Consider the following 72,089-nt stretch of genomic DNA (forward strand, 5'->3'; position numbering starts at 1 on the left):
TTTTATAGCTCCTTGTGCATAGTTTTAAATTGCTCTCCAGAATGGTTGGATCATTTCACAATCTGCCAACAATGCATTAGTGTCTCAATTTTCCTACATCTCCTCCAACATTTATTATTATCTTTTCCTGTTTTCTTAGCCAATCTGAGAGGTATGAAGTAGTACCCCAGAAGTATTTTAATTTGTATTTCTCTAATCAATAATGATTCAGAGCATTTTTTTCATATAACTATATATGGTTTTAATTTCATCCTCTGAAAATTGTCCACGTTCTTTGACCCTTTATCAATTGGGCAATGATTTGTATTCTTATAAATTTGACACAGTTCTTTTTTTATTTTAGAAATGAGACCTTTATCAGAAACACTGGATGTAAAGAATTTTGGCTTTGTACTTCCTTTTTAATCTTGTTTTTGCTGGTTTTGTTTGTGCAAAAACCTTTAATTTAATGTAATCAAAGTTGTCCATTTTACCTTTCATAACGTTCTTTAGTTCTTCTTTGGTCATTAATTCATCCCTCTTCCAAAGATCTGATAGGTAAATTTTCCCTTGTTCTCCTAATTTGTTTATGTTATCATCCTTTATGCCCAAATCATGTACCCATTTTGACCTTATTTTGGTATGGGATGTGAGATATAGCCTACGCTGAATTTTTGATATATTATTTTCCAGTTTTCCCAGCAATTTTTGTGAAATAGTGAGTTCCCTTTCCAGAAAAATGGAGTTCAGGAGTTTATCAAATACTAGGTTACTATAGATCTTGATTACTGTGCTGTATCTAATCTGTTCCACTGATCCACCACTCTATTTCTTAGTCAGTACCAATTTTTTTTTTTATGACTGATGGTTTATAATATAGTTTTAGGTTTGATACTATTAAGTCACCATCCTTTGTATTTTTTAAAATTAATTCCCTTGATATTCTTCCAGATGAATTTTGTAATTATTTTTTCTAGTTTTATAAAATAATGCTTTGGTAGTTTGATTAGTATCACACTGAACGAGTAGACCAATTTAGACAGAAATGTGATTTTTATTATATTATCTTGGTCTGTCCATGAGTAATTGATATTTTTCCAATTGTTTAAAACTTACTTTATTTGTGTGAGAAGTGTTTTGTAATTGTGATCATATAGTTCTTCTTTGGTTTGTCTTGACAGGTAGACTCCCAAGTATTTTATTTTGTCTACAGTAATTTTAAATGAATTTTTTCTTTTTATCTCTTATCAAAGAAATTTTCAAAAAAGGGGAAAAGGATCTATATGTTCTAAAATATTTATGGCAACTTTTTTGTGGTGGCAAAGAATCAGAAATTTAAGGAATGCTCATCAATTGGTAAATGTCAACAAGCTCTGGTATATGATTGTGATAGAACATTATTATACTCTGGAAAATGATGATGGAGTAGCTTCAGAAAAGCATGGTAAGATCTGTGTGAACTAATGCAAGGTAAAGTGAGAAGAACTTGGAAATCATTGTACATGTTAATAGCCATATTGTAACTATGATTAACTGTGAAAGATTTGGCTACTCTGAACAGTACAATGATTCAAGACAATTCCAAAAGACTCATGATGAAAAAATGCTATCCATCTCCAGAGAGAGAACTGATTAACTCTGAGAGCAAATTGGAGTATAATTTTCTCACTTTCTTTGTTTTTCTTGCTTTTAAAAAATATGACTAGTATGGAAAGATTTTACATGATTTCACACGTATAATTTATATAATGTTGCTCGCCTTCTTAGTGGGTAGGGGAGGAGAAGGGAGGGAGAGAATTTGGAATTCAAAATTTAAAGAAAAGAGTATTTAAAGTAAATAAATACTGAATTAAACTATTTTAAAAATAATATGGTATGCACTATTAAAAATTACTAAACTGTATATATCCTTTGACTGACCAATACTACTAATGATTCACAAGGACATGAAAGACAAAGAAAAAGATAAAATATATATAAAAATATTCCCCTTAGCACTTTTATGGTTGCAAAGAATTGGAAGTAAGATAAATAAGCCATTCATTAAGAAATAGCTGAGCAGGTCATCCTATGTAAAGATAATGGAACATGATATTGTTCTATAAGCAATGAAATATAAGGAATTCAGTGAGACTTGGGAAAATATGAGCTGATGTAGAGCACAGGAAAGAGAACCAAGATCACTAAGTACAATAATGTAAAAAAAAGTATGTTGAAAAGCACCTGAACTCAGATCAGTGAAATCAGATGATTTCAGATGGAAAATGGCAAATACACCTCTTTCTATTGACTAGTACAAGATGAAGCATATGTTATCAGACATAGCTAACATGTTGGCTTGTTTGCTTAAACCACAGGAAATAAAAGTGATATTTTAAAAAGTCATAAATAAAACACTTAAAAAAGATATAGAATGGCTGAATAAGTTATGGTATATAAAAGTAATGAAATATTATTTTTCTATGAAAAATGATGAATAAGCTCATTTTAGAAAGACCTGGAAAGATTTATGCAAACTGATACTGAGTGAAACAAGTAAAACTAGGATTACAGTAACAGCAAGCTTATGCAAGGATCAACTATGAAAGACTTGGTTCAGTGATCCAAGGCAATCCCAATAAACTTTGGATAGAAAATGTCATCTACATCGAGAAAGAGAGATGAATGTAAACCAACACATACTATGTTCACTTTTTTCTTTTTCTTCTGTTTTTCTTTCTCTTGTGGTTTTCCCCTTTTGTTTTATTTTTTATTTCAACATCATTCATAAAGAAATGTGTATTAAAAACTACTGTACATGTAAAATCAGAAGAAGAAAACAATAATAAAATAATAAAAAAAAGATATAATATCAAAGGAAGATGAAGAAACTCGTATGTGGGTTTGATTGGCAAAACTCACTGTGAGAGCTTGTTTAGTAAGTCCTGGACTTTATTTATGTAAGCCTCAGCTTCCTCATCTGTAAAATGTGGATAATGATACCTACTATATCACAGAATTGCTGGAAGTATTAAGTAAGATAATATATAGGATTACCCTACAAAGCCCGAGTCACTAGATACCGGGCACATTTCCTTGGAAGCAATCCACTTTTTGAAACTTGGCATAGTTCAGACTTTTCATTAAATCTCCTGGTTCAGGATTGCCAAACAGCAACAAAGTAAAATGAAATTAAGAATTTTTATTTTGTTGTTGTAGGGTAAAATAAGGGAATGGAAGCTCCTACCTATTATCAAGTCCACCCTTAGCATAACAAAGCTTTTCATCGCTTACTAATGGCTCCCTGTCAGGAGCACTGAGAACTATTATCACTGCTCTGCCCCTTCACATGGGCCTTTCAAACATCACTGTTTCACTTAATTCTTTCACCTCCTTCAGTTCAGAGGCAATAAAAACCTTTCACTGGCTGACAACTCAAAAGGCAGAGCTGCCTCCAACTGCTGTATAATTCAGGAGGTCCTTTCTCATTTTAATTGGCTATCTAATTGGAATGTTTATGGGATGTGAGATAGCTTGGGATGAAAAGGCAGGGCCAGCAATTATGTGGCCAGCATTCCTATCTGGCAGAGTTAATAGTTAAAAAAAAAAATCTAAAGTTCACTGGAATGCCATGGTTTTGTTCTCCCAGAAATACCTTGATTTGAAACAATGTAATCCCCAAGTCAGAAATTATGTCACGCTGGGCTTCTCTGGCTACAAGTTGGAGCTTTTTGATGTTGCATCACGTGAAGAACAGGAGGCTAGCTGGTGCCTGTCAGGTTTATAACTGCTCCCGCTCTCACTGGCTGGAGATAAGGCTGTGCAGTTGGCTTGATGGACTTTCCATGAATGACTTCATTCTGGTAGATGAGGTCACCAGAGTCAAGGCAATAAAGTTTCTGATATTCACATGAAAGCAGGTTTTCAAAGCTGCTAGTCCCTTCAAAGACAATCACCCAAGTGTCCCCATTGGCCCATGGGAGGCCCTGGGATCATTAGAGCTGGGTCCATAACTAGCCCTGTTTTTTAGATGCTGAATGTATTCCCAGCCTCAACACTGCCCTTCCCTTTAACCTTTCTTTGAGGAAGCCTGTGGAAGTGTTCTAAGCTATAAGTAGTGCAAGTGGGGTGGAAGCCAATTGACCAATTCAGGTATTTTGACCCCAAATAGGATTTGTTTTGGATGACTTTTCTACATTTTTATGACTCATCTTATTGGTACCATTTTTTGTTTGTTTGTTTTATTAGAAATAGTTACCTGATTAAGTAACTGACTAACCTTTTTTCTGGTACTAGCTAAGTTCATACGGTTATTTTTTCTTTGTTTCTTCTTCTTTCCTTACTTAGATTATAACAGTTCACAGTTCTCCCAATCAGTGATAGCACTAAGCCATGAGTGATCATTGCATTTCCAGTCTGAAAGAAATGGGAAGATTTAGGGAGATCTAGGGAACAGAAGGGAAAAGAAGGGAAGGGAAGAAAAGGGAAGGGAGGGGAAGAGAAGGGAAGGGAAGGGAAGGGAAGGAAAGGGAAGAGAAAAGAAGTGGCACTTGATTAGATCATTTATTAAACACTTAATATGTGCCAAGCACTATGCTAAGCACCAGATAAAACAAATACAATTAAAAAGAAAGACATATTTTACCCTTGAGGAGATTATATTTTAATAGGGGAAGGAAAAATAATATACAGAAGGAATTGGAGGTGGGCTGGAGCAAAGGAAGGTATTTGGTTTAAGAGCATGGTTTGGTAACAGAGAAAAATGAAGACAGACTGTACTAAATGGAGACTCCAGGAGGAACTCATTAATGGAAAAAATGGAGTCAGGGTTTTATGGAGAAATATTTCAGGGTGAGAAGGATGTTTTAGAGCAATGATGCCTCAGATACAAAGGAATATTCCAGGATACCCTTGCAGTGTCAGGAACAGTAGAATAATTAGTTTGTACATCTTGTTGCTTCTACCTCCACAACATCTTTCTCACTTCTCTCCTTTTTGAAATTCATACTACAGTCACTATAGTTTAGAACCAAAAGTTTGCTCATCTGGACTGCTGTACTAGCCTCCTAATTGACTTCCCTCCTTCTGTCTTCCCTCTGCACAGCTGCCAAAATGATATTCCTAAAGTCTAGCTCTAAGCAGGACTTCCAGGAGCCAAGATGTCAAAGCAAGCAGTAAATTGCCTTAATAGTCCTATATTCACCTTTAAACAACTAAAAAATAGAACTCCAAAACAAATCCTAGAACAGCAGAATCAGAAAAAAGATAGGGTGAAATAATCTTTGAGTCCAACAAACTTAGAAGATCTGCTAGAAAGGTCTGCCTCATTCTGATAAAAGTAGAGTACTGTCCAGGACAGAAAGTCTCCCGGCAAGCCAGCAGCAAGCCCCATCTCTGCAAACTATCAGTAGATCCTGATCCCTAGTGTGGTGGAGCAGGCAAATGTAAACAAAAGCACCACATCTCCCTTTCCTTTTCCTCCTTAAAATAGCTAAGGGAATGGGCAAATGGGCAGACTTCAACTCTGAGAATCACCAAATGCATCAGCATAGCCCCAGGCAAACAAGCAACCTTCAGTGGCCAGACCTCATGCTTCAGTGTAGCTTTAGGCAAACAAGTAGATACCAAACCTATGGGTAGCTAAACAAATAAGTTGCTGCCAATATAGGCTTCTCTACATGCTTTACAATAACCCTGAGAAAACAGATAGCTGCCAGTGGCCAGACTACCATTTGTTTTATTGTAGTTTCAGGGAAATGCAGAAACACCCCATTGATCTCAACACTCTCAGACATCACCTCGAGGATTCCAGCTCAGCACCAAGTTAGCTGTCAAACCTCTATGACCTTCAGCAATGTCACAATCTTGCTGTCATCTAAGATCCTCAGTCAGCACCAGACATGAGGGTCCTCTGTGGTCTTCAGGACAACATCGGTAAGTACAGCACCAGATAAACAACCAAACCTGCAGCCTCTAACATAAGAAGTGCCTCTGAAAGAGTGCCTTTTCCACCTTGGGAGCAGAGCTCAAATTTAAAAGAAAGGAAAAAGGCCAAAAAAAGTTTACCAAAAACCAACAACAAAGAACCTGACTATAGAAAGCTATTATGATGATAAGGAAAATCAAGACATGAACTCAGAAGAGGACAGCAATGGCAAATGTCTATGACATAATTTTCCCAAGAAAAATGGGAAGTGATCTGATACCCAGAAAGGATTCATGGAAGACCTCAAAAAGGAGCTTAGAAATCATATGAAAGGCAGAGAAAAAATTGGGAAAAGAAATGAGAATGATGCAAAATAAATTATGAATACATAGTCAATAGCTTAAAAAAAAAACCCAAAACAACTGCTTAAAAAAGCAGAACTGGTCAAAAAGAAAAGAAGGTACAAAAATCAACTGAAGAAAACAGCTGCTTAAAAAATACAATTGGCCAAATAGAAAAAAATTTATAAAAGCTAATTAGGAAAACAATTCCTTAAAAATGAGAATTGGTCAAATGGAAGCTTATGATTCTATTAGGCATTAAAAATCAATGAAACAAATTTAAAAGAATGAAAAAATAAAAGAAAATGTAAAATATATTATAGGAAAGACAAGTAACAAAAAAATTTATCCAGGAAAGACAATGTTAGAATCATTGGACTGCCTGAAATTCAGAATCAAAAGAGGACATGGACAGTATCTTTCAAGAAATTATCAGGGGAAAATTCACTGATTTCCTGGAACTAGAGGACAAAATAGGTCTTGAAAGACTCTACTATTTACTTGATAGAGAAATCAAATAAAAACTCCCAGGAATATTATAGTCAAATTTCAGAATGATATTGGGGAGCCACAATCAGGATTACTCCTAACTTAGCAGCTATAACATTAAAAAATTATAGCATTAAAAAAATCATGGAATATGATATTCTGGAAGGCAAAGGAGCTATAACTACAACCAACTTACTCAGTAAAATTAAGCATAATACATCAAAAGAAAAAATGGTCATCAAGCTTTCATAAGGAAGACACCAGAATTAACAAAAATTTTTTTCCAATATGAAGCCCCAAGAGAAGCATAAACAGGTAAAAAGGGAAAATAAAGCATAAAGGATTCAATAGAGTTAAATTGTTTATATCTCCACACAGGAAGATTACACTTGTGAAAGATTATACACAGACAGAGGGTACAATATAAAAAATTAAAGGATGAGATAGAGTAGTAGATTGGGCACAGATGAAAGAGAGGTAGAATGGGGTAAAGCATTTCACATTAAAAGGCATGGTAGTGTAGAAGGAAATGGGAGGGTGACTGATGGACATCACTTGAACCTGACTCTCAAATAGTGTTGACTCAAAGAGGGAATAATATACACTATCAATTGAATATAGACATCTATTTTACTTAATGATGACATAGGAGGAAAAGAGATCTGAGTAGGTAGTAGACAGAAGCAAAATACTGATGAAGAGGAAAAAGGTGAAGGTAGAAAAAGGACAAACAGGAAGAAAAACAGATTGGAGGGGAAAATACAATTAGTAATCATAACTGTAAATGTGAAGGATGAACTCTCCCGTAAAATAGAACTAGATAGCAGAGTGGGTCAAAAACTAAAATTCTATAATATATTATTTACAAGTAATATACTAGAAGCAGAAAGATACATAGACAGTAAAGGTAAATGGCTGGATCAGAATCTATTATACTTCAGCTGAAGTAAAAAACAACAACAACAACAACAACAACAAAAAACAATGGTAGCAATCTTAATCTCAAAGTGAAAGTAGTCTTAATTAAAAGAGATGTGGATATTTAATTTGTCTAGGACTGCTTGCCATCTGGGGGAGGGGGTAAAAGGAGGGAGGGGAAAAGTTGGAACAGAAGTGAGTGCAAGGGATAATGTTGTAAAAAAATTACCCAGGCATGGGCTCTGTCAATAAAAAGTTATAATAAAAAATAATAAAATTAAAAATAAAAATAAAAAAAAATAAAAGAGATGTGGAAAGAAACTACATCTTCCCAATAGTACCAGAGACAATGAAGCAAAATCAATACTAAATATATATATATGTGTATATAACATGTTATAACACCCAAATTTTTAAAGGAGAAGTTAAGTGAGTTACAGGAAGAAATAGATTTCAAAACCACACTAGTGGGGAATCTCTCAGAAAGTGATAAATTTAATCAAAAAAATAAAGAAGAAAGAAACTAAGGAAGTAACTATCATATTAGAAAAAAATAGATATTACAGACCTTGGGAGAAAACTGAATGGGAACAGAAAGGAATATTATTTTTTCTCAGAATCACATAGCACCTACATATAAGTTGACCATGTAATAGGACATAAAGCCCTCAAAATCAAATGTGGAAATATCAAATGTGGTTTTTTTGAATAAGTCAATAAAAATTTCATTCAACAAAGGACAGTGGAAAGATAGATTAAAATAAACTGGAAACTAAATAACTTAATCTTAAAAAATAAGTTTGTCAAAGAACAAATGACAGAAACAATTAATAATTTCAATAAAGAGAATAACACCATGAGACAACATCCCCAAACTAATGCATGCAGCCAAATCAGTATTTAGGGGAAATTTTATTTTTCTAAATTCTTACATCAACAAAAATAGAGAAAGAGCAGATCAAGGAATTAGACATGCAATTAAGAAAACTAAATAAAGACCAAAATTTAAAATAAAAGAGCAAATTGGAAATCCTGAAAATTAGAGATAAGATTAATAAAAACTGAAAATAAGAAAAGTATTGAAATAATAAATTGTAGAGAGCTGCAGATGATGGGGGAACTCTGGGTAAGGTATAAGACCCTTCAGCCCAGAGGGAACTGCTGACAATGTCGGGTTTGGCTCCCCACCTCCCTTTGGTGCTCTCACCCTTCCTGAGAAGTCAGAGAGGGCATGACCACCTGTGTTCTACTTGAAGCAAGGGATACTTACAGTAAGAGACATTTACATATCAATAGAAGGGTGCTTATAGTTAGCACTTGCACAGTGTGCTGTGGTGATATAATGCTACTAAAGTTAGCACTTGTTCCTGTGATGTTCTCCTATAATGGTTCCTATAATGGTTCTCTAGTTGGCACATGCTTAGTGTGCTGTAATGATGTAATCATACTAAGGTATTTAAAGGCTGAGAGGACTTGAAATAAGGACTCCATCTTTGACCGTCCTACTGAGTCTCCTGCCTCCTTCACTCCTCCCCTAAGACCAAGGCTGGTCCCAATATCCTCCAGAGACCTAGTCTGAATGAAATATTTTGGCACCCCAATTTGGGGGCTCTAGAAAGCACGCTACAATCAATAAAACTAGGAGCTGGTTTTATGAAAAAAAAATAATAAGACGAATAAGCCATTGGTTAATTTGATTTAAAAAAACAAAGAAGGAAACCAAATATCCAGTATCAAAAATTAAAAAGTTGACATCACTACCAATGAAGCAAAAATTAAAGCAATCATTAGGAAATATTTTGCCCAGTTATATGCCAATAAATCTGAAAATCTGAGTGAAATTGATGAATATTTATGAAAACAAAAGTGACCTAGATTAATAGATTGGGAAATAGAATGCCTAAATAACCCCATCATAGAAAAAAAAATGAAACAAATCATTAATGAACTCCCTAAGAAAAAACATCCCTAAAGTCCAGCTCTGTTCATATGTTACTTCTCTGCTAAAAAAGCTTCAATAGAACCCTTCTATTACTTTTAGGATAAAATAATATTTTCTCTATTTGGTATTTCAATTTTTTCACAATCTAGTTTCAGCCTAGCTTTCCAGCATATTATAAATCATTCCTCTTTAGTACTTCATGACCTAGCCAAATTGGTCTATTTAAGGGATCCTATATATTTCATTTCCTCTCTTCTGTTCCATGTTCCATATCTACAGTACTCTTCAAACCCAGTTCCTTTCATATCTCACTTCAATTGTTACCTCCTCCATGAGGACTTTCTAGATTCCCCCTTCCCTACTCTGCTTCTAATTTATTATATTTTTCCATAGATAATACATATATTCATCTAGGAAGATGTATCATTGCAATAGAAAAATGAGCATCTTGAGGACAGGAACTGTCTCACTTTTCCTTTGGTAGGCTTAGAAATTAAAACAATGCCTGGCACAGAGCTGCTACATAATAAATATTTGCTGGTTGATTGGTCAGAAGCCTTTATAAACAATAACCACATCTTATCATACAGATTATTTCCAGTGTAAAAAAGGACGACAATTCTTTTTCATTGCATTCAGAAAGAATTTCTGACAATCACAACATTACAAAAAGGCATTATTTTAGAACATGGTTTCTCAGTCTCCTATTATATTTCTCTTTTCATTCCCAAGCTAGTTTTCTGTTTAGTTCCAAAATTCAATCAGTCAACCATCATTTCCCCTCTCTGTGCCTCAATGTCTTTCTCTCTGAAAAGTGCTGGTACATTAAGATGTTCCCCAAGGTTCCTTCAGGATCCAACATTCCATGAGACAAGTGTGCAGAGAGAACCTTGTTAAATACTTTAAGGCTTGAAGGAGGGAAGGATAGAGATATCATTTTAAAGTGCTAATATTTCCTGATAATGAATAGCTGTCTTCAGTTAAATAACAAACTATTCGATTGAAAATAAAAATGTCGTCAGAGGTACAATCTTCTAATTAGCCCACAATTAAGTTTATCTTGACCCACTGAATACTTTAGGGAATTACAGTGCAATTTATCCCCTAATCAATTTTCTTGCTTTAAGCTGTCTTCACATTTCTATGGCATAGTATAATCTCTGCCATTGTCATTAGGCCTATAATCTGTTCATCCTTCCCAAGAAAAATTCCCTTCCATTTCTGGGAAATGACACTACAGAAATAGTTTCATGACACCCAGCATGCAAGATCAGACCTCACATTTGGTTATGAACTTCTCTACAAAAGCTACGCACTTAGCATTATATTGAACACAATGTCACAGAAAATGTTGTGAATGCCATTTGCCTGCTTCAGTGGGTAAATTCCTTGCCAAATCTCACTGTTCTTGGCAGCTTTTGAAATGTGCTAATCAGCTTTCCTGGGTCTTAGGCACCATACATACAGAAGTATATCTCACTACCAACAGGGGAAAGATCACTCATGGCAGTTGCTCTGTCAACAGATATATTGTACTCAGCTCTCCTCTGCACTTCTCCCATCCTGTTTATTTTTAAGTGGCAGGTGGTTGTAGTAGGTAGAAGCTACCAGGAATGCTCCATGAAAGGGGAGAGAGGAAACCAGAACTAAGCCAAATCATGACCTAGTTTGGTTAAGGATGGAATTCATGTCTTTTCGCATATTAGAGGGAAGGAAAACTAAGGGCACTAGCAAAGTGCCTTCAGAAGACCTCTTATTCAGTGGCCTCAGAAAAAAATAAAACAGCCTCAGACACTTACTAGCTGTGTGATCAAGGGCAAGTCTGTTAACCTCCGTTTGCCTCAGTTTCCACAACTGGAAAATGGGTATAATAATAGAACTCCCCAGAATATTGTGAAGAGTAAATGAGATATTTGTAAAGTGCTTAGGACAGAGCCTAAAACATAATGGGCACTATTTAAATGCAAAATTTTATATTATAGTTCATAGTATTTAGAATTGGAAAGGACCTTGGAAATAAAGTATTTATTCCAATTCCTTACCCTTATAAATGAGGAAACCAAAGCCTAGAGAAAGGAAGTAATCTTAATAAAAATAAAAAATCCCCTTTTGTACAGTGCTATAAGTTTTGCAAAGTACTTGAAAGGACTGGGTCAATTCTTGGCTCTGGAAAGTTAGAGCTAATTTCAAAATCTCTATACTCCAAAGTCAGTACTATAATATTCTAAACTTAAAGGAGAAGTATATTCTGGATGTGTTCTACATTTAACTAATTTTCCTGCCCTACCTCTTTATCATCACAACTTTAAGTATCCCTGGAAGTCAAAGAATGGAGGCAGCAAAAATATTTCCTGACATTTATCAAATAAAATTAGCCTAATTCTACATTAGGTATGTACAAAGGGTATCAGAGACTTCTTTGGATCCTTTAAGTATTATGTTTACATACTTCACTCAAACCCTCTAAGATCATAGGATTGGGAGCTAGATGGTACTTTGGAGATGGTCCAAGTCCAACTTCTTCTATTTGTTTAATATTAGTAACCTGGGTTGGTTGAAGGTGAATGACTCAGATGGCTTTATTCTGTGGAAAATATAGAAGCCTTCTCTGACCCACTTCTTCCTTCTGGTAAAAACGCTTTGTTAGTTTTAAAATTAGCAATTAAAGATTAAAAGAGCCTATGGGCTCATACTTCTTCACTAAGCTAACTTCAGAGATGGCTTGATAAGGGTTCGTTAGTTGTAAAAGGGTCCTGCACAGGTTAGATAGCTATTGGAAGATGGATCATGAATAGCCTTTGGTTTTCTAGATCTCTATAGACCCATATCTCATATCAGAAGGAAGATACTAAGATTAAGGAGGATTGGGAAAAGCTTCTTGTAGCAGATGAGATTTAAGCATATAACAACTGAGCTAAGATTTAAAGGAAATCAGAGAAATCAGGAGGGAAAGGAAGAAAAAGAGGATTTGGGGGATTGGAGACAGCCAATGAAATCTCAGAATTGGGAGATGAGTGTCATGTTTGAGGAATAGTAAAAGAACACTGGATAACTGGATCACAGGGTTTGATGAGGAAAGTAAAATGTAAGAAGCCTGAAAAGAAAGGAGGGGATGGTTTATGAAGGCCTTTTAATTAGAATAAAACAAGTTGATATTAAATAATATGTAACATGTTACTCTACATAAGCAATTCATCCATATATGCATTTCTGTACACACATTTCTATATTCATTCATTCTCTTTTCTCAGTCCTGAAAACTTCTCTCTCCCCTTATTGCAAGATCACTTCTTTAAGTACTCAGATATTCAATGCATCTGTGATATTATGAATTTAATGCAGATGTGCCCTATAAAAATACAGAGTCCTCAGTCTTCTTGACCTCCCGCAGCAGCTGACTCCTCCTCTCTGGGATATTCTCTAGGTTTTTTAATCATGTTACTCTTTCCTGGTTCTTTAGCTAAGTCTGACTACTCAATTTCATTTCCTGGTTCATCATTTATATCACACCTACTAAGTAACCCAAGGAATTCTCTTGGGTCCTCTTTTTTCCCCTATTCTCTCTCTCTCAGTGACCCCAGTAACTCCTATGAGTTTAACTAAGATAATCTCTAGTGATCTATGTATCTGCCTGTAGTATCTTCTCTCAATGTTAGCCCCAAATCACCAGCTTCCCATTGAATATTTAAAACCAGATGTTTGGGATAGATCTAAAATGCAACTCCTTAAACAGAACTCTTTATTTTTTCTTCCAAAACCATTTATCCACTAAACTACCTTATTTCTGTCTAGAGTACCACTAATCTTCCTATCTCCCAGGCTCATGACTTCATCATCATCCTTGACTTCTCAATATATATATATAAAATCAGCTGTCAAATCTTGCTGTTTCTGCTTCCACAACATTTCTCCCATCTGACCCCTTCACTCTACTTACATAGCCACCAACTTTGTTCAGAATCTCATCACTGCTTGCCTGGAACATTGCAAAGGTCTCCTAATTAGTGTCCCTAATTTAAGTGTCTCTCCACTCCAGTTTATCTTCTACATAGCTGCCTGTGAGTTTTTATAAGTCAAGATCTGACCAGACACTTTCCCACTCAATAAACTTCTATGGCTCCCTATTGCTGCTAAACAATATAAATTCTGACTTTTAAAACCTTTTACAACTTGGCTCTCAAATGTCTTCCTAGTCTCATCATATGTCATTTCCTTTCCTATAGCCTGGTTCAACCGAATTGATCTTCTTTTTGTCATTCACACATAACACTTTTATTACCTCTGTGTCTTCGCATAAGACATCTCTCATACTTAGAATGAACTTCCTTGTCATTCTGCCTCATATAGTCCTTCTCTTCTTTCAAGACAGAGTTTAAGCACCATTTTCTGCATGAAACCTTTTTTGAGCTCCCCCAAATAGTTTGCATTTATCTCATATTTATTTTGTATATATTTACATATGTACATGTTGTCTTTCAAAAACACATAAACTTCTTGACAAGTTTTTGTTGTTGTTTCCCTAGTGCCTGGCACAGGATACACATACATACTTAATAATGCTTATTGATTGTTTTATAATATATATCCATATAATAACCAAGTATAAATACCCACTATACACACACACACACACACACACACACACACACACACATACACACCCATATGTGTCACACAATAAACTTCCAGGAGTGTGCTGAGATCATACTTATATTTTACACCTTATTGTTATCTATTATTAAAAAATCATCACTGAAGTTCCAAAGGACCACCTTAAAGCTCTGTAAAGCCTCCCATTAGTCAAATGATCTTCAGTACACTATTTTTACAAAGGCTGGAAATTTCATGAAAGCATTTTGAAAAGATTTTTTTTGAGAAATAGGAATAAATCCTGTACGGATATCAATTAGTGAAAATTTTAGTACTCTAGTTACAAAGTTTGAAAATTTCATGAAAGCATTTTGGGCAGTTTTTCCCCCAAAAAAGATTAGGAATAAAAAAAGTTTCGTGGGTGAACCTCAGTTATTAAATCAGAAAATTACATTTTCTGAAGAATTCTGGTCTTGCTAGTCATTCATTCTTGTTTTAATTCAAATATGCGTTTCGTAGAAACTTAGTACCAACTTTACAACTTATTATTTGTGTGACTTGGTATAAATGTCTGGGTCTCAGTTTCCTCCTTTGTAAAGTAAAGACGTTGAACTAGACAAGCTGATAGGTCCCTTTTAGCTGTAAATCTATGCTCCCGATATCTCTCTACTGTGCATAATTCTTGAAATCTCCCTTCCCCTAGTATTTCCTTTTTCCTCCTCAAGAAATGCAAAATGATTTTCCCTTTAGCCTTATAACAGCCTGGCTAGGGAAGTCCATTTAAAAGAAAGTTGTGACTCGGCTCCTCTCTTTAAAGTCCTCATCCATATCATTTGGATTGTCATGGGGTGCCTTGGGCAGATGCATTAATTTCTTTTTCCCTTGGAATAAAATACCGAGAATGGACAATATATTTCAAGGAGAGCCACAATGCCCCTTAAGAAGAAATGCATAAACTCATAACTTTGAACTTAGGCTATTTAGCATCACATTAAAAATATTCAAAATATAAATCAAAATTCATAGGTCTAAGTAATATTCTATTTAGAATTTATGGCGTTTTCAAATAGGATGATTTCCTCAAATGTGCAATAAATTTAGTTTTCTGGAATTGCACTTGGCACCTCATCCTGACAGTTGCTTTATCTACACAGCCCACCGAAGCCTAGTCACTTTATATCATCTGAATTCACAAATCAACTGTCGTCTTCACTTCACTGATTCATTGCTGATGGGCCTTTCACAAGGTAAAAAAAATAATAAAAACCCTTCCAAGTTGACAAGAGTAATAAATGGCGAGGTGAGCGTAGTCTATCCATCCTGCTGTTCCATTGTACTGCCTATAGTGATACATGGCAGAATAAACTCATAAACCAGCCTCATCATTTGACCTTTGCAGAGTAAATGGAAACAGTGGGGGCATTTATGATGATCGCTGTATTTAAGGACTAATAATACCAGAGAAATTCAACTAGCTTAATACACAGCTTGGAGAAGCAAGGTGGCCTCAAGCTTCCAAACCTGTAGACAGTATTCAAAAATTGTGAAAACTTGAAAAGAAAATTTTCTCTTCCCTCTCTTGCTCCTCGTTTGCTTCTTGAGAGCAGTTTTATCTAATCAGTTGAGAGACACTAATGCCCAGACTAGAAAACATTATTGAAAACAACCTGGAGGAATATAGAGGGGCAATATTCTTGAATCAGGATTCTAGATTAGAGGTGGAAATAAGATTCGGGAGGAGAGGAGGCATGATGTACCCCGAGCTCAAACTAAATCTCTGAGACTGAGATGGTTAAATTTTTCAGTGTGGGCATTTACACCTCAAAAAATGGCAAATGCTACAAAGCAGAGCTTTGTCAACTGCTTTATCGATTGCCTAGATTTAAGAAAGAAATGGAGAAAATGTTAATATATAAATAATAAAATGTCATAGGGACTTTTCTTCTGGGGGTGGGGGTGGAGGAAGCCAGTTGTTAAACATTTACTAGCACACCAGTAACAGGGAAGGATCTCAGAGTCCATGGAGTTCAATCCTCTTGTTTTACTGAAAGGGAATTTTAGGTGCAGTAAAGTGTAGTGTATATCTAAAGTCATAAGGCAGTGGCAGTGGATTGAGAACTGAATTTGGAGTCAGGAAATTCATCTTTTTAAATTCAAATCTCGCCTTAGATACTTACTTGCTGCATGATCATTTAACCCAGTTTGCCTCTGTTTTCTCATCTATAAAATGAGATAGAGAAGGAAATGGCAAACCACACCAGTATCTTTGCCAAGAAAACTGCAAATGAGGTCATGAAGAGGTGGAAACAACAATAATGGAAGTAACCACCACTGCCACCCTTCCTCACTCCATCTCAAGAGCTTTCCATTGTAAGATGCTGACTCTTCAGGTACTGGAGATATTGAGTTCTAGATCTGACACTGATTGGTGGTGTGACCCTCAGCAACTCCCTTCAGCATTCTGGCCTCCAGTTTTCTTACCTATAAAGTGTAAATGATAATAGCATAAGAGCAAGGTCACAGGTTGTGGTTGAGAGGAAGGTACTTTGTAAATGTATGAATGTTCTGTCACTAGACAATGATACTTAGTCTCAAAATGTGCCAGCTGCTATGACTTGAGAAATTATCCAGTCTGGTCTCTGAAAAGCAATGTAGTCCAGGGGAAAACATGCTAAGTTTGGAGTCAGAGGTCCTATATCCAAATAACTCCTACAAGCTATCTCAGCTTAAACAAGCCTTTCCCAGACTTAGCTTCCTCATGCACAAAAAGAAGATGATAATAATCACACTATTTACTTTGCAAGGTCATTGTGAAGGAAACACCTTTAAAACTGTCTATCACTGTTAGGGTAGAGCAGAGGAAAGGATGGAAGAACAGAAGTCAGAGACCTTGAGTTCTTATCCCAGCTCTCCTACTTAATTTAACCTGAATTCAACCTTTTCCCTATAGCTATCAGACACAATATTAAAAAATACAAGACAAAACAATTATTTAAATTTAGTGCTTTCATGTTTCACAACTAATTCACTAAGTAGCAGCTCAGAGGCACTTAAGTACAATTCACATGCTGAATTTGACTTTTAAGTTTCACAGCTAGAGTGTAACAACCAGAATATTAATTAAAGTGCTAGAAAATATCTCCGCTCAGTTTCATTATCTAATGGGATTTTATTTTTCTAATGCACATTAATATAATCTCTTGAATATGCATAAATATTCTACGTCTCATTGATGATTGAAAAATTTTAAAAAAGTAAAAATATTTTTCAAGTTTTACTTTTGTCGATTGTTTTTTATTGAATTGTTTAATGTTTAAAATAATTTCAACATTAGTTTTATCTAAGTTTTTTTCTATATCCTGTAATCATAAAACTTCTCCAGTCTTAGTTTCTAACAATAGTTTCATGACCCCTGATACTGTTTCCTCATTTATTAAGTGAGAATAATGCTTTTTACTATTTATCTCATGAAGTTGTTTTGAGGAAAGCATTTTGGAAACAATACACTCTATAAAAGAGAGTTGTTATTATTGTTGTTGTTGTTGCTGAAAGAACAACTAATTTGGAAGGAAACAGGGGACTTGAGTTCAAGTTTATAGCATTCTAGTAATGTGACACAGAGCCAATCATTTCTGCAAATCCTTCTGTGTTCTTGGCTTCAGCTTCCTCCTCTGCACAGGGAGGAATGGTAAACAAATGATCTCCCACAACTATGAATTTTAAATTACATGTATTTATCATTAAAAAAATCAAATATATATGTATATATTTGTGTGTATATATATACATATATATATATATGAGTTTGCTTATCAGATTTCATGTGTGAACCAGATAAAGTCATTCAATTACGAAATTCTTTTTCAAATGATTGCTAACTTGAACAAACTTTTAACAAAAGTTTATAGTGTTTCTAAGACATTTCCTAATGATTTATTTTCTTTTAAATTAGGCATGCCATTTGTTAATTAAATTGCTCAGCACTGACTCTAAAAAACTTTCTGGTTAAACCTAATTTGATAAAAGCACATTGTGCAGTTTTAGGTCACATTCCCCTCTGAGTGCGGGAATGCTGATATTTCATGCTTTATACATTCCAAGTTTCACAGGTATTTTTTCAAAGCATAATTTGTACTGTTTAGAAAAATACTTCAGGCTGAGATCATATCAATTCATTAACTGTTGGCCCTGTTGAGTTCTGATTTACAAGAAAAAAAAAAAAAGGAAAAAAACCCTACCATCACCGATGTAATAGAACAGAATCATGAAAAGAACACTATTTCAAAAGTTGGCCTTTGTTCAAGCTACATATGGTCACATAATCTTTTAAAAAGCACGATTCAAGTCTCAATTTAATTATGTAATAGCACAAATGGAATTACACTGCAGATGAAGTGCAGCACTTGAGCTCCAACATCCACTGGAGCCAGAGGAGTGACCCAGACTTATTTCATTTGGCCATTGTGTTAGAAAGCTTAATAAGTCTGCAAGTGTGTGCAGCAAACAACTCCTGTCCTCCCCCCCCCCCCCAAACTAAATCACACCCGCTGGGCTGCAATCCTTTATAATCACAGCAGCTCAGTCACCTTGTAAACATGATTATAATGCAAGGTTAATAGCTATTTTACAGGAATGCATTAAGCATACTTTCTCTCTAGTTTTTATTTTTGATTACAAGGGATTAACTAACACAGAACCCCTGGCTAGATTCTGACAGAAGGATTTGGTACCACCTCTAACCTTCACATCAGCCCCATTCTCTGTCTTTTCTTTTTATTTCACCTTAACCAGTTCATGTTATACCTAATCCAAGAAAAGAACTCCCTTGGAGAATGGATCAAACAGCTCCATCAACTGCTGATCAATCTCTCTCTACTACCTCCTCTCAGACCTATCTGATATAGTTAATCCAGGATCTGAACCCAAGGGACTTTGGAATATCTGGGTCTCCAGGTCCTCTGGTCCTGCTTCCAGATTGGACCCCATTGCACTAGTAAGAGAGCAATCCTGTTGAAGAATGGGACACCACCCACAATATCAATTGTTGATGAATTGTAACTGATGAACCCAGAACTGGGAGTGGCAGCAATGCCCAGACCACTTGATTCTGACCCAGACCTTCTAGTTATCATCCAGGTAGCAACTGAAAGGGAGCTATGGCCTGACAACTGCTTCTGTTGGTGCTACATCCATAGCCACTGAAGACCCAGAAGAGAAGGCTCTTGTCATTAAAGTCCTTGGAACTGTCAAATGATTCAATATTAGAAACTAATATAATTTTATCAGCAAAGATGATGCTTTGTCATCTGCTTTGCTGTTTTGTCCTAAGAATCATAAAATCTTTCCAGCTGACATACAGATGAAATTTTCTTTAGATACCATTTCTTCTATTAGAGTGTGAATCATTCAAAAGCAGTGACCACCTTTACTATTTGTATTCTCAGTGCTTAGCATAATCCTTTTTATAAACTAAGTGCTTAATAAATTCATTTATTTGTTCATTACTTCATTTAGGAATCATAGAATATTTAAGTTGGAAGAATTCTTAAAATACAGACTATCAGAACTGGAAAATTTAGAGATTATATAGTACAATACCTTCATTTTATAAAGGTGGGAACAGAGCTCCCAGGAAGAGCAAAGACTTGTTCAAGATTCCATAGTCAATAAATGATAGAGTCAGGATTAGAATTCACATATCCTCTTGTAATCTACGTCTTTTCCATGATACTATAAGAACAGTAAGATATTTTCTATAGCTGAAACTAGGAAATCTGATATCTGAGATGATATCAGACTTAGTAAAGTCAGATGCTGTTCTAGGGAACAACAGGCCTTGAAGCTTTCCCAGATTCCTTCTCCCGCTTCCCAATTATTCATATTCTTCCACTCCTCTAATTATCAGATATTTACATGCCTGTTTATATATTATATCCCTAAGACTCTTTGAGAGAAGAGACTGTTTGAGCTTTCACTTTGTATTACAAGGGGATCTCAGGTCAGTCAGTCAGTCAGTCAGTCAATAAGTATTTAAGTATTAACTATATGTATAACTGAGATAGAATGAAGAGAACTGCGGAGGTTAAGGAACTTGGAGGCCAGGTTGTTTGAAGTATGGAGGAGTTTGAGGAGGAGAAAAAACTGGGAACCAGACATTGAACTTATTGGGGAAGATGGAAAATGACTTGGACATCCAAAGATGACATTCACAAAGATATAGATGGAATAAAGTAAATTTAAAAGAAGATGATGCTGAGTAACAGTTGTGACAGAGAAAGCACAGGAAAGGGGACAATGGGGATACATTATTTCCTCCCCCTGGTTCTCTTCTGGTGCCAGAGGTATTTGTGAAAATGAGCAGTAAATCTTGGAGAGAGTGCTAAAATGTGCAGTATCTCCAGAAGAAAGTTAAATTCTATTAAACAACAGAAAAAGATACCTGAGGGGAGATCTAGGAGCATAGATTCAGAGCTGAAAGGGGCCTTGATAGGCATGTAATCCAGGGATGTTAAACTTAAAAAGAAAAGGGGGGCAGAACTATATGTGGGAGCAAGGTGGAATTTGGAATCAGGAAACTCATCTTCCTAAATTCAAATCTGGCTTCAGATACTTCCTTAGTTGTATAACCCTGGACAAGTCACTTAACTTTGTTTACCTCAGTTCTCTCATCTGTAAAATGAGATGGAAAAGAAAATGGCAAACCACTCCAGCATCTTTGCCAAGAAAATTCCAAATTGGTTCCCAAAGAATCAGACACTATTTAAATGACTGAATAACAGCTGACCATATATAATGATCCCTGTGGTGACATATTGACTTAGAAAACTGCATATTAATATTACCTTTGTTCTATCATATTTTTATTTATTTTGTTAAATATTTTCTAATTATGTTTTAATCTGGTTCAAGCCTAATTCAGGAGTATTGCAGGAGTATTGTTTAATATGTGTGATCTAGTTGAACAATCTAATTTTACAGCTGAGGAAATAAGTTCAGAGAGGAGAAATCACTTGCTATAAAATAGAGATGATGATAATAAGAATAATAATTGCATTTCCAGCCTCATAGGGTACATGTGAGGAAATCTTAAAGCATTAAAAAATAAAATAGAAGATAGTTATTATTGCTGGCTATTATATCAATCCAAGTGATTAAAGAAAACTAGGACATTTGGGGAGCACCTCCCAAACTGTTAACTTTGATATCAAGGGAAAAAAAGACCATGTTCTTTAACAATAAACCCTTTGGGGGTTCCTTCTCAGAGACAGAATCTAAGATGGTTTCCATTTCCTCATCTGCATTTCAAGAGGACTGAATTTGATCTTCATCTCTAAGGTTCCTTCTAGCTCAAACTTTCTATTCCATCCTTTTTCCCCCCTCTCTTTTCTCATGTGTTTAACATCAACACACATTCTTGTAATGGGCTGAAGCTTGAGTTGATGCACTGAGGTCTCAAACACATGAGGTTAAATAGTAATTGGACCATACTCTATTAATATATATGCTTGGAGAAAGAATGGCCCCTGCCCACTCTTTGTGCAAGTCCTGATGTGTTGTATAGGAAATGACGATTTTGGTGGGTGGAGGCAGAGGGGCAGGAAGAGAGGTGAGGAGAGAAGGCTGTCTGGCTTCTTGTCACAGCTGTTCACATTGCTACTGTGATCCCCCTTCACCTCCACAAAGAAGAAAGATTGAAGATTTTCCCTTAACCTGAATTCCTGACTCCGGCTGATTTTAAAATATGTGGTCATCACACATTCTTGTTCAATTATTCCCTTGTGCAAGTTTTCAATGGCTCCCAATTGCCCTTAGTATAAAACACAAGCTTTTCAGTGGCAGTGCTTAAGAATCGCCACAATCTAGTTCCAACCTCCCATTCCTACCCTATACACCTACATTATATTCCAGGCAAACGGACAACTATTACCTCAACTTGGCATTCTATTTTATAATCCATGCATTTTTCACAAGTCACCCCCTATACCTGCAATGAATTCCCACCTCTTTTTACCTTTCAGCATCCTTCTGTTACTTCAAGGCTCAACTCAGATATCACCTTGGTCTTGAAGCTCTCTCAGATTCCTTCCCTGCTTCCCAATTATTCATATTCTTCTACTCCTCTAATTACCAGGTATTTACATGCTTGTTTTTATATTATATCTCTGAATCTCCTTGAGAGGAGAGAGCAGAGACTGAGCTTTCTCTTTGTATCAGAAATTCCTAATATGTGGCCTGCACCAAGAAGGTTTTGTGTTTATTGAACTGGGCTGATGCTGCAAATCTAGACTTTGAAAAAACGATCCTCTCTTTCTTTCACTATTTTATATCCTTTGAAGTCTGTATCTCATTTGACAAAGAATTTGCAGAACTACACACTCAAATTGTCCATCTGAGGTGGGGCCTGTATTCTGTGCCTTTACGAGGCTTGCTGAGGTTTACATGGTCCTTCTGCATCTTACATAAGCAGGAACACCTATCAGTACATCCCAATTCAGAGGAGAAAGAATTGGGATGTACTGATAGGTGTTCCTGCTTATGGTGTATGACCATAACCTTTTGAGAAGACAGCTTATTTTCAGGTCTCTGTCTCTGCCTGCCTACCTGCCTGTCTATTTGTCTTTTGTCTCTCTCTCTCTCTCTCTCTCTCTCTCTCTCTCTCTCTCTCTCTCTCTCTCTCTCCTATAACAAATATGAAAGATCCAAAAGCTCTACCTAATACAAAAAGCCCATTTGATGAATTGTAGACAAAAGCCCCAGAGGCACTAGAGAAGAAGAGTTAACTCACTTCCCTGTTATTTTCTTGTCTGATAAAACCATTATCACATTTATGGCCTTTACAATATAAAACTACATTCCTTTGATCATCTTATAAAATTAATTGATCCTGCTTATCTATTGTTCTATTTTGACTCATTTAATTGAGGACATTAAGGGAAGTAATGGTAACATGGAAAGCATTTATTAGGCCCTGATGTTCAAACCTGCTCTGTGATTTTCATAATCTAAATTTCTCTATAAGAGAATTCTATTCTTCTGGGAATTTACATATAGATCACCTCTAGCCACAAATAATTCACTATTGCTTTAAGTCCTAAAGGGCAGACAGACAGAAACACGGTGGAAAATCACTGCAGCCATACTTAACTTTAATTATTCTTTTAAATCAGATATACACCCTGCAGTTAAATTCTCATAATTACACAGAAATTAAAAGTTTCTAACAGCCTTAATTTCAACTTCAAATTTAAATGCAAATCAAAATTTGCCCCCCCCCATACACCAAAATTATGAGAGAGGATCATGTGGAAATTAAAGTAGATTACAGTATAAGGACTCCTATCCAGTCCCAAAGAACTCCTTGTATCCCCAAATGGCTTTATTTTGCAGATCTCTCCTCTATCTTCCCAATGATCCATTTAGAAACATATGACTGACCCTAAAGGAAACCTATTTCTACAAGAACTAACAGGAAGCCTAGAATGTTAATGTTACCAGGGAATAATACAATTAGCTTATTCTAGTAAGTTTAACAAATCTTTATTATGAATCTCTTATGAAGATACATTAGGTAAAGAAGGGAGTTGTGACCTTAGGGAGCTTATATTCTATTAGTATAGGATGACAAACATGTAAATTATCAACAAGCATTTATTAAGATCCTACTATGTGCCATGGAGAAAAAGATAGAGTGATGGGTCTGGAGTCAGGAAGATTTATCTTTTGGAGTTCAAATTCTCCCTCAGTCACTTGCTAATTGTGTGACCCTGGGAAAATCATTTGTCTCAGTTACCTAATATATAAAATGAGTTGGAGAAGGAAATGGTAAATCATTCAATATCTTTGCCAAGAAAACCCCAAATGGGGTCATGAAGAGTTGGACATGACTGAAAATGAATTAATATCAAGAACATGTGGGATGCAAAGACAGAAGTGAAACACTACCTAGCCTAAAGGATCTCACATTCTACTGGAGTAGGAAGAATAAATTGTGTATATATGTTGCTGTTCAGTCACTTCAGTCATGTCTGACTCTTTATTATCCTCTTTATCTAATCTTGGCAAAGACACTGGAATGGTTGGCCATTTCTTTTTCCAGCTCATTTTACAGATAAGGAAACTGAGGCAAAATGGATTGAATTGTCTAGAATCACACAGCTAGTAAGAGTCAAGGCCTGATTTGAATTCAAAAAAGATGAGTTTCCTGATTCCAGACTTGGCACATTATTCATTTATCATCTGGATGCCCTGTGTAGATATAGGCTATATGCAAAATAGATACAAGGTGATTTTTTGGGGGGGTCACAAAGTAGTTTATTTGGATCTGGTAACATGAACTCACTGAAGGCATCTTCAGAGTCTCTTACAGTAATCTTACTTGGGTTTCAATGTCATTTGCTTTTTAAAAATATATTTTAATTATTATCATAGCTTTTTATTTATAAACCATATGCATGGATAAATTTTCAATATTAACCCTTGCAAAACCTTCTGTTCCAAATTTTTCCATCCTTCCCCCCACCCCTGCCCGTAGATGGCAGGTAGTCTAATACATGTTAAATGTGTTAAAGTATATGTTAAATCCAATATATGTATATAGTTTATTTATACAGTTATCTTGCTGCATAAGAAAAATTGAATCTAGAAAGAAAGGAAAAAAACCTGAGAAGGAAAACAAAAATGCAAGGAAACAATAACAGAAAGAATGAAAATGCTACATTGTGGTCCACACTCATTTCCCAAAGTTCTCTCTCTGGGTGTCGCTGACTTTCTTCATTACTGAACAATTAGATTTGATTTGAATCATTTCATTGTTGTAGAGAGCCACGTCCATCAGAATACATCCTCATACAGTCTTGTTGTTGCCGTGTTTAATGATCTCCTGGTTCTGCTCATTTCACTCAGCAACAGTTCATGTAAATCTCTCCAAGCCTTTCTGAAATCATTCTGCTGGTCATTTCTTACAGAACAATAATATTCCATAACATTCATATACCACAGTTTATTCAGCCATTCTCAATTGATGGGCATTCACTCAGTTTCTAGTTTCTTGCTACTACACAAAGGGCTGCCACAAACATTTTTGCACATGTGGGTCCTTTTCCCTCCTTTAAGATCTCTTTGCGATATATGCCCAGTAGAAACACTGCTGGGTCAAAGGGTGTGCACAGTTTTATAACTTTTTGAGCCTAATTCCAAATTGTTCTCCTGAATGGCTGGATGCATTCACAACTCCACCAACAATGTATCAGTGTCCCAGTTTTCCCACATCCCCTCCAACATTTATTATTATCTTTTCCTGTCATCTTAGCCAATATGAGAGGTGTGTAGTGTTATCTCAGTGTTATTCTCTGATCAATACGAATTTGGAGCACCTTTTCATGTGACTAGAAAGAGTTTCATCTGAAAAGAGTCTGTACATATCCTTTGACCATTTATCAATTGGAGCTTGGCTTGATTTCTTATAAATTTTAGTCAATTCTCTATATATTTTAAAAATGAGACCTTTATCAGAAACCTTAAATGTAAAAATGTTTTCCATTTATTGCTTCCCTTCTAATCTTATCTGCATTAGTTTTGTTTGTACAAAAACCTTTTAATTTAATATAATCAACATTATCTATTTTGTGATCAATAATGATCTCTAGTTCTTCTTTGGTGATACAAGGTGATTTTGAGGTTGAAGGGACTAGTAGGTAGAAGAATCAAGAGTAGTTTCATGTAGATGATTTCAATCTTGAAGGAGAGATTCTAAGGGATATAGGAGAAATGGAACTTCATTCCAGGCATGAGGGAGAGTAAATGCCAAGGCATAGGAATAAAGATGGAATGCTGTGTGTGAGAAATGGGAAGAATGGCCTGTTTGATTGGACTATGGAATATGTGAAAGGGAGTGATTTGTAAATGAAGCTGGAAGGATATGTTAAATACAATATATGTATACAGTTTATTTATACAGTTATCTTGCTGCACAAGAAAAATTGAATCTAGAAAGATTCTGGTTGTGCTCTGGTTGTGAAGGACTTTAAAAGCCAATGTAAAAGAAGTATGAAATATTTTTTTTAAATCAAGAAAGAACATTGACACCTGGGAGATCAGGCAAGACCTAATCATGTAGAGCTGATACCTGATCTGTGTCTGGGAAAGAAGCTGGGGTATTTCAAGAGGCAGAAGTAAGACAGAAGCACTTTCCAGTCATGTACAGGACTGTCAAGGTTCTAGATGAGGAGTTGGCTGGCAGCATGAAGATAGGGTCCAGAGAAAAGAGGCTTAGTTTTTAAGGATCTCCATGAGTTGACCATATTCTCTCTTTCCTACTTTGAGGAAAACATTTTACTTCAGCTCAACAGATTTTAGCTGTACCTTAGTCATAGCCCCAAGCTTTGAACTGGTTGCAGTGTGTCTAGGATAGATATAAAATTTAGGTTAAGACAGGTGTCTGTCCTCATGTCCTTAAGTTCTTGCTCTAGAATACCTTCTGTGCATCTCCTGATTCTATCCAACTCTACCTCTTCAGTTTAAAATCCTACCTATCACTCTCATAAAGCCTTCTCCACTCACTCAAGCCCAAATTGATCAATCCTTCCTCTCAGAGCTCCAATGAGAAAGGGATAGATAGTTTTTTTTTTACCCTAGGACTCAGAATTTAGAGAGCATAAAAATTTGAAATGATTTTAAGTGTACAGTTTTTGTATTTCTTGCATTTATGCCTTAAAAGTTCTTTTGCTACTTCAGTAATTAGATATAAATGAACTCCATCTCCTATTTAGCAAAAAGAATTAAATTTGAAGCTATTGAACAGCAAGCTGCTTCTTCCTTGGGCAGAGGCCTTGCCTGACTACTCTACCCAACTTTTCACTCCCTTTCCCTCACTCCTGGACAGTTAGATCTCCTTATTTCAAGAAAGAGTAGCCCACTATCACCCTTTCCATTCAACAGAATTTATATTAATCACTTCTTATACTCCTTACATATTTATTTAATGAATTACAAATTTTCTTTGAGGCATATTGGGGGAGGGATCCTACCCTGAGTGTATTTTTTGTCCTGACTAGGTCTGGCACTCTATCCACTCTATCACCTACCTATCCTATTTATGCAATGTATATATATGTACACACACACACACACACACACACAGAGTTTCATTTGTTCCTGCAAAGCAGTTGGTGGTGCAATAGATAAAGCACTGGGTCTAGAAGACCTGAGTTCAAATCTAGTCTCAAATATTAATTCTGTGATTCTGGGAAGTCAATTAACTCAGTTTCCTCAGCTATAAAACCCTATCTCACAGGACTGTTGTAAGATCAAATGAAATGTTTTTAAGGTACTTGGCACAGAGCCTGATCTATATTAGGTGCTTCATAAATTTTTATTCTCTACCTTACCCCCCCTTTCCTTCACAGAAGATATTATCCTCATTTTATAGATGAGTAAAATTGAGGCTTAGAGAAGTGATTTGTCCAGAATCACAGACCTAGTATGTATCTATGATTCAAACTTACTTCTTGACTTGAAATCTAATGCTTTAACCATAAGACCAAGATGCATCTCAATTCTTGTTTCTATGTTAAAACATGGAAATGTTGGAATTCTCATAAAAGTTGCAGTTAGCATTTGACAATCCTTCACTAATACAAATGTGTCATTCATACTAGCAGCCTCTGGATGCTGTTTCCCCTTTGCCACATACGGCTACAATCTGAGTCAGATTTAATAAACACTCAAATACTGTCCACTTCATCCTGGGAGGCGCATTGGATTTGTATGGAACATCTTTATTGTTTCAGTGAAAACCATTTAACAGAACAATATTTTCCTGAAATGAGTGATGCTTCTTTAACTCGTCCTCTTGAGTTGAAGTCCCCGGAGAGAGACGAATGGGTCACACATGTTATTTGACAAGTGTTACATCTCCAACAACACACAGAGACACAACGATGCTTGTGCTGTGGTGCCATCTTGAACCTAAGCCTGCTAGCAAAATGCTACCTGGGGGTAATAGAAGACCTAAGAGCTTAGACAGATTAGGGCTCAAACTCACACTGTCAGGAAGCACTTAACAGCAAAGAAGCCATTTTCTGTAGCCATGATCATAACCCCAATGAGAGTCTTGCAGACTCATTTCACATTAGAAATGCAGACGTATGACACCGTGATCTTTTGGGAAGATCTTTGGCCTAGATGGCTAAGTCTGACTACGTGAAAAGAAGTATATGAGAATGACAATCCAGAAGAAATAAAAAAGGTGGGGCAAAGGAATAATGTTTTCATTAGACAGTTGTAGGGGAAGAGAATGAAAGGCAAGCTCTTAACTTTACTGAAAAGATTGAAAGAATGAAAACAAATGGCAATCCTCCTCTGTGCAATGACTGTCTAAATGTGATTTTTTTAAAGGTACAGAGAAATAAAAAATACAAAAGCTCATGCTTGCTAACATCAATATAGTTTAATTTCTTAGCATAATTTGGAATTTCTTTGTGGCATTGTAAGACCAATCTCTGATTGGGATTCAAGAGAACTAAGTTCTAGTTTTGATACTGATGTTTACTTACTGGATGACCATTAGCTGCATAATGAGATCTTTTCCTAGTCTAGTTACTTTAAAAAAAAAAAAAACAAAACACTTGTAGAGTACAATAATGTATTTGGGAACTATTTTATTTCTGTCTTTGTATTTCTAGAGCCTCATTCTATGTTTGGAACTCAGTTGGCACTTAATAAATGTTCTTTAAATTGAATTACATTCCCATTGAATGCAGTATACTGAGCTGGTTTCTTGAGGACAGAAGATTTACCCTGATCTGTTGAATCTCCCAGTATAGTGGGAAAAAGGGAAAGTTCAGGTCATTAAAAATCAGTGAATCAACACTTATTGTGTTTGATTATTATAAGGAGTAATGGGAATAGTAGTATTTATAATATGCTTTAACTTCACAAAAGGGTTTTACAAATCCTACTTCGTTTTTTATTCTCACAATCAGTTCTGGAGGTAGATACTATTATTCTCATTTTATAGATGAGGAAATATGTGTAACAGAGATTAAGTCACTTGCGGGTCACAGAACTAATAATTTTCTGAGGTTGGATTTGAATTCAGGTCTTCCTGACAACCAGACCCCTAGGCTGCCAAGCAGGCTTTAAGTTCCTGCTAAGTTATCATGCCAGGTGTCAGGGATACAAAAACAACAATGAAACAATCTTTATTCTAAAGGAGAATTTAATTCAATTGCTCAAGGAAAAATTTACATAAATAAACAAGACAAAATTTACATATAAAATAAATACAAGGGAGACTGTTTTTTGGATGGGAGGTTAGAGTGAGAAGAATAGAGACTGGCAACTTGGGATGATGAGGAGAGGCCTCCTCACAAGTGAATCTTGAGCTGTTTTGAAGGAAGCAAGAATTTCTAAGAGGCAGAGATGCAGTAAGGGCTCATTTCAGGAATGGGAAATAGCCAAGGCAAAGACAGGGAGATAAGGATGAGATCCATGTTGGCTGGACCACAGAGTGTGGAAGGGGAGTAATGTAGTATAATGTATGTGGTAATGTGATTGAAAAAATCCTCAAGTTAGCATTGGGAAGACAGCTATAAATCCTAGGGATATGATCCTGGGAAGTCATTTAAATCTCTTTCAACCTCAGTTTCTTCATCTGTAAAATAGAGATGATAATATCTAACTCTAAGGATTGTTGTGAGTCTCAAATAAGGTCATATTTATCAAGTGCTTTGTAAACATTAAAGTAGCATTTAAATTCTAGTGATTATTATTATAAGATTATTGCTATATATACATTATTGCTTGATCAGTACATCAGAGGGTTACAAGACAAAGTACTGTAATGCAAGACTAGGAGATGGGAAAATTCTTTGAAGTAAAAATATTCCACAAATTGAAGACATTATTAATTAAAAAAAATTAAGCTGAATAAGATAACAGTAGTTTTATTTACACTGTGGACCACGAGAGGCATTGCTGAGCTGCTCCCAGATTGCCCCTGGTCTGAAGAGAAAGCACACCAAGTTGCAGAAGCTGTTTTTTACTTAAAACACAAACTGTTATATCAATACTCAGAACACAAGCCTCTGTGGTTTAAGAATAGATTTAGGAAACAAAGTCCTAGTTATAGTCACAACTTCTCATGAGCCCTAGGAGGGAAGAGAAGAGCTAAAACATTTATGATTCACAGGGGGAAACTGACTGCTGATTTTAATTCCAAAAATACTAATGAAAGCTGGCAATTCCCTGCATTGGTATTAAAAAAAATGTCCATGACGCCAGCTCCAAACTGGCACTTAAAATTTGATCCCTATTGTTAGCCCTGCTGACAAATTATCGACACACAGGCAGAGGGTGTTTTTATGTATCTCGCATATTTATGCTGACTTCATGGGAGCGCTGGATTTCATTGCCCAGACGCTCTGCATATTTATGGAAGGGGGCTGTTCATGGTATGCTATATATATGTTTATTGCCTCTCCATCTCTATTTACAGGCGTAATAAGTATTGATTTGAAAAAATCGTAATTGCCAGAAAAGCCGTGGTGAGTTAACTGGAAATGATCTACTCTTCTGTATGCCGCATGCCATTTTAATGCTATTCTGGACTAATCACAGCGAACTACTTAACTGGTCTCCAGCTGATTAATAATGTTCTCCACCGCTTTTCTTTTTCTCTTTGCAGCTGCCAGATGGAATGGTGCAGATTAGTCAACACCGAATAATCAATGTTTACAGCTGAAAAAACGGTGTGTGCTCCACGCTGCATTTGACCCCCTTTGATTGTTAAGTAAGAAGGCCCTCTAACCAACCCCTTTGAAATACTCAAAGAAATGAGGAGGTCAGTGTCTGCCTTCAATTTTCCTCACTTAAGACCAAAAAATAAATGAAGTATTCTTATCCACCCCTCCAATATATAGACACACAGATACACAGACACATATAGAACTGAACATTTATCAGTTATGAACATTTAAATTTTATGGCTTCCAACAAAACCAACTCTACATTGTAGGTGGAGTTTTTATTCAGTTGTGCTATCAGCTCAAGGGATGTCTGATCAGCTCATTTTGACCAAACCAGGTTATTATTTTTCATCCTCAAAGATGATGAATTGATAAGCTCAGAGCCTTTTTCAAGGCTGGGATAATAAATCTCATAAACTTGCCTAGCTCATAAAGCAACAAGGAGTAATGGAGTCAGAAAGCCTGGGTTCAAATCCTTCCTCTGATATTTATTCTTTGGATGACTTTGAGCAAATCACATAAACTCCTTAAGTAACAACTTCCTTCTGTGAATTAGCATGAACTCCTTGAAATCAGGAATTATCTGTTGCCTGTCCTTACATCCAAATGCCTATGATAGAACTTGGTATATAGTTGGTGCTTCATAATTGTGGACTGACTCAGAAGATGACTTCCAGCTCTAGCTCTATGACTGTGTTTCTCACATTTGAATAAGCAAGTGTGAAATCACAGGATTTGAGCTGGGACAGACCTCAGAGATTATCAAGCCCTACTTTTCTTCACTGGGGCCTAGACTGGTAATATGAATATGGTTTTGAAGCCAAAAGATCATAGAATTACATCAGCATGTATAAAGATATTTTTGTGAGAAAATGCCTTTAGGATATGAAACTGGAAGGCCAGGGAAACATCTTCCTTCCACTGTGAAGGATGTGGGATTCTCAACTAAAAGGCAGTAGGAATGGTGGACTATTCCCAGTCCCAGGTCATTGGTGATACCTCTTGTGATGATCTTCTAAAGCAGAGATTAAAGAAGAATAGAGAAAAATCTTCAGAGTGATGAGGAGTAAGAAGCTATGGAGCCTTCTGGATATACTTCTTAGCTCTAACTTTGGGTTTTTGTCCTTCCTTCTTGAAGAAGACCATGAAATCAGGGAGGTGATGCCATGACACACTAAGGATTTAAGTGAGAGAGGGCTCTGCAAAATAACCTGCCTCACTTGGATTATTTAAGGCAATGCTTAAATTTTACAGATATGGAAACTGAGTCCTGGAGAGATTAGCATACTGGCCCACAGTCAAGCAATGGATTAGTGGAAGATCTAAGACCACAACCCAGTTTATCTATTTCCCTATTTACTGTTCTTTCCATTAATTAAAAAAAAAAAACCCCAATACTCCACCCCAACCCAAAAAACTCTTTGGCAGTTAATGATAAACTTCTAGTTTCCCCTCATAATCTTATGGAATAAGATCCTTCAGGATCCTTCAGGAATCTTGCAGGTTTTTGTTGTTGTTGTTGTTGTTTTCACTGATAAAAATTATGAGAAATAGATCTGAAGGAGGGGAAGAAAGGGTGGCTATTATTGCTTCTTAAAGAAATTTAACTAATGAGAAAAGTTTCCATAATGAGACAGCCAAAAAAACCCAAGAACAGTCCCAGTCAGCAAGCACTTGATTCTTTTGCTAAAAAGAGAGACAAGGTACCCAAGAATTATATGGAGTACAAATTAATTTGAAAACATTATAAAAGAGTAGGATGTATGATTATGCCTCAATAAACAGTGAAAAGCAATTGAAAATGAGCCTGTGGAAAACGTGCAAATTCTGCTAAGCCAGATCATTCCAAGAGTATTTGTAGGTGTAGAGGAAAGGAAAACAACAAACAGATGTGAAATGGGCCAGATAAAACTATTTTTTTCCTAGAGAGATATGTTTCCATCAGAGATAGTAAGGGATATGTACCATCTTTGTACCTATCTACGATTTGAGGAGGAAAGTAGCAAATTTTAAGAAAAATAAAGTTAAGAAGAGCTCTGGATCAGAAAGATATCTCCTTAAATTCATGTTAGAGATGACACAATTTAAAGGTCCTCAGGAATAGAGTTCCAAGAAATCTTAGTGAAGAAGATCTCAAAGGAATTTTAAAAATCACAGACAGTAATATACCTCCACCACTAAAAAAAAGTAGGGAGGGGAAGATGATGCCAGTAAATACCAGCTCATATGACCACTCTCTTCTCCATGTAACATCTTCATAAGAATGGTCTATATGGTCTTTGAAGGTATTCTTGGTGAAAACACAAACAGTCAAGATTTCATAGATGATTGTCTATAATTTGGTTGAAACACAGAATGTATGAAGGGAAGTTAAATTCTTTATTGCATCTTTGTGAATATTCAATTATGATTCAATAATATATGTGGCTCAGGAAATACTTTGCAATGGTTTGATAATATTTAGAACTCTGGAGATACATTTCAATGATTCAAAACTCAGTATTAACACCAAGGAAGGACACACACACACACACACACAAACATACACACACACTCCTTACTGAATATGTATAGATATGTGTGTATATATATATGTGTGTATATAATATATACACACATATATATGGATATAGTGGATACAGTGTTGGATCTGTTATCAGGAAGACCTGAGTTCAAATGCTTCTTTATTAGCTGTGAGATGCTAAGGAAATTTTTTATCTTTACTCAGCCTCAGTTTTCTCATTTATAATTGGAAGTAATAATAGCACTTCTACCACAAAGTTGTTATGAAGAACAAGCATGGTAATAAGTGGGGAAAATGCCTTGCAAATCTTCACGTGTTAGGTAAATGTTACTTCTTTTTACAATTATTATAAAGTATTCTCTCTTCTACATATGAACATATTATGTGCTAAAAGGGGACTAAAAATTTGCATAAGAAACACAGCTTGGGGCAGTTCTGAGGACTAAGAGAAAGCTGCCCCTAAGATATTTGTACTTAGAAGACTTGTCTAAGAACGGTTCTAAGGTACAAACACTGACTCAAGTTGAGGATGGTCCCAAGGCATTGTTGTCCAACAGTTCATTTACATGTGACTCTTTCCAGCTTTCAGATGGACATAACTGAGAAATTATAAATGGAAAAACTAGGTGGGCACTGGGATGGAAATGTATATAATTGTTTGTATCACACCTGGCAGGACTAGGCACTTTGGATTTTTCACAATGAGTTAGAGATGAGTCATCCTTTATGAGGAGGTCATCTCTCTAGGTATTACTGGATGCAAGAAATAAAGGGGATGAGAAGGTGGAGATCAGAGGAATTAAAAAAGACACACCAACCACCTAATGGGAGAAGCTGATGGTCGAGACTGCCCCCTGCTGCTTATTAAAAAAGCAAAGTGGAAGAGAGTAAGAAGATAAGATGATTTACTTTGGGCCGAGTTGACTAGGAGGACCTTCTGAAGCTTAGCACTCTTGATAAAGCAATACTCTGAAGCCTGGTTTATGCATTTCTAAGTCAGCTTCCTTGTCTGGGCACTAGAGCAATGTTAGCTCTGCTTAACACTGTGTCAGCATCCTAAGAGAAACAAGAAGTAGATTTATCCAGTGGAAGAGGAGAGAGATTTAGAAGAACATTAGGGGATATGAGGTACCCATTATTCCCTGAAAGAGACCATCAATATTTAGCTCTGGCTTCCAAAGTGGTGAGTTATAATAGGTCCATGGGTTTCCCTGCACATATACCTCACTTACAAGTTTCTGTAAACATGTATTCTCTCTCCCATAGATAGTGTGAATGTTGATAGAAGAATGTGATCCAGATTTATGAGTGAATTATTATATGTTTATTATTTTTGCTTTTGTCTTCTATTGAATAAATGTTACAGTGATTATTGGTTTTGTCTTCTTGTTTAGTAAATAGCTCATGGCTAATGGTATTATAACTACTTTGAATAAATAGGAAATACACCGATGGGGGCTCAGAAGATACAATACAAGTATATCCTTATCTTCCCCACCCCTAACAGGGCTACCCCTAGGAACTTGAAAGTGAATTGTAGTCATAGGGCCACCTCTTTGGGGATCCCGAAGCTGCCTCAACATCAGTGCAAATAGCAGAGAGAAAGAGGGAAGAAGAAAAAAGGGACAGGATTAAATATTTATATGGCTCCTGTTATAAGCATTTATAAATATCTCATTTGATTCTCACAAAACTTTGCAAAATAGATGATGTTATGCCCACTTTACAGTTGAGAAAACTGAGACAAATAGAAATTAAAGGATTTGCTCAAGATCATAAAGCTAATCTGAGACTAATTTGAACTCAGATCTTCCTGATGCCAGGCTCAGGGCTCTCTCTATAGCACATCTAGGGACTCCTGGGGTTGAATGAACCAGCCATAACTCAGGAATTGAGAAAGTCTGAAGAAAGCTTAAGTTTGTGTGATGTTCCTTTTACAAATGCATTATTATTATTGTAATTATCAATACCATTATTCTATTCATATTATTATCTGACCTAAGATATTTACAAGTATCATGGAAGGTGTCCTGTATGTAGTCCAAAAAGAAAGTTTCCCTTCTTATCATAAGATTCTCCAAATGCTCTTGTTCATAAATAACCATGTGCTAATTGTCCTGAGCTCTGCAGTACTATAAAAACTCTGATTCAATTCATAGTTAGTTGAGAGAAATTACTATAATTATTTATACTACAAAAAAGTGAACCGAATACTTATTATAACCTATACAACATAGAAACCAGTAGAGTTGTTCATCGATATATGTATATACTTTAAGTATATTATGGTGTCTTATACTCATTATTCTCTCATTATTTCATATGTCATCATGTGCCAAGTCTTATGAATTCTACCTTTACTAATTCAATTGTGCTTAGGCCCTTCTTTCTTCTCATAAGACTGCTATCCTTTTTCTGGCTTCCATCACTTATTGCCTTGCTTGCTATAATAGTTCCTTATTTGACTTCTCTATTTTTATCAATACTTCCTATTATTATTGTTGTTTGGTCATTTTTCAGTCATGTCTGACTCTTCATGTCTCCTTTGGGGTTTTCTTGGTGTTGTTTTGCATTTCCTTCACCAATTCATTTTACAGATGAGGAAACTGAGGCAAACAGGATTAAGTAACTTGTCCAGGGTCACACAGCTAGTAAGTGTCTGAGGCCAAATTTGAATTCAGGAAAACCAGATTTGACTCCACCCCCAGCACTCTATCCATCATACCGATGGATGCCATGTTCTAACATGGCAGACACTGTCACTTTCTAACTCAAAGCTCTTCAGAGACTTCCTAGTGCCTCTAGGATGAAATATACCTTCTCAAACTGGCATTTGAAGTTCTCCATAACCTGATACCAACTTATTTTTTTCAAACTTACTTAATTGAACTCCTCTTCACACACTCTCAGTTCTGTACAAATAGGCTCACTAGCTATTCTCTGAACTTGTCATTCCATTCCCCAGCTCAAGGATTTCTCTGGGGCATCTTGGGTATCCTCCCTCCTCATCTTAGCTCCTTAAAATCCAGACTATCTTCTAATTTCAGGGGGAAGCCACCTCCTATAGAAAATCCTGCCACCTCCTGATGTTCTAGCTTATCCACTTCCAACTATTAGTTTTCTTTCTTTCTTCAAATTACCTTGTTTTTACTTATCTATTTAGGTGTTATATTCCTCATGAAAACGTAAAGGGACTGATTTATTTTTTGTATCCCAGCTCCCACACACACACATAGTAGGCCCTCAGCAGATGCTTTGTTTTGTTGGAGTCAATAGCACATTCAAATTTTAGAAGAAGAAAAAAATTGCTAGTGAAATGAAAGAAAGTAATCCCTTGCTAAGGGGAAGAGAAGGGGGAACATTGAGATAAATACTAAAGTATGTTTCTTTTATTTTAAGCAACTAGCAACAATAGCAAACAATCAAGAACAAAGAAAGAGTGTACATGTAAACTCCTTTAGTTGTAGTTTTTTTTTTTTTTTAATTATATATGAAAGGTGCAAATTAACTAGTTTATCTCGTTTGCTTCTGTATTACCTCTGGTTATAGCATATTATTGACAATTACTTTTGTTAAAAAATGAAGTCAGAGACAGGATCAAGGATTCATTTGATAAGAGAAGTTGAGGTAGTCATGTAGTAAGAGTAAAGGATAGCAGCTAAACAGTCTAAATGCTAAATTGATATCTTAAGATTTTTGTTGTGTGTTCAGTCACGTCCACCACATTTGGGGGTTTCTTAACAAACATACTAGAGTGGTTTGGTTAGCCATTTCCTTTTCCAGCTCATTTGATAGATAAGGAAACTGAGATTTATTGACTTTCCTGGGGCATACAGCTAGTAAGTGTCTGAGGCTGTATTTGAACTCTGGAAGATGAGTCTTTATGACTCTGATGCTGGCACTCTATCCACTGTGCCCCCTAGCTGCCTTGTTTCCATTCTGCAAATGGAGAAACTGAAGTTTAGAGAGGTAAAGTGATTTGTCCCCATTGTAGAATTAATATTTCATAAATATAGTAAGTTTAATAAATATAAGTTTTTTATATTTTCATAAATATGTTTTTTTTGGATGGGGAAGGTGTTACCTTTTCTATAAAGGCTCAATAGATTTAGCACTGGAATTGAAAGAGAATTAGTGCTCAAAATCTGGCAGTATCATTAACTGGACTATGTCCCAGAATGAGTCTCTTTGCCTTTTTTGTAAAATGGGGACAACTATGCTTGTGTTACCTACCTTGTGGGCTCATTGAGAGGAGAGCTATACAGTTCTGTTGAAAGGTGAGCTTTAATACCGTCCCCTCCTAACTCTGGTTCCTAATCCGCTTAAGGGAGCAGCATGTCCTTACAAGCTCAGGCTTGCCCACTTCCCAGTGAGAAATCTGCACAGGTTTCTCAAAGTGTTGCTTTTGTCACTTCTGGCAGATCAGGGGATGATGGGGCAAACTGGTAAAAATTACTTGTTTTATCTGTATAAAATATTTAGTTGTTTAATTATACCAACTGCCAAGAGTCTAGTTCATTCCTTAGTCATTTCCCAAATGAGCGAGGAGAACAATCCCTTAGATGGCCTCTTCCAAGCATTTATCACATGATTTGCAAACCATCCAAAATCATGAATCATATTTAAATGTTTTCCATATCCCATAATTCTCATTTTTCTGTTCTATTCAGTTAATTGTACTTGCTCCATATTCATCAGAGACTCACATTTTAGGTCCAGATTTTTTTTTTTAAAGAGCTTATAACTAAAGTCCTTCATGTTTGTAAGGTTTAATCGAGGTTTGCATTTCAGCTTGCACTCTGGAATCTTCTTATGACTGTTCATAAGTAATACCATCTGCTTTTGGTATGGTTCCCATCTTTCAACCCAATGGTAAAAGTCCCTTTATATAATAACCACCTTCTCCAAAGTTTTCTTGGAAATTCCTTCACATTTATTATGTTGTCTTCCCATCATCCCATCCTATGTTTCTAAGGAAACACTGCACCAGATTTTTATCCCAAGAATAGAAGCTGGAGGCTTCCTTGTCAACGATATTGTAGAAGTTCCTTTGAAGTCTCTCTGCACACACTATCTATAAATATGTGGCATAGACATAAGAGCACTGGACCTGGCATTAAAAAAACGTGGGTGTTAGTCTTTGTTTTCCTACTTACTAGTTATGGGACATTAGTCAAGTCACTTAACTTTTCTGAGAGCCTGCTTACACATCTTGAAAACTTGAGATGATTCTACTTGAATTGCTTACCTCATAGGGTTGCTATGAAGATCAAGTATGTGAAAGCTCTTCAAATCCATGAGCAGAAGTTTGGGGAAAGATGCCCCAAGTGGTGTGCATTTCTAGCTTGGCAGAGGATCCAGAGAAGATCAAGGGGAAAAGGAGACTGACCAAGAATAGAAGGTAGAGTCAGAGCTGAGAAGTGTGGATTTCAGAGTCATTGAGACAGTCACTGTCTACAGGAGAGGCTGTCACAGTTGCACTATTTCTTAAATACCAAACACCAATATATTAAGTGCTACTGCACTTTAATTCTTTAATTAAACAATGAATCTCTTATTCTGAGTGCTATACAATTAAAGAACTGGAAAATCAATCAATCAATCAACAAGCATGTTTTAAGTGCCAGCAATATGCTGGGCACTGTTTCAAATGAGGTTAAAAAGACAGAAAGAAAACACCCTTTTCCCTCAAGGACCTTACTTAATTATGGAGAAGACACCATACACATGAATACATACATAATATATACAAATAAATGCAAGATAATTTAGGGAGAGGATGCTTTAGCCATGGGAGGAATTAGGAAAGCCTATATGAAGAAGAAGGCATTTGAGTAGAATCTTAAAGGGAACAAAAAAATTCCAAGAGGAAGAGGTGAGGCGGAAGTGAATTTCAGGCATGAAGATAATCAGTGCAAAGACATCAGAGAAAGACTGTGTATCATGTGCAAAACAATTCTGTGCCCAATATGGCTAGAATGAATATTACAAGAAGGAGAATAAAGTGTGAAGATGCTAAAAACAAGGGAAAAGGCCAGATTGTGAAGAGTTTATATGTTAAAAGGAGGAGTTTATATTTGATCCTTGAGGCAATAGAAAATCACTGGCATTTTCTGAGTGGAAGGGGTGGGGTGAGAAGGTGACATTTTCAGACCTGCATTTTAGGTAGCCCTGTGAAGAACGTATTGGATTTTGGAAAGACCAGATCAAGTCTTGTCTTTGACAAGTTGATTGTATGACCTGAGCAAATCACCTTAACCTCAGTGCTTCAGGCAGTTTTCTTAAGACTCTAAATGCAGAGAAGTAGTTGTTCTGCCCTTATGGGGGTTGGAATACCTCAAAAAGAGTTTCTCACCTCCAGTGAAATCAAACAAAGAAATGTATCATCACCTGAAAAATAACACTGAACATTCAGGTTTCACATAAGCCATATTTGGGGCAGGGGTGGGAGAGGATGAGGCTAACATTTAACAAACACAATAATATTGAGGTTTCTATGGCAAATCTATATAATAAAAAGATTATATACCACTGGGAAAATGGAAGTATCATTTATAGGATCTACTTTATGGGGTGATTATGAGATCAAATGAGATGTTGCAGATGAAACGCTTTACAAACCTTGGAGTGCTCTATAAATATGAGCCATCATCACCATTATAGCCCCTCTATGAGTCAGTAGGTGATCTTTGAAAGCTCAGTTAGACAAAATTTCATCACCCAACAGTTAATCTGGTGACGAATCTGCCCAATGTGGTTCAGTTGTTGCTTGGCAGACAGAAAAACAATCCATTTCTAAGACATTCATAATAACAAAAAGAATAATGATGATGATGATGCTAGCCTTCTGTCATGGAGTTTATACTCTTAATAAGTGTCAAATACATGTATATTACTATGATTTAAGGGGAAATGAGCTTAAGAGCAAAGCAGAATATCAAGGAAAATACTTGAGAAATTTGAGAACTTCCTAGTTTCCTAGGGAATAATGTTGTAATAAGGAGACTGGGTCATTTTGATAACCAGTACAGGGTCTTATGAGTATTCTGCAAGCAGAAACTTCTGATAGACTCTGTAAAATATCCTTTATTGAATCTGCTAATTCTGAGAGGGGAACAGTTGATTATAATTTCTTACCATAAATTTGGCCAAAATAAGATCTGTGACACATAGATTTTGGATGATAACATAGAAAGTACTTGTAGACTGATGAAAACCAGGATAATGGCACCTTCTTGAATCATGGCCCTTTGTGGGAGAGAAAAGCTGCTATAGACCCTAGAACAGAACCAGTATTGGAACCCAGCAGATAATTACACCTTTAAGGGGAACCTTATGAAGACACAAAAGTCAGTACACTTCAGCCACATATTCTCATTACACATGTGACTTGGTGCCATGTAATTTAAGTTATGTGTGTGCAAGCTGAGTGAGTGTCCTATGGTTGAGGATTTAGGGGTAGGGTGGGAGAGGAAGATGTTTTTACAATATTGCTCTTGTTATACCCTCTCAACAAAGTTTCTACTAGAAGTTGAGAGCATTCTACTAGTTGACTGATACTGTCGAGCATACCAAATGTGAGCAACTATACAAAAAATTATACCTACTCTTAGGATTTCCTCTAGAACACTGAAGAAGAATAGTGATATTGTCCTCTGGGGACCTGGACTGTGAATTTAAGTGGTAATTGGGGAAATAGTCCAAATTATCAAGGGTATTGATGAGATCCAGGTAGCAATACATAGTTCAAAATTAACATGTGACAAATTCACAATGGCCATTCTCTTTGCCAAAAAGAAGGTTTATTTAGAGAGGAACTTACAGACAAAATAAGAGATAAAATAGTGACCAGGAATTGCAAATATGAAATACAGTTGGGAGAGCATATAGCAAAGGAAAAGCATATTCCCCAGGGGAACTCATAATTAACCAAGAGAAAGGAAATACTCTATGAACTGGGAGTAAGCCATTGACTGACAGATTCGATCCATAAGAGGAGTTTGACAATCTAGCAAGTAAAAGGCATTATGAGGAGGAAGAGAGAAAAACCTCATAGTAGGCTTTGTTCTGGAGAAAATTTAGCAGACATCTGCATCATAAGCAGATTCTTCAGATGGAAATGCAATCTGGCAGTTTTTCTCATGGAGGCCAGAGAAGTAAAGGCAGGAACTCAGATGGCTGGTCAAATAGAGAGGAAGTGTCAGGAAGCTCAAAGGAGGGGGGATCAAGGAGCCAGATAGAATGCACTTGGCATACCAGGTCCCAGACTTATCTAAAGATTGCTAATTAGTATCTCAAAACTTGTTTAAAAATGAACAGAGATTGGGGAATAGACAAAAGAGTTCCATCCTCACAATCACTCTATACCAATAGATAGTCTGGGAATTGGTTATATTTGATAATTGCCAGATGGGCTTCTTCCTGAGAGCGGAAGATTATTCACATTTTTATGTTACATTCAAAACTTACTTCAATTATCATTTTCTGCATGGAATTTTTCCTGATTCTTTCTTCTTCCATACCTCCTTTCTCTTAGTAGCTTCCCTTCCAAATCACCTTAAATTTATTTATTTTTCTATTCAGTACATGCTTCTTGGATAGCACATTGAACCTGGAGTCAGGAAGACCTGAGTTCAAATATGACCTTAGATAATTTCTAAGCTGTGTGATCCTGAGCATGTCATTTAACTTCTCTCTGCTTCTGTTTCCTCAACTATAAAATGAAGATAATTACAATACCTACCTTGCAGAGTTGTTGTAAAAATCAATAGATATTTGTAAAGCACTTAACATAATGACTGGCATACAGTAAGTGCTATAAAAGCTTTTTCCCTTTCATTCTCTTCCCCTTGTGTTCATGTTGTCCTCTTTTATGATGTAGCCATTTGAGTATGATGATATCTCCTGCCTTTATCACAGGACTTGGCACATATTAAGTGTACTTAATGATTGACTGCTTTTTTCCCTGGGAGATGGGGAGAGGGGAAAGACTCCATGAAGGAGGTAACATTTGGTTAGTTCTTGAAGGAGAAAGTTCACCAGATGGAGATGGGATATGGTGGGGAGGGAGAGGCAGTTCCTTAAACACATTAGAGATTGTATAAGGAAAGGAAGCCTAATCTGACTTGGATTGAACATTTATCTAGTGAATTAGTTTTTCTCAAAGATCTAGAAGCTTGAAACTGACAAAGTTAGTTTTTGTGAGACTTTGGGCTCCTGGCATGGTGAACCCACCCTTTAGTCCTAGGAAGTGAGGTGGTGGTGCAGTTGTCTTGGACTCAGAAAGATCTGAGATCACTGCATGCCTAAGGCATTAACTAATTATATGATCCCTTATTCTTTTTTTTTTTTTGCCTTAATTTCTTCATCTGTAAAATGGAGATGATAATAATAACACCCACTTCCCCTGGATGTTGTAAGGATCAAAAGAAATGTATTTGTAAAGCATTTTGCAAACCTAAAATAAAAACATAAATGTTAGTTCTTAATATTATTATTATCTTGTCTGTTGCCACTGAAACTAATTTTTAAGTGATTTTGAGCTAAGAGCTATGCAGTCAACAATGCATTAAGCAAACACAGCAGGCCCTGCCTGCCCTGTGGGACCTGATCACTGAAGCCAGGCAGATATGACACACGGTGCCATCCAGCCCATATAATAACCAAGAAATTTAAATAAACAAGTCATTTACATTATATGCAAGCAAAGAGGTCACTACAATTTGGTGAGGTGCTGAGCAAATGGGGAGAGAAGATGGCTTTCATTTCTTGTTTATCCTTAGTTTTCTATAACCCTTGGATAATAGATTCAGAACTAAGTTTCTCTTTGGTTCTGGAAAATTCTTTAGTCACTTGGGACTCATTTACCGAAGAATTAATTCCATCATCTCCCTATTCTGGGCTGGCTGGGGCTCAGCCTACAGAGTCCCTTTTTCTGCCCATCTGGCCTCTACACCAGAGGACTGTCCTCTTGTAATGTGAGGAACAGCTGTGGGCATAATAAATTAAGCCAACTCCTGCAGGTGCCCTTCACCCTGGTCTGTCCAACTCTACAGGAAGGACTTATGATATTTAATTCACTTTAGGAGGGGGAAAAATAGTTGAGAAGTAATTTGAAAAAAAGTCAAGAACATTAGATACTGAATTCACATTACAATTTATGCGGCTTGAAAGCTTATTTGAATTGAGTGATCACTTTGCACATCAGATTTTCCTTGAGCACTTTGAGTCTCTTAATATTGTATCTTGTACCATACTCAACTTTTGAGCCTGTCATTTCTTTCCAGTGAGCTCCTTGAGGGAAGGAATTGTGTATATTAAGCACCTAGGACAGTGCCTTAGATAGTAATAGTCAATTAATGCACTTGTTGCTGAACTTCTGTTCCTCCTTCTCCCTCCATTTCTGCCTAGTTAATTTTGGACTTAGATCAAGTCATAGAATCATAGATCTAGAGCTGATTTTACAGATAAATAAACAGAGGCCCAGAAAATTAAGTGACATTTCTGAAGTCACTCAGGTAGTGTCAGAAGCTGGATTTGAACTGAGGTCCTTAGAACTTAAATGGAAGCTTTGCCACATATTGCATGTCTCAATATCCATGGTATCCACACAAATACAATGCAATACAATACATCTCAAAGGTGAGTTTATGACCACTTTTTAAAAAAAATAACACCTCACACAAATGTAGAGCTTTACAAAGTGATATACATACATTAATTAGCTCATTTGAACCTCACAATGCCTATACATAGGTATTTATTATCACTCTCATTTTACAAATGGGAATACCAAAGCTCAGAGAGGTTAGGTGACATTGGGTTATATAACTAATAAGTTATTTGAAGTAGGATTTGAACCCAGTTTTTCCTGAGTCCAAATCCTGGTTCTTCAAACATTAAATTATGATTGTGCTTGTAATTAATAAAAAAAAAAACTTAAGAATAATTTTAATTGACCTATGTATTTTAAAGAGTAAATTTTTAAAAATTGCTTGATATAATTTGGTTTTATTTTACTTTGATTTCTGAATATGGGGCAGCTGGCTGATTCAGTAGATGGAGCATTGGGACTGAAATCAGGAAGACCTGAGTTCAAATCTGACTTCAAACATTTAACAGTTGTGTGACACTGGGAAAATCATTGTTTGTTCTATCATTTTCAAAGAGGACCAATAGCATCATGGGGTGATGTTTTGACTTATTCATGAAGTGTATTTAAATGAAAGAGAACTGCATAAAATTTATCTTCCTGAGCATTGAAACCAATGGTAAGACAAAAGTAAAGACCACTGGCTTTGGCACAGGATGCAGTGTATGATCTTGGTGTCTTTGATATTTGACTAAGCCTTAAAAGCCTTCTACACACCTACTGTAGCTGCTTTCATGACCACTGGAACAAATTCCCATTCTCCCATTCCTCTGGGAAAAGTCTTCACATACTTGAGGTAGGCATCCCTTAACTCATAGTCAGGTTAGAGGACTGTCAAATCATGCTATCCTGGTTTACCTTGCTTGCCAAGACAGTTTTTAGGTGGGTGTGGTCATTGGGTCTGCTACAGCTTCTAGGAGCCACAGGTGAGAGAGCTGAGTGACAGGTGGATACCAAAAGTATATGAGCAGCCCTGGAAAGGGCTTGGTCAAATCTTACGTTGGAGCTGGTAGTTCTCCTTGAAACCCACTTCTCTCCACTCCACCTCCCCACACCCTGGCAAACCACTTAACTTCTATTTACCTTAATCCACTGGAGAGGAAAATGGCAAACCATTCTAGAATCTTTTCTAAGAAAATCCAGAAAAATTGTGGGATATGAAGAGTTGGGTATGACTAAACAATATTTCTGAATAGATTCCCCCCTTTCTCTGCCCTCCTAAAGAGTAAATTTTTACTTCAAAATTTCTATCCTTCTTCTCCGGGCTATATTCCTGACTCACTTCCATAGGACTTTGAATTCTAAGCCATAAAATTTCTTCATCCTAGAAACTCACTCCACCCCTGAACTACTTCTCATATGGGAAGTACCTTCTATCCCTACAGCCTCAGTCTTGATTGACTGGTTCCTCCCAGAGTCCCCATATTAAGAAGGAGACCTAGACCATCTATGTCTGCATTCCTCTCAGAGCTGCCCGCCTAAATCATCCCTCTAGGACCCAAGTACTTTCACATTCTCTATTCTCATTTCCTTCCCATCCTCTCACCCCCCATTTTTAGCACCTTTTTGTGTGTTGTCTTTAGGATGTAAGTTCTTTCAGGCAGAGCCATCTTTTTTTCTGCTTGCATTTGTATTTGCAGTGTTTAGTATGGACCCTGGCTAAATACATGTTTATCATCTTGTTAACTTGGCCAGATTAACAAAATAAAAGACAAACTAAATAATACATGTGAATTCAAAGAAAACTAAAATTAATTAATTAATTCAACATTTATAAAACTCTTGCTATGTCATAGGATTGAGTATGCCAAGATTTAGGGGAAAACTAAAGACAATAATGCCCTCCCCTTAAGGAACTTACAGTCTAGAAAGGGAGAGAGACCTCTCTCCCATCTCTCCTCATTCACTCCTCCCCTTTACAAATAATTATAACACCAATCATACCTGTATATATTCTTGTATATTATAATAATTATTTCTGTTCAGAGTTTTAGAAGGAATTCTTGATGATGTATATTTTAGAGGAAAACCTTTATTCTGTTAAAAAAAAATAAGTTACAAATTGTCTTTTTTCAATAGTCTAAAACTGCCAACAACTTGAGATTGCTTTAGGTGTGAGATGGTAAACACAGGACCTAAATGTTAATGCAGCCTGAGCAAGGTGAATACTATAATACGAAAAGGCTCTAATCCCATTCTACTTTATGACTAGCTAAAGGAATGACCTCTAGCAAGATTTGGCTCTTGTTCTATCATGCAACTAGATTTTTCTTACAGAAAATAAATTAAAAAGGTGTGACCTTGCTGAGGGCTTGCAGAGCAAATGAGGTACATCTTGTCACCAGCAGAAGAACCTATTTGAAACATGGTTTGTTCAATTTGAAAGGCTGAAGCTTTGCTCTGATCAGAAGTTAAGATAAAGGCCGGGGATGAAAAGAGGAGAAACATTTTCAAGAGATGAAATTAAAGAGCTACATTGGAAAGCCATTCAGGACTACAGTGGGCTTTTTGTGTGCGGACTTATCTTGGTCTCATCAGCCACACCTTGTCCCTATGCTGAGAGGCCTGCTCTTCACTGAGAACACAAAAGATTGCCATGTAAGGAAATGATGAGAACTGCTTGCTGATACTCATCAGCGGACACTGCCCCCACCCCTTCCTCACACAGCAGGTCACAGCAGAAATGGACTGAACCACCCAAATTTTACTCTTTGTATAAAAAAGAATCAAAGTCATTGCATCGGCTCCATTTCTGGAGCTAGGTCATCAGTAATTGTACTTTCCCTGCCAATAAAAGTGTGACTTTTATAAGAGCACTCACGTCCCCCCCTCCCCAAAATATATATATATATATATATATACAATTCCTTTCAGAAGTAGTTCAAAAAACCAATAATAAATCCTATGACTGTCCACAAAAGTTTCAAGGCAACAGAAATTCTCACCAAAAAGGCAAAGTGACTATCAAATGTTCTTTCAACCTCTCTCATCATTTTATAGTCATATTTTAGATTTCTCATCTTTCATGTTTCAAAGTCATTTGCATTCCTTTCCCAGAATGGAAAAGTCAAATAAAATGACAGTATTTTCCATACACTATAAATTCATGGACTTGTCAGTCTCTTAACTAAATTTCTTCCCAAAAATAGTATGAGCAGGACAAGAGCTGTGGGTCTTTGTAATGGGCACCCAGAGCCATATGCTGAATTGCTTTCTGACCATCAAAAGAACATTTTCTTCCTCTCATTTTAGCGTTAAATATCCTTAATCTAATACCTTGAGAGAGGTGATTATGATACAGAGGATAAGGAGCAGGCTCAAATCCTACCTCAAACAGGCGCTACAAGTTATTGGGCAGCTAAATGGTGTAATGGATGGAGTATGAGCATGCCATGAGGAAGACCTCAGTTCAAATGTGATTTTTGATATTTAGTTATGTGAGTCTGGGCAAGTCACTTAATCTCTGCCACAATTTCCTCATTTATAAAATTGGGATAATAATAACACCTACCTCCCAGTGTTATGAGATTCAAATGAGAAAATATTTATAAAGTGGTTGACACAGAATAGGTGTCTATAAATGTCAACTATCATTATTATTATTGGAGAAGTCATTTAACCTCTTAGTGCCTCCAGGAAGCTTCAAGACTATAAATTGCAGAATACATGATGCTGTATATTGGTGGAAAGAGTGCCCTTATTAGAGAAGTTCTCTATCCCAATCTAAACACATTCAGTCCCATCCCATATATAAAGATATTTTAAAAATCCTCCAAAGTTATACAGAGGGCAAAATTGATAACCCAGAGAATGAGCTTGTTTCTTAAGTGTACACAGATAATAAATAATCAGTACATATACGATGCAGGGGAATTTTGCACTTGAAATCCAAGGACCAGGATTTTGGGAGACTATGTTCTTGGGACTAGTGTTCTGATGAGTCCTCCCAAGATAGAAAGGCCTAGAGGCTGGCCCAGAAAACAAGACTGTTGTTTGCCCTTAGGACTAGCTTAGTAAAATGTGGAAGACCCAACAATAAAAAGCTTTAGCTGTAGAAATTCATAAAAATATAGATATTTGACTATGAACAAAGTACCTGAAGGGGTAAAATTGCAGATTTTAAAGATTTTTAATTAACTTAGTCATTAAAAAAAATCTTTGCTAATGAGGGAAGACAGCTTGGATGAATCAAACATTAGGATAATTCAAAAACTTTGTCTTAAACACAGATCAACTTTATCCCCAGGGTTACTCCTCAGTAAAACTAAGGAATAAGTAAAGTTTGGCTTTTCTTCCCTTCTTATGATCTAAATATTACTATATGCTGATCCAAGAGATCACCATGATCCCACTTGAAAAAAAATTCCTTATTTGGTGCTGAAAAGTCTCTTCATGTACATGCCAATGGGTACTAATGATCTAATCAGATAAACTATCTCCACAGGTAATTTTCTATTCAGATAACAAGAGATTAACCCTTTAAGTAATGATTAAGGGAATGAAGGCATTATTTTTAGCTTGGGATAAAGCAGCTAGATACAGTGGATAGATGATGAATTCAAATCCAGCTTTAGACACTTACTATCTCTGTGACCCTGGGCAAGTCACTGAACCCTGTTTGCCTCAGTTTCCTCTTCTGTAAAATGAATTGCTGAAGGAAATAGTAAATCACTCCAGTGTCCCTGTCAAGAAAACCCCAAATGGGAACATAAAGAGTCAGACATGATTGAACAATAACAAGATTCTTCAAATCACACAATAATGTGATATATTACAAGTACCAAGGAGCAAATTCAGGCTCTCTGATTCCAACCCCATGGAAATAACTTGATCTGTTCTTTACCTTATCATGTGGATTGGATGCTATTTAGAGCTTAATAATTATGTAACATGTTCATTAACAATTATGTAGAGTGGCCCATGGGAGCTAATCTTTGGAGTATGCAAAGATATTCCCTTCTTGGTTCCAAACTGAGCAATCACATGGAAACTTAAGGAGAGCCAGTCTTCAACTATGTGTGACTGAGAGAGTTGGAAGGACTGATGAGTTGGTATTTTTGAGTTGAAAACCAATGGATATACCAAGAAGGTGACTTATTCCTTTGTCATTCCCTTTTCAATACAACTTCAAAGAGGTAAGACTACTCTGAGCTGTCTCTGAAACACAGTTGGGAAAGGGTAGCTTCTCTGTTTCCCATCTGGCCATGGTAGATGTAAGCACACCTCTAGATCTTTGTATTTGTTCTTTCCTGACATTAGGCAAATTATTATTTTAGGATGGAAGTGCTGAGGAGATATAGTGAGGTCAGATGGTCCAGAGGTCTGATCAGGGGTCTCAACAGTGATCAGAGATGAATGGAAGCAGTAGTAGTAGTGACTGGTGTTGTATTGACTGGTGGAAAGGGAAAAGGCAGAAAGATGTTAAAGAAAGAAACCAAGGAAAGAGGCAGATTGAAGAAATAGGACCCTTGCATCAGAGAATAATGTCCACTTTGGATTTTTGAAAGGCATAGCTCCTGAGAAGTTGAGTGAGTGGTTCATTCAGCACAGATTTATATCTAAAGGGAAATTTATAGGCATCTACAAAAGAAGAAAAGATCTTCTGCAAGCTTTTTCTTTGCTATACATATTCTATAGATTTGTGCCTTACTACTATCATATTCTAAATCTGTGGTTATTTTCCTAATAGACATTGTATTTAACTTTGGGAGGAATGTTTTGTATAAATATCTTTTTTTTTTCTCTAAAAGATAATTGTTTGATTGGTTCTTAATGAGAAATGCACTTACATTCAGGAGCTGCAACACTATAAGTAAGGTATATTTCTAAAGGTAATTCTTAGAACCTTGAGCATGGTGATAAAAACCCCTTTAAGGAGGCCCAGTGTGCTATGGGTGTGAATTGGGAGAGTAAGCCAAGATGAAGAGGGATTTTATAATCAAAATGTAACTGTAGGAAAGAGGAACCCTTAAAAATGAGGGTAAGATAATCCCTAACAGAAACATTGGTCTTTGTGTAATGCAGATCTGGTTGCATTTTTGTTTTGAGCTTTCATAACTGATTTATAACTCTGTAATTTAACTTCAACATTCAAGAGCTTTAAAACAGTTTGCTTTGTTTTTGTATGTAAAATTATTGCAGAATTTAGATCAAGGTCCTAAAAAAAATGCCCTTCCAATGACTGCCAAACAAACAATGGGACATGAAAACCTAATTCCTATGACTCAAAATACTTGAATTTTTCTTAGACTTTAAGAAAAACAGAGCATAAGCAAAGCTTTAGATGAAATGACAAGTGGAATTCCATACAATTAAGACATTCACATTTCTCCAGAGGCAAAACCCACTACAAAATAATCATCTTCACTCAACACATCTTTACTTGTCTTTGACTAAACACCTGTCTGAAATTGTTAAAACAAAATATTTGGAGGCTGTGTACTTCAAAGACAGTCCTGAAATGGCAAGCATTGTTACAATTTTGAAGTAACTTTGACTGAATACTTCTGTGACAACTGACTTGATATGTTGTAGTCCAACACATTCTGGTATTTTTTGGGGAAAAAATCTGAGACTTGGTTATCTGCCAAAAGGTGAGAAATGTTATAAAATCAAAACTAGTAAGTGACAAGCTTCAAAGAAATGGAAACAAATTCTCAATATTTTAAAAATGTAGTTTGTCTTTCTAGTTTGAAACTTCAAAAGGGTACTTGTACTATATGATATTAATGCAACTGATTAATGACATTTCACAGTCAAAAAGTGGAGAGTGAAGGAGAAAGAGAGATGAGGAGAAGAGAGACAGAAGGAAAGGGAAAAGATGAGATAGAAAAGAAGGAAAAGGGGGAGGAGAGAGAAAAATAGGAAGAAACAAAAAAGAGAGATGTTGGGTTAGGAGATAGGAAAGGACAAATGGGAGAGGGAGATATAGAAAGGAGAAAAAGAAGAAAGACAGGAGAGGAGAGGAAAAAAGAAAGGACAAAGCATGGTAAAGGAGGAAGAGAGAGAGAAAAAAAGAAGAGTAAAAGATAGAAGGAGAGATAAAGTAGGTGGTAAGATGGAGAATGAAGAAAGGAAAACAGGGAAAGAAAAAATGAAAAAAGGGAGGTGGGAGACAGGAGAGTAAGGGGGAAGGGAAAAGAGAAGGGGAGAAGGATAGAGGGAAGGAAGAAGTAATAAGAAAGATAGGAGAATGGCTAAAGTGGAGGGAAGAGAAAAGGAGAAAGAGAGAGAAAGGGGAAGAAGGGGGAAGCACAAAGATAGGAGAACACAATTTGGGTTCTTGGCTAGATTCATCTGGCATGAGATATTTTTCTCATCCGATACTAATGGACACTGTTAATAGCGTCACTGGAGCCAAAAGGTCTGTAGGTTTTAAAACACCTTTGGGAAAACAATGATTGAAAAACACTCAATTGTAATGCTTCCCCAGATGCTGCTCCTCAGTCAGTTAACAACATTTATGGAGCACAGACTGTGTGGAGCACTCTTTCTAGATGCTGGGAAATGGACATATACAAATTCAAATCCAGGCTTTGACCTCAGTCCATCCCAAGAGGACTGGAGTTGTTGAACAAATCTACTGTGTGTGTGTCGTGTGGCAGCAGCAATGGGGGAATGAGGCATGGGTCTAGGAAGACCAGATGTTGTTGCCTTGGAGCCAGCCCCAGTTCTACTGGAAACAGAGGAGAAGAAACAAAGGATGGAATTACTCAATGTAATTTAGTAATTCAACTAATAAATAATCTAGTAAATCATCTAGTAATATTCATTTATTTACAGAAAGGAAAACTAAGGTCCAGGGAAAGACAGTGACTTGTGTAAGATTATTACAACTAAGTAATGACAGAATTGAGACTTGAACCCAGGTAGCCTGATTCCCTGTCTAATACTTTTTATTTCAGTGAATATAAGCAACCCATTCATGTTTAGAAGTTATTATCTGGAAATTGGGAGTTGCTAAGTTCCTCGAAGTCAGGGACCATTTTTGCCTTTCTTCACATCCTCAATACTTAGCAAAGTATCTGACACAAAGTAGGAGTTCAACAATGTTGATTGACTTTCTTCCCTCCCTCCTGTACCCCTAGAAAATGGCACCAATTTGTAAAAATGCAAATGTTGATTTATTGAACCTATAAGAAAGAATTCATTAAGTTACCACAACTATCCAAAACAGTTATCTTGTCTGAGAGGTTGCTGTAAATATACTTTTCTACATACAATTCTTTATAATAAAACACTAATTCTGATAATATCCACTTTCCCCCACACGGTAACACTGAAATAACCCACAAAATGAAATACATAAAATAAAATTGGTAACATGCAAAACATTTTTTCTCATTAGTAATTCCCTAGAATTCTGTGACCTCTCAATAAAAAACATATTGTAAAATAGGTGAATATATATGTGAATGTATGCATGTATAAATATATCTGTGCTTAACTGTAGCCTCTTTGGGTGATATAGGTGGATGAAAGGGAAGAAAAAAATAAAGCCAAAAGTGCACAGCAGAGAACAAAGGAATAGACTACAAGGAAACAAGAAAAGATGGACACCTATGAATATAATTTCTTCTATTATTATATAAGCCTTCTTGAAATAGAAATTTATTGTTATATACTTTGAATCCTCCCTGGTGTCCTGCTAGATATATGACAATGGAGAAGGGGAGTGAGACTACCTATCCTAGCTAAATACTAGAGTTTCCTTGTTGAATATTCCTTTTGTTCTCTAGCTAAGTACCTAATTGTTAATTGTTGAATGGCTTACCGAGTACCTTATTTCTCTTTAATATTTAATAAGAACTAGTACTTCATTTAGTTCAAGGTTTAACTATTTAGTCTAAAGCTGAATAGTACAAACAAGGGATCATCCTGAGTCAGGCCTAAATCTAAACTAGCTATTAGGAATACAAAGAAAGGCAAAAACACTGTGATACAAAGACAAAAATGGTACGATACTTGTCCTCAGGGACCTTATATTATATTGGCTGAGACAACATGTACATATTGTAAAGCTACATATAGATCATATATAAAATAAATACTGCATGAGTGACTTTTTTCGGTTGTGTCTAACTCTTTGTGACTTGATTTGTGGTTTTCTTGGCAAAGATACTGAAGTGGTTTGCCATACTGAAGCAAATAGGGTTATATAACTTGCCAAATCACACATCTAGTAAATATCTGAGACCAGATTTGAATTCAGGATCATGAATCTTCTTGAAAGTACTCTTGTCTTTCCACAAGACCTAAAAAATGTACTTGGGGAGAGAAAATATGTGAAACATAAAAACAATTCCCATGTAATAGATCAACAAATACAAAATTATAAAGCAAAAGCTGAGTGCTTGAGAAGTAGGAAGAAGGAAAATTCAGAGCCTTCAGGAGATCAGCTCTGAAGTCCAGGCCATTTCCATAGTCTAAAGGGGATTTGGATGATTTTATTTTTATTTTATTGCTAAAGCTAACATTTCTAGTATACTATTGAATAATAGTGGTGATAATGAACACACTTATTTCACCCTTGATCTTAATTGGGATTGCCTCTACATTATTCCCATTAAATATAATACATGCTGATGGTTTTAGATATATAGTAGTTAACATTTTAAGAAAAACTCCATTTATTCCTAAGCTTTCTAGTGTTTTGTTTTGTTTTTTTAAATTAGGAATGGCTGTTGTATTTTGTCAAACACGTCCTGTTACTTTTGTTATCAATATGATCAATTATACTGATAGTTTTTCTTATATTGACCTAGCTCTGAATTCCTGGTATAAATCCCATTTGATGATAGTGTATTATTGGATGATCTTAGGGTAGTTCCCAGGAGTTTGGCTTGGTCGGGTTCTCCAAGGGCTATAGTCTTTTAATACCTGAGAGATCTAGGTCTTAAAATAGTCTTAGACTCTCTAATCACTTATCCAAAAATAAATATTGAATACTTATATTGGATAAGGATTGTGTAGTGAGGAGCAGTGGAAAGATATGTATTTGGAAGCACAAGATGTGAGTTTGAATGGTATTCTGCTGCTGTGAGTAAATCACTTAACTCTATGGGTCTCAGGCTCCTTATACGTAAAATGAGGAGGTTAGGCTAGAGTCTCTGAGATCCTTCTAGTCCTACATCTATAATCTTATGAATGGGAAAGACTTAAAAGCTACACGATTTTGGGCAAGTCACTTAACCTAAGGGTCCTAACTTAGTTGGGATGGGAGAGATGAATGGGGAAGCAGAGTAGGAGATACATTCTGAATATCAGGAGACCATAGCTGAGGAGGCAGCAAGCACCTGAGGAGAGGATGCATATGAGATAATTTTTTAAAACTCATTATTCTTGTTAACTAGGTGCAAAGATCAGTTGTTTTTTCACACTTGTCATCTAAAAATACAAATTATTGGAAAGTGGGGTAGGAGAAAATAGATAAGTACTTTGAGGGAAGGGCCTAGAAAAAGAGTTTAAGTCAAACTCTTTCACACCTTCAATATACTGTGACAAATTTTTACAACAGGAATGAAATCTAGGAATTATTTAGTCCAATTCTTTCATTTTACAAAACAAAGAACTAAAGCTCCAGAGTAAAGAAGTGATTTGCTCAAAGTTACAGAAGAAAGGTCATTTGATTCTTTCTGAAACAGAGACTAGATTAGGGGGCTCAGATTTCCATTTCATAGACTGCTAGAGCTAGAAGGAAATCTAGAATCCATCTCATCCAGCCTCCTCATTTTAGTGAAGACAGAAAGAAGATGGACATTCAGAGTTAATTCTAGAGCAGGTTATGTTTCCTAACTCCTGATAAAGCACTTTTCCAGTCAGGCTGTTTAAAATTTGTTCTTCCAAGATATAGAAAAGTCTGACTCAAGAGCAAGAACTCTCTTCAGTACTGACCCTGAGGACTCAAGCCAACTCTTTGAGCAAGAAAGTACCACTCTACTTCCAAGAAAGACCTCTCAAGAAGTCAGTAGATCTATTTAGCCCTGCTGAGTCCATAGGATGGGAGGGAGCAGTCTTCATAGAAATTGCTCCTAAAAATGCCTCCCTATAGTTCAACCCTTTTCATCACTCAGAATTCTGGGCCAATATGGATGCTGAGGAAGCCTGTCTCTTTCTCTAGGCCACAAGCTTTGCCAGCTTTGCTTCAGTATTCTCTCATCCCTTGGGAACTCCCCAGGTGGCTCCCTACAATTGCCTTTATCATCCTGTCCCTGGACTCTGACTCACTACTGCAAACTCCTGCTGACTTTTCTCTTAGAAGAGGATGAGTGTTATCAGTATCTTCCAAATTTCTCACCTTGGAGAGAGCTCTGGATGTCCTTACCCTGGTTATAATTCTTCTTACCCATTCTGAACCTGAGTTTCTTTACCTGCAATATCAGGATAATTATATTACTACAATAGCAGTAAAAAAAAAAAAAAAGACCTTTATTAAACAGTTACTATATACCAGGCACTATTCTTAAGTTCTAGAGACACAAATATAGCCTTTGTCTTCAAGTAGCTTACATTTTAATGAGGAGACAATATGTCAATAACTGGGTACATATTAAACATATACGGAGGATAGATGGAAAATACTCTCAGAAGGGAAAGTGAAAACAGTTGGGAGGACCAGAAAAGGCCCCATGGAGTTGGTGCAGGATTTAAGCTGAGCCTCAGAGGAAGGGAAGAGATAGTAAGAGGTAGAAGTAAAGGGAGTAGAATGTTCTGAGTGTGAGGAACATTGAATAGCAAAGCAATAAAGATCTTGAGAGATACTTGTGAGGAAATGCTTGGTAGATCTTTAAGTTTCACATGCAAGTGAATTATTCTTGTCATTATAGTGCAAATGAGAGTTGATCCAACTCTAGCCAGTCTTGGACTTGGAGTGAGTCAGTGGATTTATATTTCCTTGGCCTGTTTTCCAGGATATTGTAGAATAAGAAGAAAGAAAGAATCATCCTCATTCCTCATTCTATCCTCCTGAACTCATCTCAGGTCAGGATTTTGCTCCAGTGTGCTAGCTCTGCCATTTGTTAGTAAAGCAATGGTTCAAGGTGAGACTGACCTTTATCAATGAAATGATGGGCGTTTTAGTTTCTCAATGCTATATATATATATCCCTAAAATCCTCTTGTAAAGATTTATAATAAAACACATTCTAATTCCTTAAACATACTGGCATACACACACACTGACACATATACACATACACAGACAGACACAGATTCACAGGCACAGAATCCCCAGAAAACAAACAACTAAATAGGAAAAGGGTCTGCAAAATAAAATAGAACTTATTATTGGTAAACTTTGAATCTTCCCTCCCTCATTTTATAGTGTACAACAGACTTTTGCATCATTAGTAGATAACAGAACCCAAAAAACCTGGCACTTCTTGGCGCCAAAAAGCAAATTTTAAGTTATAGGCATACCTTTGATAGAAAAGTAATCAACTAGGAAGGTTAAATTGATCTACAAATTCTAAAGAGGCAGCTTTTTATAGTCCTAAAACTGACAAGGAGCCATGACTTCAAGGCACATAAACATAAGAGGATTAAGGTAAATGTTCCTCTGGGGGAAAAAAAAAAGATTAGCTTTAAAGTATCACAAAGAAATTCAAATCTATTCTGTATCTCAAACATTAGAAAGAAAAAAATGTAATATCTAAATATATTCATATAATCTCAGAAAAAAATTGTCTTTCCAAAAATAAATATTGAACTAAAAATTTAAATAATATTAACTAACAAAACCTGTCCAGTAAAAGAAAAATCATATAATTTATAGTAATTGGACTCTTTTAACTCATTATTATTGATAATATGGAGTGAATTAAAGTTTACTTTTGCACTTTAATGTTATAAATATACATCACTTCAACAGTAACAGGTATGACTCCTTGTCCCCAACACAGTGTACACACACACACACACACACACACACACACACCACAGTCTATCCAGATGGTCTTTGAGAACTGCTATTGAGAATTGAGTAAAAGTTCATCACTGTTAAGCCAACCTGGCCCTAAATTATCTAAATTCAGATAGGCCAAATTTAAACAAGACATATACAATCCTTTACCAGGACCAATCTTGAAGCCTTTTAAGGCTGAAATGAGCTGCCAGATTATCATTTCCACTGACATGTTATTGAGAACACAGAATCATCTCGATGTCCCCACTGAGGCATTGGTGGAACACTTTAGTGAAGTTTTTGTGCCACATATGGAGGGAGGAAGAGGAAGATAGTAGGTTTACTTAGCAGATTAACATTGAGATAATATTGCAAAGGAAAATATTTAAGTTGCCCAAGAAGCAACCAATTATGTAGCTTCTACAAGTCATTCCCTGGGCACTCATTTTGTCATTTATAAAATAAGATGTTTGGCTAAGTTCCTCTTCTGGTCCTTAACATTTTATAATGCTTATCTGAAAGGGTACTATTGGAGTAATATTTATACCTTACCAGGTATTATTATATTTTGATAGGACTTTTAAATACATACAGACACATACACATATTTCATTGACAAATGATGGGAATCTCAGGAGGCAAAAGGTAAATAAAACAATATTGGGGAAGGTAAGCCATTCTTGCTCTTCAAGTGATATCATCTTCATCAAGCCAAGAGCTTAGTGACATGAGACACTGGCAATAAATGAGCATTTATTAAGTGCCTTCTCTGTGCCAGGCACTTGCTAGTCCCTGTAGTATGGTCTCTTTCTTAAATAGATTACATTTTATCAAGAGAAATAATATGTACATTTACGTAGATATGAACTACATACAATTGCATGTAAGATAAGTACAAGATTTTATTTATTTATTCATTTGTTTGTTTGCAGAGGAGTTTTCCTGTTTTTAGATTGAGGAGGAGAATCAAGGAAAGCTTTGTGTAGGGGTTGGGTGATGAACTAAATTTTGAGGGAAGCCCAGACTAAAGATCATATATTATATTAAAGACTAAGGGTCACTTGTCATTTTTCAAAAAGAAAAAGCAGTTTTGTGGGAATGTTAGTTGGATTGAAATAGGTCAGTGGGAATAGGATAGTCACCTTTACTTTCATCTGACTACTTTCTATCAGAACTTTTCTCATCTAGTTCATTCCTTCTTACTCTAAGCACACCTCTGTAATTTCATACTGGGCTAATTTTCATTTATAATCTCAGTTTTTAAAAAATGAAGCCATACTTGACTTATTTGACAATGATTTGTTGGGTTGGTCTGGTTTATGGAGAGAGAGGGAGCAAAATGATGATACCCTCTGCTACTTTACCAAATTCTCATCTTTGTGAAAGCTACATCTTCACTATTATAATCTGAAACGAAAAGCTTCCTGTACTTGTTGCATACAATTAAACCGCAACAAAAGGCAGCCTGAGTCATTTCACATTTCATAAGGCTGTAATTATTCTTTAACTCTCAGAATATGCCGTCCCCCAGGAGCTAATTATGAAGAGCTCTCATCGCACACAAGAAACACACAAACAAATCCTTCAAGCACAAAGTAAATGTTCAACATTAAAGGATCGTATCCAAGAAGTCAGACCAATCAGTTTGGTTCAGTTAATTACTCATCTGATTTTCGGAGTAGTTGCATTAGATGATTATGACACTCATTCAGAACACGAAGGCAGCACCTTTGACAGATTTTAATAAAGATCCAACAGCAGGAATAAAAGAAATAAGAACCATGATATAAAAAATGAATTATAGCAAGCCCTGTGTGAAATGTGATATTCACTCCCTTTCTGTGGAAAGCAATTCATTAACTTATATGTATGTATGCATATAGATATGTATATAGATATATATGAGATGTATATCTATATATATGTGTATGTATATTTATATAATATGTGTAGCATATCTATAAATGTATACACATACACAATGTTATACGTATATAATTAAAATGTCTTTTGAATGGCAATAAAATATTATATTCCATTTGATTTTGTATGCAATAAAGATAATAAACTCATACTTTTAGAATGCTTTATGGTTTATGAAATACTTTCCTCACAACAATGCAATACTATTTAATTGATAGGGAAGGAACTTAACTTTTCTGAGATTCAGTTCTCATTGTTAAATAGAAATAATTTAGATCAGAAAATTGAGCTTCCTAGAGACTAAATGACTTATTCAAAGCTAGACCACACTGATATCTCATATTTCAATACAGTTATAAGGTTTACTAAGTACTCCCTTCATAACAGCTCTGTGATGTGGTAGTTCAGTTGCTAATATTTCCTCTGTCTCTCCCTCTTCATTTTTCAAATGAAGAAACTGAAGTTAGAGGAAGGAAGTGAGCTATGCAGTTATCTAGCTAGCTAGCTAGTGACATAGCTATAATGGAAAAAGTCTTCTGACTTCATGACCAATGTCCTTTTTATTTTGGCCACTTTACACCAGAAATCCTAAGTTGCTTAATGTGTAAGATATATTTTTTTGTTTAAGTGAATATAATTCTTTTAAAATTTCTTTTATACTTAAGTTTAGTGGTTAACCATAAGTATAGGGTCTCAATATTGCTAAATATAACAATAATAATGCAGATATATTTTTAAAATCTTTTAACTTGAAAACTTATTTGACTCAAAATCTTTAATCAACTCCTTATGATTTCCTTTTATTCAAAAATTCTTAATGACTTGAATGTCAGGAGACTTCAGTTTTAGTTCTTATTCTATAACCTTGGATGGAGAAATCCCTTCCTGTCTCTATACCTCAGCTCCTTCACTTGTAAAATGAGTGGATTCGTTTAAATGGCCCACAAAGTCTCTTTTAGGCTAAGTATTCTATAGTTCTATGGCTCATTCCCATAACTGATAACTCTGATATATTTACCATGTACAGGCATGAGAAGTCTCTTACCAAAAATGTAATTGTTTAATTACTGTTAATTACCATAGTGTAGAAAATTATTGTAATCAGAACCCTAGTGAAAATGGTTATTGATTTCAGTTAGCAGCCCATATGTCCTACTGTCTCTTAAAGGCCTTAAAATAAACAAGGAAGATAAGGCTGATTTTGGAAGCCAGTCAACCAGGTCTTTATGGGCAGCAATTAGTTCTAAATTACATCTGAATCTCCACTTGAACAATTATTGTTTAAACTTTCCATTTGTTTACAATTTTGCATCTTTAGCAAGGTCCATTCTGGGCCCAGTTTTGTAGCCAAATATGAGCATTTGGGTACATAAATATTTTTTAATACCATCAAAGCATCATTCATCATGTATAGCATGATTGCTAAATGTCAAGTTGTTCTAAAGTGTATTGTGAATTCTCAAAAATGCTGCAGAAATGTCACTAGCTTGATCAGAACACTACAAAGATTTAGCTAAATAAATATTCACAAGTTATAACTGGACTAGTCTCTGGAGAGTGACAATTTTGAAACCAGGAAAGAGGCAGAGGAGGAGAGGGAAAGGGACAGAGGGAAAGAGAGACAGAGATAGAGACAGACAGAGACAGAGAGGGAAGGAAAGAGAAATAGAGGGAAAAAGAGGGAGGGGAGGGAAGAAGAGAGAAACAGAGAGAAGGAAGGAAAGAGATATAAGAAGAGAGAGAGGAGAGAAAAACTGCTTTTCATAAACAAAAGAAAATATCTCTCATATGCATCTGTGACCTATCACCCTAAAAATCAGTCAAACATAGCAGCATGAACAAAATGGTCCTCAAACAGTCCCCTCATGTAATGAGTAATTACAAAAAACTCATAAATTCATTGGAAGCTTTGGTGAACCATTTTCTTACTCTCTCAAAAACACAAGGTTTCAAAATCTAAGCATTTCTGGTACTTCCTTTAAAAACACATGAAAATAATTCGATATGACTAACACAATTAAAATGAAAATCATCCTTTGAAAATGAATTTCAGTCTATCTGTGGAAAGGCCTGAAAGGAGAGTGGTCTGAATGATAATATTCCAATGAAGGTCCCTGTCCTTGGGAAGCAAACAATATGTATGCCCACGTACAAGAGAGAGATGCTTTTGCCCAAGCACGGCTCTGGACTTGTCAGAATGCACAAAGATCAACACTCCTCATTAAGATACAGCTTGGATGTTATTAGCACCTTTCTAAACATGTTCTCTCTATTGTATTGAAGGAGAGGTAATAAGCTGACTATGTTTAGGCACATTCTTTCTAATATATTTATAATCAATACTATCTCCAGTTTAAAAATGTTTTATTTTTGGTAAACTTAACAATGAACACAGACATTTCAAAATGGAAAGAACATGCAAGGGTTCAGTATAAGAAATGAGAATCCATTGTTTACATGTACCCAGAATGTTTATTCCTTATCTACATCAAATGGACTTTGGTACATTCATTATTGAAAGAAATTGACAGCAACAGCAACAACAGCAAAACACCAATGATGAAGATGACAATGAAGAAGATAATGAAAAGAAAAATAATAAAAATATGAAATTTCTTTCAGGTTCTAGAGCCAACACTTTACTTGAAAAATAAATCTGAACTTGCTTCTGCATTATTTTAATATGGATTTCACATTATTCATTCATTTATTTATCTATTTTTTCATTCAGCATATATTTAATGAGTATCTTCTAAGACCAGATCATTGGGATGGGAAGTAAAGGAGTTGTAAAAATGTGTTCCTCCCTTCAGAAAGCTGACAATCTAGTATAAGAGATGAGATAGGCATATCAATTACCATTATTCAAAGAAGAATGTGATAAATAATATGCCACAGACAGAGGAATGATGAAGAAGACTTTGCAATTCAGATTTCACCTGGACCTTGGGGAGTTGATAAGATTTCTAATAGGTAGGGGAGACTGTATTAGCAAAGAATACAGGAGAAGGAAAACCCAGGGTCCATTTATGGAGTGGTGACTGGTCCTGTTTGACCAAAATTTAAGGTATAGGTGAGGGAGCAATGGGAAGTGAGGTTACACAGATAGACTGGAACCATTCTTGAGAGATTCATCTTGGTTTGGTAAGTGATCAAGAATCAGTGAAGACTTTTGAATAGGAAAGTGATCGGATCAAATTGAACTTAGCTTTGGTGATAAAATCCTATCTCTGGTTTGTATTTGGTTGTAGAGCCTATCAGATTTTTTTCTGTTAAATGGCAGCTTGTTATTTGGTGCTACAGTGTAGTGTAATGAGTTCTCTATCACTAATTCTGTATTGATGATATTTAACCCAAGGGTATTTCATTTATTTCATTTACCTTCATTATCTTCTCCTCTGAACACTCTAGACCTTTGCAGATTCAATTCTTTGCAGCTTCTTTCAAGCCATTCTTAAAATCTCAAGAAATGAAATCTACTTATTCAAAGTGGGCAATCTTTTTTCATTTCCCAAACAAACAAACAGAAATCCCAGCCTTTGAATGCTACAGCATATTGGCTCCCCAGCCAGATGGCTCTTCGTGCTTATCTCTTGCAAGCTAGAGACTTTCAGCTGCATTTCCCTTCTTATTTGAAGACTTAGTATAGACGTCAAATACATTGTCTGTTTAACCAAGATAACATTTATTTTTCCCATTAAAAATGGCCTAAGTATTTAAAGCACAGGCTCTCAGAGTTAATTCTTCTTCCTTGTTATGTTATCATCATCCAACTTTTATTGACTGTTCCCTGTACCATTAAAGGAACTTCTCTATATATTAGGGGTCTATAATTTCATCTTCATAAGATCATAAAAACAGAACTGAAAGGGACTTCAGAGGTCATTGAATCCAACTCTATCACTTTACAGATGAGGAAAGACCCAGAGAAATATATGCCTCTCTGAGGCTGATAGAACAAATTGGCAAAGGAGATAGGTTTTGAACTCAGGATTCCCTGGCTCCTAAGCTGGTTTTCTAACCATTATACAACACTGTCTCTTTACTTCTTCCTCAAATATATCAGTGTTGTAAAGTCATTTTCAACTCTGTTTGACACTTGGTAGCCCCACTTGGTGCTGTCTTGACAAAAGTACTGGAGTTACTATTTCTTTCTCTAGTTCATTTTACAGATGATGAAACTGAGACAAACAGGGTTAAGTGACTTGCCTAAGGTCCCACTTAAAGTAAGTGTCTGAAGCCATATTTGAACTCAGGAAGAGGAGTCTTCCTTACTTCAGGGTTGGTGCTGTATCCGCTGTCCCACAGAGCTGCTCCCAACATAGGAAAGAGGCTTTAGCTTTTATGAGTTGCTCCTGAACAAATAAATAAAAGCTCCTCCTTGAGCCTCAGAGAGATTAGATGTTGCCATGGTTTATGGCTTAGTAAGAAGGACTTGACAGGGCTTGGGCTCTGCTGGCATTACCTTCCAAATCCCAGTTCACCACTATTCCCTGATAAGGTCCTGAAGGGATGTGGGAGTGCTTTTATCATTGAAGGCTTGTATACACTCTCTTGGATTTGAATCTTGCTTTCACTGGTAGAAGCATCTCCTGGTAAGGAAACTCCCTCCATCAGTGTAGGTGTGCACCTTCTCTGCAAGATACAATCTTAAAGAACTCTCCAGGAGCACTAAGGGGGAAAGTGACGTGCCCAGAATCACACAGCCAGCATATTTTGGAAACAGTACTTGTATCCAGTCTTTCTGACTTCTAGAACAGCTCTTTAGCCACCACATCATGCGATTACTCTTGTGGAACTTAGTATTATGGATAAAGAATTGGAAGGGATCTTAAATACCACTTCTTCATTTTACAGATAAGGAAAGCAAGGGCTACAAACAGAGCCTAGCAACAAGAAACACATGAACAACTTCATATTTTGAGCAAATATAAAAGAGTAAATAATTTTTTTGTTTTCTCTTTCCACATAATATACATACATATGTCTAGGTATATTTACATAGACATATATGTCATGATCAGTCTAGGCAGGTAAACATTTAAACATGGATGAAATATTTTGCTTTTTTAAAAAAAATTATAATGGATCTGAGTTTAGTTAAGGTGAGGTGAGATGAAAGTTATAAGAAAGAGAAGAGGAACAAGTTTCAAGAAATGAATGAATACAGGAATTAAAAAAAGTATCATCCTATTTTTGTGTCTTTCTTGCAAAATATTAAATTGAAGACTGCTTTGTTAAAAGAGGCTTATGCTATTATAACTACCATTCCTTATTTATGACCTGGGGTGAGCAGTAGAATTTTATTTGAAAGTCAATTGACTACAGTATTTACAGATCTACTGTATGTGCTCCTTTAAATTCATATTTTTGAATGGGATAGAAAAGAACGTTATGGAATTTGACCAAGGCTACATTCATCTATCAGTTTAATGCTCTAGCTGTTTAATCAAAATATGAATAAAAGGTCTAAAGACCAACAAGCAAAAATATCATAGTTCTGGGATTTAGCATTAGTTTCCTATTGTCAGCCAATTACTGTGTAATTTTTCCCTGTGACTGAATAACTAACTGTTAGCAAATAATGAAAAGGCAATTACAGTAAAGCTTTGTTCATATTACTCTCTTGGTTTTATTCAGGCTATAATTATTGTCAATGCTGGAGGTTTACTGTACCATGTAAGTGGCAGCAGAGAAGAAAATGGGATGGGCTGGTGCATGGAAAATTGCAAATGTCACAGTTACCTTCATCATCACTGTTGGACTTCCGAGATTAAAAAAATCAGAGGCAAAAAGCTCTCCATGTGTGTTTTGCAAATTCTTTACCTCAAGCTGTTGCAATGACTGAGAAATTGGGGGACAGGAGGAAAGAAATCCAAACACCATGTTTGTTCTTCTCATTTAAAAAAAATGTAATTCCCAGAGGGCACTGTCTTTTTTCCCCCCACTATGGCCTGCCTGGAAACCAACTCATGGAAATGTTCTTTTAGCCGTTGCTTCTCATTAACAGTCCCCATGCTGTTCAATAATGGGGAGTGGCATATAAATGATGCATTCTGTGGAGTTTGATCTTTCTTCTGAGAGGAAATCTGCCACATATGGACAGATCTGGAGGGGGGGGGGGATGATGATAGTGCCCTCTTTGTATAAATGTGATAGCCTATTTTTAGAGTTTGACATTCACTGGCCATATAGAGTGTCCCCTCTTTTTAGACATTTTTTTTCCTAATTAGAAACTCTGAAACAAATGAAGACTAGATTCTTAATGGTTTTTTCTCCCCTAAATAAGTGATTCCTTGCATTAATTTACCTGTTATTTTTAATTTTTGAGAAAAATGGACAAATTGGCTCTAATAAGCTTCTTTCAAAACAAAATAATGTATTTTGGAATATGGGGTACTATTCCAAGTTTCTGTAAGGTGCAGTAGTCAAACAAAAATTCATCCATCAGATATTAAGACTAGAAAAATTATTTCCTTCTCATGTCTTTTACTACTTTTTTATTCGCAAAATGGCACATTTCTCCATGATTCTTATCTAATCTTACGGCAGTCAAAGTCTTAAAACAGTTGCTTTGAATTCTTTAAGTAGCTAGTTCAGAAATTCTTCTGCAGATGAAATGCAAAGAGATGACATAATTATCAACCAACTGAGTCTATTTATCAAATATTATGTGTTTGAAGATTTTCATTCGATATTAATGCTAGTATCTATACAATAAAATTAATTCCTTTAATTCAAGATATATGGTGATTAGGCTAAGGTCTGGGATAGAATATATAACTTCCATTTCCCCTCCCTCTACTGTTAAAAGATGTAGGGGGAGAGTGATCCATAATATAATGGATAGGTGGGAAAAGTTATGGCTAAGAAAAGACATTCCCATTCTGGAAATATCCAGAATTTTTTATGATTCAAAAAAATACCCTTGAAAATTATAAAGAAAGGGATGAGAAGCAGGATCATATAGTGGATAGGACACTGGACCTTGGATTCCAAAGAAAGAAAACAAGAGTTTATTAACCACTTACTATATGTTAAGTACTGTGCTTTCTAAATATTATCACATTTGAAACTCATAACAATTTTAGGAAGTAGGTGTTATCCCCATTTTACAGTTGAGGAAACTGAGTCAGAAAGATGTACTAAGACTAGATTTGACTCCAAACTCACTGCTCTATCCATTATACCATCTAGCTGCATTAGGTACTAATTTAGGTATTCATTATCCTGAATAAGTAATGAAATCATTCAGCACCCTGGTTTTCTCATGGGCAAAATGAGGTGGGTTAGATTTGATGACCTTTACAACTTTGAATTTATGACTTTACCTTCTTGATGACCAAAACATGCTGGGAAATATATCCTTTTTTTCCTCCCTTGTGATTTAGGTCAGGATAAACACTCCATAAGATAGCTAGGTGCTGCAATGCTTAGAACACTAGATAGACCTGCAGTCAAGAAGTCTTGAGTTGAAAACTGGCCTTAGATATTTACTAAGCACAAGTGAATTGAAAAAAAAATCACCATTTACTTCAGTTTCCACATCTGTACCATGGGGATATTATTGGTACTTACCTCCCACAGTCATTGTAAGGATAAAATGAAATAATATCTATAATGCTCTTTGGAACTATTCAATGGGGGAAAAAAAGCAACTCCATTTGAAAAAATTTACAGTTGCTTCAATCATCCCAGAATCCCCAAATCCCCAAAGGGGAAAGAGCTTTAAGAGTTATATAGCCAAACTCACACTTGTGCAGGAATTCCTTCTAAATCAGAGGTTCTTAATATTTTTTGGGTCCTGGACCCTTTTATCCATCTGGTGAAATCTAAAGACCTTCTCAGAAGAATGTATTTTAAATTATTAAATAAAATGTTAGATTTAAGCTAAAAACTAGCAAAAATAAACATATAACTTTCTGTCACCAAATTTATGGACTTCCTAAAACTATCCACAGACTCTCTGAAGATTCAAAGTTTTCAGGTTCAGAACTCCTGCTCTAGAAAATTCTTGAGTGGTCATCAAATCTTTATATGAAGAGCTCTAGTAAAAAGGAACTTATAACCTCCAAAAGCAGGACATTCCATTTTGGGGTACTTCTAGCATTATGTTAGAAGCTTATTTAGTGCAACTCTATATAGATTTACTGAAAAGAAAAAAAATCTAAATGTTGAGTGAATTAGTTGTAACTCTTGTTACTCATTCACTGTTATGGCCCAAGAGTTTCTTCCTTCCGAGATATCTTACTAAACTTTTTATGGAACTCTTCAACTTTCTTGATGAGAAAATATCAGAAACTTTCCTCAGGACTTTTAATTCCATTCCTAGAAAGGTATTTTCTTTTGGGACCTTTTGGCTTGTACTCCTTATTTAATTCACTATAGAATTTGCAGAAACATACATAAAATAGAAAAATTCACTATATGACTTTGGGTAGATAATTTTCTTTCTCTGAGGGCTTCAGTTTCCTTATATGTAAAATGAAAGGTTTGACCTAAGTTATCTCTCTGTTGCCTCTCATCTCTCACATACTTTGATTCGTTATGTTTATCACTCTAAACCTTCTGCTCTTCCAAAATTCCTCTAATTGTCTAAGGCGCTACCATCTTCCCACTCCCTCAGGCTCACAACCTAGATGTCATCTTCTCTCTTTTATCTCCCATATCCACTGGGTTGTTAATGTCTATTGAATTTACCTGAATATTATGTTTTGCACATGTCCCTTTTTTGGCTCTGATGCTGCTACTACCCTGATGTAAAGGGCAGAACTCTGGAGAAGTATACTTGAAACAAGGTATTAACTCAGTGGAATTGATAAGACAATGGTTATCTAGTTTAGCATGGTGATTAATAGTTCTCTAGTTCAGTATGATTGAGGTGTTAACTCAGTGGAATTAAGATAATTATTCTCTAGTTAACATGTACTGAATAATTAATATAGTTCTACAAGATTGACACCTATGATGATGTACTTAGAGTATATAAGAATCCAACAAGGACTGGGAGAGAGACATTCCACCATCATGGTGGCTGGCCTATCCTCCTTCATTTCTCCACTGAGACCAAGGCTTGTCTGAAGGGCCTCCAGAAAGCTCGCCTGGGCCCCAGGTGATGGAGACAGACTGTGAAGGAGATAATAAAGATTTGGGACTTTATTCCTGACTATTCTTGTGGCGATTATTCTGCTGAAAACAAGGCTGGTCCCAAGACCTCCAGAAAGCTAACCAGAATATTACATTTGGGTGCCCAAATGTGGAGTAAGGACTTACATCCATGACATGGAAATTAAGGTGAATACAAAAATAGACAAGCAGGAAACTTTAAGGGCTAAACTAGTGTTTCAGCTGAAATGGGACAAATGCTTAGAAAAGAGCCTTCCCCACCCCAAGGGTAGTGTGTAGAAAGCATAGTTAGGCTAATAATAAAACAAGGTTTGATTGTAACTTGGGAGCAGATTGGTAGACTCTTAGAAACATTAGACCCTGATGCAAACAAAACTCATTATCTCACATCTGGGTTATAGCAAAAGTCTGGTGATTAATCTCTCTACCTGAAACCTTCTTATTCTAGTCTGTTCTCCACTCAATTGTCAAAATTATCTTCCTAAAGTGAAGATTTACCATGTCATTACCCTATTCAATAAACTCTGGCACTTCTTATTACTTCCAGGATCAGATATAAAATCCTCCAGTATTCAAAACCCTACATGATCTGCCTCTCCCTTCCATTCTCCTTTTTTACAACTTACACCCTACTTCACCAAATGATCCAGTGATCCTATTCCTCCAATAAGATACTCCATCTCCCCACTACAGGCATTTTCATTGATTCTCTTCCATGGGTAGGATTCCTTACTTATCTCTCCCTCTGACTTTCTTGGCTCTCTTCAAGTCACAACCAAAACCCCACTTTCTATAAGAAGCCTTTCTCAAGCCCCTTGAGCTTCCTTTCCTTGATTATTTTCACTTTAGCCCATATAGTTTCTTTGTACATAGCATTTGTATCATCTCCCAATTAGACTGTAATATCCTTGAGAATAGGGACTACCTTTTGCCTTTCTCTGAATCCCCAGTGTTTAGCACATAATAGGTGCTTAATAAATGTTTATTTCCTGACTGACTAAATCAAAGCTTCAAATATGCCTGTTGCAGGCAAATATCAAACTTGGGCAAAGAAATCACTTAATATATAACTGAATTATCTTGTATTTATCCTTCATGTTTCACAATTAAATTCAAATTTGTTTGTTATATATTGTGTCTTGATGACAGGTGTGAAATAAGAAAATATTATATTTCCTGATGTGAAACACCAAGCTTGAGAAATCCAAACAATTTCATTTACTAATGGTCAATATCAGAAGTTTAAACCTTTTATCCAAACAATTGGCCTATTTATTTGAAGTATAAACAGAAAAAGAATGCATGAATCCATTATTTGTTCTTCCAAACTAGACAAAAGCCAAGAGTCTTAGTCATGGCATGCTTGGAAACCAACAAAAACAATATGCAAAACATATCTCTACTATAAGTAGTTTGAACAAGCCCTGCTTATTACCTTATATTTTTGTCTTCTAAAGAATGTAGATAAATCATCTCTTATTGATGTTCTAAGAGAGAATTAAAGAGGACCAGTGTGGTATAGTGTATAGAAAGCAGGTCTGTATCTATCTCAGGTGGACTATGTAACTCTGGTCAAAGGTTACATTTAACCTTTTAATACCCCTTTGAAATTCTCTGGAATTATAAATTGCAGGTAACATGTTGACTTGAATTGATAGAAGGTGTTTCCTCATAGAGAATTTCCTGTATTAGAGGTATCACAAATCCAATCCCTTTCTGTATCTTAAGAATGCAAAACAATACTTTTAACTTGTTATTTAGATGGATCTGTGATTTTGTTAATGAGGTTCCTCACTTAAAAGGAACTGTGAATTCAAATTTGAAAATGAACACCTTTAGAACAAATTATATGCAGTGCTTTGCACATAAATACTTAATAAATACATTCATTTATGCTTTTAGATCACAACTTATATATGTCTTATAATTTACCCATGTTTTCTTATACTCTTCTATAGATTGTCTCCTCAGATTGTCCACACAAGAGACTTAGGACCTTTCTCAAGAACTCAAGATGTGAAATACATGAGTATCAACAGAGCACTGAGGTCTGTTAGTTTTTCCTCAATCTTGCTCATTTCTTTTTCAGAACACCTCTTCTTGTTTTCAAAGAATTACAGAATCACCAAATTTTAGAAGTGAAAGGGACCTTGGTGGTCATCTAATACATAACTTACCTTGAAAAAATGAGTACTACCATACATCCAAGTGGCCATACAGGCTTTGTTGAAGAATTCCCCTGAACAAAAATGCACTAATTCCCAGAATGGCCCATTCCATTTTTAGATAGCTCTATTAGGGAGTTTCTCTTTATATCAAGTCTAAGCTTTCTTCTTTGCAACCTCACTCTTTACTAATGGTTCTGCCATTGTTCAGATAGAACAAGGCTAATCTCTCTTCCACATGGAAGAATTTCAAGTACTAGAAAACACTTATGTCTTTCTGAATCTTCTCTTCTCCAAATTAAATTTCATCAATTTTTTTCAACCAATTCTCATTTGGCATGGACTCAAGATCTTTCATTTTTCTGGTTTTTCTCTTCTGAATATTCAACAGCTTCTCATTGTCCTTTTTTAGCTGTGGTGCCCAAAACTGGACATAATACTTCAATGGTGGGTCACAATGCCTCTTATTCCTTTTTCTGCCTCTTATTACCTGGAAGCTACTCCTTTTTGAGCAGCCTAGATCGCATTAGCCCTTCTGACTGTCTTACCATACCTTTGACCCCATTGAATTTTCAGTTTGCTAATACTCCCAGATCATTTTTCATATCAATTTTCTGTCTAACTATTTCCTTCTATCTTGTTCTCATTAAATTGATTTCTTGAACCCAAATGAAAGACTTTACATTCATATTTCATCTTCATTATTTAAAATCACTGTTATGCCTTGTCAAGATTTTTTTATCCTGACTCTGTCATCTAGTGTGTTACTTCTTTTCAGTATTATGTCATCTGTAAATTTCACAAGTATGCCTTTATTGAAGTACTAATTATTGATAGCATTGAGCCAAACATAGACATTTAAGATACGTCACTCATTCTGGCTTAATATGGACCCATTCTTTCTTTTTTGTTCTTTTAAAAAATCCTGAATGTAACCAAGACCAAATAAAAGGAGTATTTTCAAATACAAAGTAAAAAAGAAAAATGATTGCATATCAAGCACCATATTATTAGCTGCTTGCTTTTCTTTTAAATTACATAATAAATTCAAAATGTCACTTATAAAACCTTCCAGTTTGCCTTTTTGTTACTGAAATGAATTCTGTTCTAATCTATGCAATTTAAAATGTTATAATGATCTGCTTTTATTACTTTTGTGGGGAAGATAACTCCATTGCTAGCTTTTCCTCCAGTTGGAAGAAAGATAAAACTCTGGTATCATGTAAACAGTCAAGCAAAACAAATCCTGAAAATGACTATATTTCATTTTGTATAATTATTAGATAGCAGATAGTATGCTTTAGAGACAATTATGTGATGCAATAGATAAAGTGCTAGGTCTGGAATCAGGAAGACCTGAATTCAAATTTGACCTCAGATACTTACTAGTTGTGTGACCCTAGACAAATCACTTAGTTCTGTTTGCCTCAGTTTCCTCATCTGTAAAATGAGTTAGAGAAGGAAATGCAACTATTTTAGCATCTTTATAAAAAAAAAAACAAATTGGGTCATAAAGAATCAGATACAACTAAAATGACTGAACAATAAAAACACCAAAATATGCTATATCACTAATAATTTGGAACCATGATTTGTCATTGCACTGATCAGTTAGTGACCATTTTCTGAGCCCAGCCATTCTACCAGTCTCAGATTCATTTAATTCTACTCTTACCTAGCCTCCATCTCTCCCTCCTCCCTCCTCTCAAGATAGGCAAAAAAAGACTTTATCAAATGTTCTGCAAAAATCCAGGGAAACTGTAAGTACAGAAGACCACTGATCTATCAGTTTAGTAACTCATCAGAAAAGAAAATAAGGTTAATCTAGCATGATGATTTTAAAAAATCAATTAATTAATTTTGAATTGTATTTTATTCCTTCACAATTACA

This window comes from Sarcophilus harrisii, chromosome 2 (assembly GCF_902635505.1).
Source record: "Sarcophilus harrisii chromosome 2, mSarHar1.11, whole genome shotgun sequence".
In the NCBI taxonomy this organism is placed as follows: Eukaryota; Metazoa; Chordata; class Mammalia; order Dasyuromorphia; family Dasyuridae; genus Sarcophilus; species Sarcophilus harrisii.